The sequence below is a fragment of the Oncorhynchus masou genome, chromosome 1, assembly GCF_036934945.1.
Source record: "Oncorhynchus masou masou isolate Uvic2021 chromosome 1, UVic_Omas_1.1, whole genome shotgun sequence".
Lineage (NCBI taxonomy): Eukaryota > Metazoa > Chordata > Actinopteri > Salmoniformes > Salmonidae > Oncorhynchus > Oncorhynchus masou.
Window position 1 is genome coordinate 47,524,186 of NC_088212.1, and position 72,089 is coordinate 47,596,274.

The 72,089-nt window shown below is 42.8% G+C and overlaps 1 protein-coding gene and 1 long non-coding RNA gene across 2 annotated transcripts; one reads left to right on the forward strand and one right to left on the reverse strand.

Annotated features, from left to right (window-relative positions):
- Window positions 1–4,973: 4,973 nt before the first annotated feature.
- Window positions 4,974–57,033, reverse strand: LOC135545629 (metal transporter CNNM4-like). Its single transcript, XM_064973385.1, has 7 exons — window positions 55,598–57,033; window positions 41,027–41,170; window positions 40,545–40,685; window positions 39,574–39,743; window positions 14,141–14,237; window positions 11,100–11,284; window positions 4,974–10,845 (listed from the first exon to the last, which is right to left on the reverse strand). The coding sequence occupies exons 1-7, from the start codon at window positions 56,997–56,999 to the stop codon at window positions 10,591–10,593; spliced, it is 2,394 nt and encodes a 797-aa protein (XP_064829457.1). The 5' UTR covers window positions 57,000–57,033; the 3' UTR covers window positions 4,974–10,590.
- An 11,702-nt stretch (window positions 57,034–68,735) lies between these two features.
- On the forward strand, window positions 68,736–69,886 carry LOC135555139 (uncharacterized). The gene is made up of 3 exons (XR_010457850.1): window positions 68,736–68,817; window positions 69,109–69,230; window positions 69,471–69,886. It is a non-coding gene; the product is annotated as an uncharacterized LOC135555139 (long non-coding RNA).
- Window positions 69,887–72,089: the final 2,203 nt, after the last annotated feature.

Genomic DNA, 72,089 nt, shown 5'->3' on the forward strand with positions numbered 1-72,089 from the left:
TAGTGCATTCGGAAAGTATTCAGACCCCTTCCCCTTTTCCACATTTTGTTACATTACAGCCTTATTCTAAAATTGCTAATTTTTACTTAAAAATCATACAATGTGATTTCCTGGATTTTTGTTTTAGATTCTGTCTCTCACAGTTGGAGTGTACAGACCTCTACATGCTTTGTAAGTAAGAAAACCTGCAAAATCGGAAGTGTATCAAATACTTGTTCTCCCCACTGTACATATGAGATGAGTAGTGTAGGGTATGTAACATTATATAAAGTGGCATTGTTTAAAGTGACTAGTGATACATTTATTACATCCAATTTTTTATTATTAAAGTGGCTAAAGATTTGAGTCAGTATGTCGGCAGCAGCCATTCAATGTTAGTGATGGCTGTTTAACAGTCTGATGGCCTTGAGATGCTGTTTTTCAGTCTCTCGGTCCAAGCTTTGATGCACTTGTACTGACCTCGCCTTCTGGAGGATAGTGGGGCGAATAGTCAGTGGCTCGGGTGGTTGTTGTCCTTGATTAACTTTTTGGCCTTCTTGTGACATCGGGTGCTGTAGGTTTCCTGGAGGGCAGGTAGTTTGTCCCCGGTGATGCGTTGTGCAGACCTCACTACCCTCTGGAGAGCCTTGTGGTTGTGGGCGGAGCAGTTGCCGTAGCAGGCGGTGATACAGCCCGACAGGATGCTCTCGATTGTGCATCTGTAAAACTTTGAGTGTTTTTGGTAACAAGCCAAATTTCTTCAGCCTCCTGAGGTTGAAGAGGTGCTGTTGTGCTTTATTCACCACACTGTCTGTGTGGGTGGACCATTTCACTCTGACTGTGATGCTGAGGAACTTAACTTTCCACTGTCTCCACTACTGTCTCGTCAATGTGGATAGGGGGGTGCTCCCTCCTGCTGTTTCCTGAAGTCCACGATCATCTCCTTTGTTTTGTTGACGTTGAGTGTTAGGTTATTTTCCTGACACCACACTCTGAGGGCCCTCACCTCCTCCCTGTAGGCCGTCTCGTCGTTGTTGGTAATCAAGCCTACCACTGTAGTGTCATCTGCAAGCTTGATGATTCAGTTGGAGGCGTGCATGGCCACACAGTCATGGGTGAACAGGGAGTACAGGAGAGGGCTGAGAACTCACCCTTGTGAGGCCCCAGTGTTGAGGATCAGCAGGGTGGAGATGTGATTTCCTACCCTAACCACCTTGTGGGGCGGCCTGTCAGAAAGTCCAGGACCTTGTTGCACAGGGGTTTGTCCAGACACAGGGTCTCGAGGTTAATGATGGGTTTAAAGGGTACTATGGTGTTAAATACTGAGCTGTAATCAATGAACAGAATACTTACATAGGTATTCTTATCCAGATGGGTTAGGGCAGTGTGATTGCGATTACGTCGTCTGTGGACCTATTGGGGTGGTAAGCAAATTGAAGTGGGTCTATGGTGTCAGGTAGGGTGGAGGTGATGTGATCCTTGACTATTCTCTCAAAGCACTTCATGATGATGGAAGTGGGTGCTACGGAAGTGAGTGCGATACTCGTTTAGCTCAGTCACCTTTCTTGGGAACAGGAACAATGGTGGCCCTCTTGAAGCATGTGGGAACAGCAGACTGGGATAGGTGTTGATTGAATATGTCCGTAAACATACCAGCCAGCTGGTCTGCACATGCTCTGAGGACACGGCTAGGGATGCCGTCTGGTCCGGCAGCCTTGCGAGGGTTAATGCGTTTAAATAATTTACTCATGTTGGCTGCTGTGAAGGACAGCCCGATTAAAAGCAGTGGTTCACGCTTTCAGTTTTGCACGAATGCTGCCATCAATCCATGGTTTCTGGTTGGGGAAGGTTTTAATTGTCACCGTGGGTACAACATCACCGATGCACTTGCTAATAAACTCGCTCACCGAATTAGCGTATGTTGTGGTCTGAGGCAATCCGGATTATATCCCAGTCCACGTGATCAAAGCAACCTTGAAAAGTGGAATCAGATTGGTCCGACCAGCGTTGAACAGACTTGAGCATGGGCGTTTCCTGTTTATAGGCTGCAAGCAACCTAATGGAGTTGTTGTCAGATTTGCTGAAAGGAGGGCGAGGGAGGGCTTTGTAAGCGTCACGCAAGTTAGAGTAGCAATGATCTAGAATTTTGAAAGCCCAGGTCGCACATTTGATATGCTGATAGAATTTAGGGAGCCTTGTTTTCAGATTAGCCTTGTTAAAATCCCCAGCTACAATAAATGCAGTCTCAGGATATGTGGTTTCCAGTTTACATAGAGTACAATGAAGTTATTTTAGGGCCGTCGAGGTGTCTGCTTGGGGGGGGATATACATGGCTGTGATTGTAAAGGAAGAGAATTCTCTTGATAGATAATGCGGTCGGCATTTGATTGTAAGGAATTCTAGGTCAGGTGAACAAAATTATTTGAGTTCCTGTATGTTGTTATGATCACACCACGACTCATTAATCATAAGGCATACACCCCCACCCTTCTTCTTACCAGAGAGATGTTTGTTCCTGTGGCACGATGGGTGAAGAAACCAGGTGGCTGTACCGACTCTGATAACATATCCCGTCATGTGCCTGTTTACTAATGACTGGTTTCCGTCTGGCCCCTCTAACATAAAGGCCTGATTGGTGAAGTGCTGCAGAGATGGTTGTCCTTCTAGAAGGTTCTCCCATAACCACAGCGGAACTCTAGAGCTCTGTCAGAGAGGCCATGTGGTTCTTGGTCACCTCCCAGACCAAGGCCCTTCTCCCCAGATTGCTCAGTTTGGCCGGGAGGACAGCTCTAGGAAGAGTCTTGGTGGTCCCAAACTTCTTCCATTTAAGAATGATGGAGGCCACTGTGTTCATGGGGACCTTCAACTCAGCAGAAATGTTTTGGTACCCTTCCCCAGATCTGTGCCTTGACACAATCCTGTCTCTACGGACAATTCCTTTGACCTCATGGCTTGGTTCTTGCTCTGACAACTGTGGGACCTTATATAGACAGGTGTGTGACTTTCCAAATCATGTCCAATCAATTAAATTTACCACTGGTGGACTTCAACCAAGTTATATAAACATCCGAAGGATGATCAATGGAAACAGGATACACCGGAACTAAATTTTGAGTCTCATAGCGAATGGTCTGAATACTTATGTAAACAAGATATTTCTGTTTTTTTATATATAATAAATTAGCAAACATTTCTAAAATGTTTTCAAAACCTGTCATTATGGGGTATTGTGTTTAGATTGCTGAGGATTTGTTATTTATTTAATCAATTTAGAATGAGGCTAAAACATAACAAAATGTGGAAACAGTCAAGGGGTCTGAACACTTTCCGAAGGCACTGTATTTACAACAGACAGCTCCAAACAACAAGACATCAGGATGTTGGCACTTACATTTAGCTGTGCGTACCATAAACATCAGAAAGAAAAGCAATTTCTTCTAGAATAAATGAAACAGGTTGGTCATCAGAATGGAAACTACAGACTGCCTGAGGCCCTGCCTGGTCGGCTGGTCATGCCGACCAGGCATAAGTCCCGGGGGGAAAAGGCTGCGACGTGGGTAATACAATTATGATGATTGGCGTGACCTTATTCCAACAGTAAGGCCAAAAGAAAGTTGGGGTCTTGGAAAGGAGATGAGTTGGCTGTTTTTACAGGTGTACTCATCTACTTCTCTGTGGACGTGGATGAACGTAAGCACCTGCCTCTGATGTGTAAGCAACATGGATGAACATCTAATTATGACGTGAGACTGTGAGAGCTGGTAGCCCATACTACCTAGACCTGTTCTCCTTCTCCCTGGGCACGCCCTCCGTGAGTGTTGCAGCACATTATCATTGTCTGTTTGAGTATGTGAATGAAACGTATAAACCTATTGATATTTGTTTGTGAGATCTGATATTGTCTGATTCCCATGCTCCACTCCTTGATGTAAAATAACCTGTTATGTTTAGCTTAGTCTTGAGGACCTCCCATCGTGTATTAAAAAGGGGGCGTAGTACAACGTTTTGGGATAGTTAATTCATCAGGAACCCCCTGATAATTAGAAAACAACTTGAGTGAGATTAAAAATTGCATACAAGGACATTTACTAGGGCTTTTGCAGTGCATCCCCGGACGAACCATGTCTCGGGCCCTGAGAAGGAACATTTTAAAGGCCCGCCTCTTGGCAATGGAGAGAATTTTGCAGTATGAGTTCATTTCCTGCAATTCTACACATTTTGTCATGTGGCAGAGAACTTTGTTACAGTGCATTTATGTTCCCCAAAAATATTTTGGGGATTACGAAAAGGAGTACTTTGGATACCAATATCCCTGTGAGGCTCCAAGGCCCATGTTGACCAGGGTTAAGAACATATTGTAGATTAAAAATATTACATTGTATTGTATTACACCCTCAAAAATTATTCCATGGATCCCTTGGCCAAAATTAGATTAATTTGTTAGTAATATTCATATTTTGGGGGGAAATTGCCATGATGGAGAAGACAGCTGGGGGCTAGCTAATGATGTCCCTCACTACCAGCCACAGGGTTGACATTTGAAATGGGTTAAAGTCAGAATGGCATTATGTCAGCACTGTAAAAAAAAAAGTAGTTTCAACAAATTATTATAAAGTAACTGGTTCCACAGCCTTTTTTAACTTAAAAAAAATGGTTGGCTCAAACTTAGGCAATAATTCAGTCAACATAAAATTATGTGTTCAATTCAATTTGTCTCATATGTTCATTCAACTATTATTTGGGCATCTTAACAAAAAATGCTTTCAGCTGGTTACACACACAGTGCTTTTAAAACTTTTTGGGATCGGTGTCCCGTCTACGGGACAGTTGAGCTAACGTAGGCTAATGTGATTAGCATGAGGTTGTAAGTAACAAAGAACATTTCACAGGAAATAGACATATCTGATATTGGCAGAAAGCTTATATTCTTGTTAATCTAACTGTCCAATTTACAGTAGCTATTACAGTGAAATAATGCCATGCTATAGTTTGAGTAGAGTGCACCATTTGTAACATGAAAAGTTATTAATAAACAAATTAGGCACATTTATTCAGTCTTGATACAAAAATGTGAACATTGATCCAATGAACCATTGCATTTGTCTAAAACGTTGCACATACACTGTTGCCATCTAGTGGCCAGAATCTAATTTGCACCTGGGCTGGAATAATACACTAGGGCCATTCTCTTGCATTTCAAAAATTGTATAAATAGTTTTTTCTTTGTATTATCTTTTACCAGGTCCATTCTCCTACATTCAATTCACATTTTAACAAACTTTAAAGTGTTTCCTTTCAATTGGTACCAAGAATATGCATATCCTTGCTTCAGGGCCTGAGCTGAAGCAAGGATATGTCATTTGGGTATGTCATTTTAGGCGAAAATTGGAAAAAAGGGGCGGATCCTCATACAACGTTTTTAACATAGATATTTGACACAGGTTGACATGCGCTGAGTGCACAAAACATTAACAATGTACCAAATCTATAGTAGTGGTCCAAATGTACAACATTGTTTTACTAAATAATCACTTTATATTTCCTCTCAATTTATCAAAGTTTTGTAAATCAAACACAGTATAACTGCAGATTCCAAAAATAACACAGTCACCAAATGGATATATTCTCTGTAATATCTTTGCGCTGGACTGGTAGGCTAACACTCACCTCCTTTAAAATAACAAGTGTTAACATTGATCCTGGAACCAAAACTGGACTCTACACTGAGTGTACAAAACATTAGGAACACCTGCTCTTTCCATGACAGACTGACCAGGTGAATCCAGGTGAAAGCTATGATCCCTTATCGATGTCACCTGTTAAATCCACATCAATCAGTGTATATGAAGGGGAAGAGAAAGGTTAAGGGAGGATTTTTAAGCCTTGAGACATGGATTGTGTATGCATGCCATTTAGAGGGTGAATGGGTAAGACAAAAGCTTGAATTGCCTTTCAACATGGGCTAGCATCCTTGTGGAACAGTTTCAAAAAAATGGTATGGTTGAGAGGGATGAGGCAAAAGGTATGGCAAATAAGTCTGGCAGCCCAACTGATTGGCAAACGTACTGCAAATTAAGAAATCACGTGATTAAGCTAAATAAAAATAAACTACTACTATGAAACAAATTATATAAATAATGATAGTAAAAAGCTCTGGAGCACCTTAAATTACATTTTGGGTGGACAAGCCAACTCGGCGCCATCATTCATTGAATCAGAAAGCTAATTTATCACAAAACACACTGATATTGCCAACTACTTTGACTTTTTCATTGGCAAGATAAACAAACTTAGGGATGATATGCCAGCAACAAACGCTGACACTACACATCCAAGTATATCTGACCAAATTATGAAAGACAAGAATTGTACTTTTGAATTCCGTAAAGTCAGTGTGGAAGAGGTGAAAAAATTGTTGTCTATCAACAATGACAAGCCACTGGCGTCTGACAATCTGGATGGAAAATTACTGAGGATAATATCGGACTCACCACCTGGATTTGGCCTTATGTAGCGAAATGTGAAATTGTGTTTTTTACATTGGATAAAAGTAGAGACTCAGAGCCACAAAATGGTATATCATACACTGCATTTGAGGAACAATGGGAAAGTAATTCTGCTTTTGAGAAAATCGCCTTTGAATGTTTTGGTATCTAGTGAAGAGCTCTTTGTCGACACCCATTCAGCATAGTTCACACTTAAGCTTTAGGCCCCACCCATCTCGTTTCGCTCTCAGAGCGCAGACTTCACGATCTGGCCGATGATTTGTTTTACCTCTGGATAACATGAAAAACAGACTAACCTGCTCTGCTGGCAACAATTTCATTACGCTTTTTTGCAGACGTTTACTGATACCGGCCATATTCAGGGGGGGGATGTACACACATCAAGTAATGTTAGCTTGTTAAAACAACAATGAACAAAGTGCCAACACTGCCTAACATTTAGGCTCTAACTAGAAAAGCAAACAGCTCTGGGGAATGAATAATAATGTCCGCTAGGGAGCCAGCCAGCTAACAGTATACTTTAGCTTAAGACATAGCTAGCTATCTAGGTAAACAATGAACCTAGCTAGGTAAACAACGTTTACGATCACACATGTCACATAACGTTAGCTAAAGAGCCAGCCAGCTAACGTTAGCTAGCTAAACAACAATAAGCAAAGTGGCAACAATGCCTCAGTAGGCTGGACACATGACATTCTGTTGTCATCAGAGGCCACGAAATACCTTTCGCCCTTGGAATTCTGAGCTCCCCCCATTGTTTTCCTATGGAGATGCACGCTGGTATATTTCGCCAAATTTCTCGCAATGTGTATATTCCGATTTTTTTCAAGTCTGACACGTAATCCGTTGCCATCAAACGCTAGAACAGAAATAGTCAGAAGTTGCCATTTTGTTCCTACTTCCTAATTATGCAGACATAAGCACACTTGGCACCATCGAGGTTCGGATGTTTACTTTCTACACAAGTTATTTTTCAGTTTCGTCCTAAGAACAGATTGACATGGTCAAATAAAAAGGGATAAATTGGGCTTGCACTAGTGTTCCAGCTTAACTAACGTTCTTTTGCCATTTTCCAGCCTTGGGTGAATTTGGACTCTTCTATTGACCAGCCTAGCCACAGTGCTGGGAACTAACCAACCAGGTCCAATGTTAGCTAGAAATAGAAAAGCAAACGCTCTGGGAAACAAATAATGACGTCAGCTAGGGAGCCAGCCAGCTAACGTCAGCTAGCTAGCTAACAGTACACTTTAGCTTGAATTAAAACCACTTTCTGTCAAATTTAGAAATGTATAATATTTTTACGTTCAAACGGCTCTCCTGTGAAGTCGTGACTTGCGACATATGCCTAGTTTCCTGAATCGGGTCACGTACCCTTAGTAACCAACCCTTAGTAAACTTCTGGAAAAAATAGTGTTTGATCAGATACAATGCTATTTTACATTAAACAAACTGACAACAGACTTTTAGCATGCAAATAGGGAAGGACACTCAACAAGCACGGCAATTAAAGAAATTACTGATGATTAGCTGAGAGAAATTGATGATTGTGTGGGCTTTCTTGTTAGACTTCAGTGCAGGTTTTGACATTATCGATCATAGTCTGACGCTGGACAAACTTGTGTTAGGGCATTACACACCCTACTAATATGTGGATAAAGAGTTACTTGTCTAACAGAACACAGAAGGTGTTCTTTAATGGAAGCCTCTCAAACATAATCCAGGTAGAAGCAGGATTTCCCAGGGTAGCTGTTTAGGCCAATTGCTTTTTTCAATCTTTACTAACGACATGCCACTGGCTTTGAGTAAGGCCAGTGTGTCTATGTATGCGGATGACTCAACACGAAATACATCAGCTACTACAGCAACTGAAAAGACTGAAACACTTAACAAAAAGCTGCAGTTTCAGCATGGCTAGCAAGGAATACGTTAGTCCTAAATATTTCCTAAACGAAAAGCATTGTATTTCGGACAAATCATTCACTAAACCTTTAACCTCAACTAGATCTCTTAATGAATCATGTGGAAATTGAACAAGTTGAGGTGACTAAACTGCTTGGAGTTACCCTGGATTGTAAAACTGTCATGGTCAAAACATATTGATACAACAGTAGCTAAAATGGGGAGAAGTCTGTCCATGATAAAGCACTGCTCTGCCTTCTCAACAACACTATCAACAAGGCAGGTCCTACAGGCCCTGGTTTTGTCACACCTGGACTACTGTTCAGTCGTGTGGTCAGGTGCCACAAAGAGGGACTCAGGAAAATTTCAGTTGGCTCAGAACAGGGCGGCATGACTGGCCCTTAAAAGTGTACAGAGAGCTAACATTAATGACATGCATGTCAATCTCTCACAGCTCAAAGTGGAAGAGAGACTGACTTCCTCATTACTTGTTTTTGTAGGAGGTGTTGACAAGCTGAAGGTACCGAGCTATCTGTTTAAAATACTAGCACACAGCTCGGACACACATGCATACTCCACAAGACATGCCACCAGAGGTCTCTTCACAGTCCCCAAGTCCAGAACAGACTATAGGAGGCGCACAGTACTACATGGAACTCTATTCCACATCAGGTAACTGATGCAAGCAGTAGAATCAGATTTAAAAAGCAGGTAAATATACACCTTATGGAACAGCGGGGACTATGAAGTAACACAAACATAGGCACAGATACATGCATACAAACACATGATAACATACGCACTATACAAAGACGTACACATGGATTTTGCGTTGTAGATATGACAGTGGAGTGTGGGCCAGAGGGCACACACTTAGTATGTTGTGAATTCTGTAATGAATGTATTTTTATACAAAATTATATAACTGTCTTCATTTTTCCTTGGCATCAGCTAATGTGGATCATAATGAATACAAATACAAACACCTTGTAGAGTCCATGCCCTGACAAATTGAGGCTTTTCTGAGGTCCAAAGGGGGTGCAAGTCAATATTAGGAAGGTGTTGCTAATGTTTGTACACTCAGTGTACATTATTACTTTGCATGGTCATTTATACAGTGATTATGCAACATATATTTTGGTTCACAGCATGCCAATCGTCCTGCTATGCCACTATGTCTGTATAAATTCTCAGTTAATCCAACTATTCTTTTGACAGATCTGATATTTACTTTGAAGTGCAAAGTGTAGCAATAAAAAATCAGTCATTGACACAGACATGGTGGTGCAGCAGGAAGCTCAGTATGCTTTGAACCAACCGGTTGTGAGTTCAAATCCCAGGTTTGAATAATTGAATAATAATTACTGTATAAATGATCATGTACTTTGTGTTAAACATGTACGTTGAAATGATTGAATGTCAAAAGCACTGTCTGTGTGTAACTAGTTCCACAAAAATTTTAAGTTGACTGAAAGTTCTCAAGTTGAAGCCAAGATTGGTTCAACTAAAAATTGTAAGTTCAGGTAACACTTTGATCAAATAGTTGAGTAAACTAAAAAAAGTGTGGAACGAGTTTCTTAATTATAATTAGTTGAAACAACTATAATTTTTTCCAGTTAGGATGTGTGTATGTCTGTGTGTTTTTGCACATGTACATAAACGTAACTGCCAAAATAAAGGAAATCCCAACAAAGTGGCTTAATAGGTCATTTGGCCACCACGAGCCAGAACCGCTTAGATTCTACAAGTGTCTGGAACTCTGTTGGTGGGATGTGAGACCATTCTTCTACAAGAAATCCCATCATTTAGCATTGATGGTGGTGGAAAACGCAGTCTCAGGGATCGCTCCAGAACTTCCCAAAAGTGTTCAATTGGGTTGAGACCTGGTGACTGAGAAGGCCATGGCATATGCGAAGCAAATAATTCAGTGACAACTCGTGCCCTGTGGATGGGGGATTGTCGCCCTATGGGGGCATAGCCATGGTAGCCAAAATAATGGCCTGCCCAGCATTTTTATACATGACCCTAAGCTTGATGGGATTTTAATTGCTTATTTAACTCAGGATCTACACCTGTATCTCTCATGCTGTTCAACATCAGGGTGTGTGTGTGTGTGGATGTTCGCGCCCACACACGGTCTCCTCAGTCCTTGGTTGTGTGTATACGCACATATATAGGTATGTGTACTATTGTCTGTATGTGTGTGTTATATGCTGGTCTCTGACAGGTTGTGAGGCAGACAGTCCTGCTCATTGAGGAGGGAGGTGGTCTCGTCGGCCAGAAGGGAGGTGGTCTCCGGGGTGGAAGTTGGGTTGGGCGTGTCGGAAGATAGTTTGCCGGGAGTGGTGGTCAAAACGGGGGACGTGGTACCCTCCAGTCGAGGCTGGCCGAAGTCAGGTGACTGGGGGATGGAGTCCTGACGAGACGACATCACACCGTTCTGGTACTGGGCCTGCGAGATCTGAGAGAAAGGAAGGGAGAGATGGAAGGTGAAAGAAGGAGAAAGGGATGGAGGGAGGGAGCGAAAGAGAGAAAAGAGTAAGAGGAACAATGATCATTGTAGGTTATGGTTGGGAATCCTTTCAAATGTATTGTATTTCTAAAGCTTGGCATTTGCTTTGATATAATTATGCAGAGAGTTCAGTCTCTTAACTTTCTGCACCTTAGCTACTTTGTTGTGTTAGATTTCTCCAATGGATGGATGGTCCACCTTACCTTGACAAACTGCAGGTCTGTGAGAGCTCGTACGTAAAAGTCGGGGGTGTATGTTGGTGAGGGGATAGAGAACTGAGTAATGAGCTGGCTATTGCTGCCGCTGACAGACAGAGACGTTGTACTATCTTCAGCGCTCAGAGATGCTGTCCTGTTCAAACCACTGATGTGTGACGGACAGCAGAACCCTGAAACACACACATAAAATGTAGCGTTAGTCAGCAAAAAAAACACACACACATGTGCAGATGCATGCACACAAGGATATGGCGATGGCACACAAAAAATGCACACACACTCTAACACAGGTAAAACTGTAATGAACGGGTAGGCTAAATGTGAATAATGTGAATGCCACTGTCAAACCAGGCAAAGGTGCATTCTAGAGACATTAATACAGTTAATGCAAGAGACATTACTTCTCAAAGCAAACACACATACAAACACACACATATCCACTTTATGTTAAAATGGCCTGTGAGAGAAAGTCAGAAGTGAAACACACACACACACACACACACAAGTCATCTGTTCATTTCACACTGACACCACCAGATGTCGCACTTCGCAATGTTAGGCTACCACTGAATAACATATGATGCCAGTGCCTCAGTGAAGCAGAGCCACATGGATTTATAAAACACCTGAGCTGTCTTAACAGCAAAAAAAGCACATGGAATCTGATATTTCAAGACACTCTAACTTGCTGTTTGGCCAGTCAGAATTACGAAACTGATTTGAAAAACAAATTACACCATTTTGAAATCATCAGACTCAACATGGAAATTAGCATTAAAACTACACAATTTTCTCTGCATCCCATGGCAACGTTTATAGAATTGCAGGAAATTAGTCTTAAACGTACAAAATGTTGTCTCCGCCAACAAGAGGCGTGTGAACAGTTTGTGTCATGAACAGTGCTTGTGCCTATAGATATAGACGTGGTGTGTGCGCACAGGCATGTTTCCCAATGCTGGAAGGGGGGCCTGAGTGAAAAAGTTTGGGAAACCCTGGAGTACAGTAGAGTATGGTACAGTAGTTTAATTCAATGGAGTAGAGTATGTTACAGTAGAGTTTAATTCCGTAGAGTATAGTAGAGTTTGATTCAGTAGAGAACAGTAAAGTGCATTAGAGTTGAATTCAGTAGAGTACAAAACAGTACACTATACTTTACTTTTCTTTGCTTTACCTGTACTCTAATGTGCTCTACTGTATTGTACTTTACTATAATTTTATTTACTGTACTCTGCTGTGCTTTACTGTACTATACTGTACTGTTCTTTCCAAACTTGTGAAAGATAGATTTGCATTTGCCAAGGCAGCAGCTTCCCTGCCTGGGGTCCAAACACATCAAGGCAATTACATTGCATATAAAACAAAATATAAAATATAGACGTCTATGATTGGTTCCGTGGATGTTGAAATCACAGCCGTCCAGACTGCACCAAAAAAGGCTGTCGGTCCGGATAGGACCAAAAAAAGATGTCCTTAAGACTTTGCCTGACCATAAATGCTCTGTTGACTGGAAACGTTATTTTGCTGAAACCGAATTGTTTAGATTTGGTTTATCAAGGGTGTCAGGCTACGGAAACGTCGGCAATGTGCCATCTGTCCGTAAACAACGGCTCGTGCGGGATGAAGTAAAATATAATTTGCTGAAGGAGCAATCACAAAGCACTCCTAACCAATAAATTGGAAAACTGTATGTGAGCCCTCCATGACAGTGCCATAATAATAACAAGTCTTAAACCAGGGGTTCACAAACTTTTGGCCTGTGACCCCATTTTGAGATCAAATTCTTTTCACGATCTGGCCAATGTTTACTTTTGTAATTGACACTGTGACAAAAATTTGTCAAAAATACTGTCAGACTGATTTGTAAGTATGGTTTGAAGTGAATGAAATGCATCAGAAAGGTATTGGGAAGTTTAGGAAAACATCAAGGAAGCTCATTCAGCAATAATTGTGTATATAATGAATATGAGTTTGCGGGGATAAAATAATTCAATATTAAAGAATTAAACCTCTCACTAAAAGCATCAGTCATATGAAAGTTATACTATAACCTGAACTGGAGAACCAGATGCTTTTAGTGAGGTTTAATTCTTTAATATTGAATTATTTTATCCCCCCCAAACTCATCACTTGTTCAAAAATGGAATTTTTCCCTTTATCCAGATTAGAACCTCTCACTTTCAGTTAATCGAAAATGGATCCTTTTTCAAAATGTCTCCCTTTCAAAAACAAGCCATACACAAAGCTGGTTGTAATTTCAGTTCCATCCTCCAGAAAAGACAGAATAAATAGTACGACAAAATATACAAATGGATTAAAAAATATATATTATGAAAAAAGGAATTATCTTTGTTAATGACATTATGAATAGGAAAGGTGGAGTTATGGAACTATATATGGAAATGTTTGCTCTATCCAAAATTACATCCAACTGATTGCAGCATTACCACACAAAAAAATGGAGGCAAGTGGAAGGGGTAGATGGTAGGAAATATGTTTAAATACATATCAGTAATAAATGTAATAAATACATATCAGTTTTACTATGGGACCAATTTGATATTGTCCCATGTTTTCCTCAGATTACACAGACCCACAAAGAATTTGAAAACAAATCCAATGTTGATAAACTCTCATATCTATTGGTTGAAATACCAGTGTGCAATCACAGCAGCAAGATTTGTGACCTGTTGCCACAAGGAAAGGGCAACAAGTGAAGAACAAACACCATTGTAAATACAACCCACATTTATGTTGATTTATTTCCCTTTTGTACTTATCTATTTGCACAACACTATATATAGCCATAATATGCCATTTGAAATGTCTCTATTCCTTTGTAACCTTTGTGAGCCTAATGTTTACTGTTTAATTTTGATTGTTTATTATCTAGTTCACTTGCTTTGGCAATGTAAACATATGTTTCCCATGACAATAAAGCCCCTTGAATTTAATTGAATTGATAGGAGAGAGAAAGATTGAGAGAGAGAAACAGACAGAGCATATAATGGAAGAGAGAGAGGACTTGCCTAACGTGGGAGCACTGAGGGCCATGACACCGTAGAAGGAGAATGGTCCTGACTCAAACTTCATGTTTTCGTTCCCGGCCTCCACTTCCACTCGCCCCTGAGAGACACAGAGAAACACAGACAATGGATCAGGGACAAGCAACAACACAGGGTGTCACTGTAATATTAAAATCTTGGGCGTTCCTGAGATGACAGAAAACAAAGACATGATACAGTCCCTACAGAGGAAATCCTGAATAAGCTGGAATGCCAGTTTGAGAGGCCACTTGAGATACAGTCCCCCACAGGCCCACCCAGAAAAGAGCAGAAAGAGGGAGGCTGGCTGCGGCCCATCAAATCAAATTTTATTGGTCACATACACATATTTAGCAGATGTTATTGCGGGTATAGCAAAATGCTTGGGTTCGTAGCTCCAACAGCGCAGTACTATCTAACAATTCATAACAATACATACATCTAAAAGTAAAATAATGGAATTAAGAAATGTATAAATATTAGGACGAGCAATGTCGTAGTGGCATTGACAAAAATACAGTAGAATAGCATACAGTATATACAGTGCCTTGCGAAAGTATTCGGCCCTGTCACGCCTTGGTCTTAGTATTTTGTGTTTTAGATAATTAGTTGGTCAGGCCAGGGTGTGACATGGGTTTATGTTATTGTGTTGTTGTATTGGGGTTTTTGTAGGCATTGGGATTGTGGTTCATTAGGGGTGTGTTTAGTTTAGGTTTGGCTGCCTGAGGCGGTTCTCAATCAGAGTCAGGTGATTCTTGTTGTCTCTGATGGGGAACCGTATTTAGGTAGCCTGGGTTTCACTGTGTATTTCGTGGGTGATTGTTCCTGTCTCTGTGTAGTTTCACCAGATAGGCTGTAATTAGGTTTCACGTTACGTTTTGTTGTTTTTGTATTTGTCTCAGTATTTTTATGTAATCGTCATTTTGTTTCATTAAAAAAACATGAGTAACCAACACGCTGCGTTTCGGTCTGACTTTCTTGCGACAAATGAAGAACGTCGTTACAGGCCCCCTTGAACTTTGCGACCTTTTGCCACATTTCAGGCTTCAAACATAAAGATAAAAAACTGTATTTTTTTGTGAAGAATCAACAACAAGTGGGACACAATCATGAAGTGGAACGACATTTATTGGATATTTCAGACTTTTTTAACAAATCAAAAACTGAAAAATTGGGCAACTGTACTTTTTAAGCTCCGGTCTATTTGTGCTAGCTTTGGCCCAGAAACTGAGAGGTCACCAAATCTGGTCAGAGAGCGACGCCTTCATGTCTTCACTTGATCGACTCTAACTTTGTAAAATAATCACCAATCGGGGTGAAACAAAGCTAGCTATATAGCCAATGAGCTGAGCCAATGAGCTGAGCTTTACGAGAGTATCAGGAAACCCTGTATCCATCGCAAAATGTAGCTGCTAACCTTGTGCAACAGCATGCCTTTTCGTTTTGGACAAAAATTATGAGAATTTTCAGAGTTATGAAAACTGGTTGTTTTGCAAATGTTGAACTTGCAATATGGCTACTAATACTGGAAAAGCTGAATCAAAGTGTCAGGACCCGGTTACAAACCTGGGTCTCCGGAGCGAGAAACAGTCACTTAACCAACTGAGCCACGAATAGTCAGCAGAACCTAGAAGATGAGGCAGACACAGCAGTACTTAAGACGGTGTATTTAATAAAGTAAAAAGGAGAAGTCCTTCAATACAAAAATAGTAAATCCAAAAGGTGGTAGGAATAGCACAAAAAGCCTTAAGAGATACTCAAAAACAAAAACAGAATTCCACAAGAGCATCCACCGGAATCGACAAGAATACACAGAACACTAGGGCTGGGTGCTAACATACAAACACAGAGCACAGAACTGAGGGAAACTAAGGGTTTAAATACAATCAGGGGAAACGAGGCACAGGTGCAAATAATAATGGGGAACAAGGGAAAAAACACAAGGTCAAAAAGCACAATGGGGGCATCTAGTGACCAAAACCCGGAACAACCCTGGCCAAATCCTGACAGAATCCCCCCTAGGAACGGCTCCTGACGTTCCTACCAGCTCTCTCAGGGTGGAGGGCCCTGAACTGACGAATGAGGTCAGGGTCCAGGATGTCTTTGGCAGGAACCCAGGAGCGCTCCTCGGGACCGTAGCCTTCCCAGTCCACCAGATACTGCCAGGACCGCTGCACCCGGCGGGAATCCAGTATCCGATGGACGGTATAAGCCGGCTGGCCTCCAATGACACGAGGCGGAGGGGGAGGTCTGTCTGCCGGGACAAGGGGAGAAAAAACAACAGGTTTTAACAATGAAATGTGAAATGTGGGATTAATCTTAAGGGATCTGGGTAAGTGTAGGCGATAAGAAACTGGGTTAACTCTCCTGGCAACCTTGAAGGGACCGATGTATTTTTGGGACAGCTTGCGAGACCACCCGTAGAGGTAAGTCTCTTGTGGAGAGCCAGACTCTCTGGCTGGGGCGCAGGGTAGGCCCGGGACGGCGACGTCTGTTGGCTTGTTGTTGGTACCTCTGTGAGGAACGCATAAGATTAAGACGGGTCTTCCTCCACATAAGCCGACAGCGTCTGACGAACTTCAAGGCTGAAGGCACTCTGACTTCTGCCTCCTGGTCCGGGAACAATGGAGGAGCATAGCCAAACTGACACTCGTGCGGGGACATACCAGTGGAGGAGGAACGCAAGGTGTTGTGCGCGTATTCGGCCCAAACAATAAAGGATGACCATGTGGACAGGTTGTCACGAGTCATACATCGGAGGGTGGTTTCCAGCTCTTGATTCATCCTCTCTGTTTGGCCGTTGGACTCCGGATGGTACCCTGAAGATAGACTGGCAGAAGCCCCCATGAGTTGGCAGAAGGCCTTCCAAAACCTTGAGGCGAACTGGGGACCTCTGTCAGAAACCATATCTTGAGGAATGCCGAAGACTCGGAACACATGATTAATTACCAACTCAGCCGTTTCCTTGGCAGAAGGTAACTTAGTCAGAGGGACGAACCTGGCCGCCTTTGAAAACCTGTCGATTATGACTAGGATAGTAGTATTGCCATGGGATGGAGGAAGTCCAGTAATAAAGTCCAATGAGATATGGGACCAGGGTCTGTGGAGAACAGGTAAAGGGTGAAGGAGTCCTTGAGGGCGGAGGTGAGAAGATTTGCCCTGGCAGCACACGGGACAGGCATTGACGAAAGTGGCAACGTCTTCTCTTATGGTAGGCCACCAGAACTTACGCTGGATGAACTCCAAGGTGCGACCTACGCCCGGATGACAGGTGAGGCGAGAGGAGTGCCCCCACAGAAGGACCTGAGTCCTCACTGCCTTGGGGACAAACAACCGATTGGCAGGACCTCCTTTCGGGTCCGGTTCACTAGCTTGAGCACGTCTCACGGTATCCTCAACTTGCCACGAGATCGGAGCCACAATCTTAGCAGCAGGAAGGACAGGCATGTCCGTGTCATCTCGAATGGCAGGAGCGTAGACTCGGGACAGGGCATCCGGTTTGAGATTCTTCGACCCGGGCCGATAGGTGAGGATAAACTGGAATCGATTGAAGAAAAGAGACCATCTAGCTTGTCTAGAGTTCAACCGCTTCGCCTGCTGGATATACTCCAGATTTTTGTGGTCCGTAAGCACTTGAAACGGGTGAGAAGCCCCCTCGAGCCAGTGTCTCCATTCCTTCAATGCCATCTTAACCGCTAGGAGTTCACGATCCCCCACATCGTAGTTCCTCTCAGTCGGGGTAAGCCGGTGTGAGAAGAAAGCGCACGGATGAAGCTTCTTGTCTTCACCCTCTGAGACAGGACAGCTCCAACACCAACCTCTGATGCGTCTACCTCCACCACAAATGGTTCATCCGTAGTCGGTAGTATCAGGATGGGAGCAGAGAGAACGCGCTGCTTGAGTCCTTGGAAGGCCGTCTCAGCTTCTCTTCCCCACAAAAACCTTGCATTGCCACCCTTGGTTAAAGCTGAGAGAGGGGCTGCCACCAAGCTGAAGTTCTTGATGAACTTGCGGTAAAAGTTTGTGAAGCCCAGGAAAGGCTGAACTTCCTTAACGGATTTGGGGGTGGGCCAATCCGATACCGCCCCTACCTTCCTGGGGTCCATTTGGACTCGACCGGGTTCCACTACAAATCCCAGGAATTGTACTCAGGATGAATGGAATTCACATTTTTCCGGCTTAACGTACAGATGGCTGTCCAGGAGGCGTTTGAGTACTTGTCTGACATGCTTAGTGTGTTCTTGAAGGGAGCTCGAAAAGATGAGGATGTCATCCAAGTAAACGAACACAAATATGTTAAGCATATCCCTAAGCACATCGTTTATGAGCGCTTGGAACACCGCTGGGGCGTTGGTCAGGCCGAAGGGCATCACCAAGTATTCATAGTGACCAGTAGGCGTGTTGAAAGCGGTCTTCCACTCGTCACCAGGTCTGATCCGCACAAGATGGTATGCGTTCCGCAGGTCAAGCTTAGTGAAAACAACTGCTTCCTGGAGCAGCTCGAAGGCTGTGGCCATAAGGGGTAGCGGGTAACGGTTACGGACGGTTATGGCATTGAGTCCCCGGTAGTCGATGCAAGGACGTAATCCACCGTCTTTCTTGGCCACAAAGAAAAACCCTGCTCCCGCCGGGAGGTGGATGGACGCATGAGGCCTGCTTCCAGAGCGTCCTTGATGTAGGTATCCATAGCAGCTCGTTCGGGTGGAGATAGGGAAAAGATCCGACCCCTGGGGGGGCAAGTGCCCGGAAACAGGTCGATGGGGCAATCGTAAGGTCTATGGGGTGGTAGCATGGTGGCCCTCTGTTTGCTAAACACCAGTTTGAGGTCATGGTAACACTGGGAACTCGGGTCAGGTCGATGGATTCTAAAGACTCGGGAGTAGAACTCGGGAATTCTGGAAAATACAAGTAGCTTGGCACGTAGGACCCCACTGCTTGATAGTGCCCACAGACCAGTCGATGTGAGGGTTATGGCTGTGAAGCCAGGGGTATCCAAGGACGAGAAGGAACTCGGAACAGGAGATCAAATGAAAGTTCATCAATTCCTGGTGTTGTGAAACTGAAAGTCGCAAGGAGGTAGTGACATGAGTGACAAGTCCAGATCCCAAAGGGCTTCCATCCAATGTAGTGACCCTCATGGGTTCACTTAGAGGTTCAGAGGGAACGCCATTCTCCTTCGCCCAGACACCATCCATGAAGTTACCTGCGGCTCCAGAGTCTACCAAGGCTTGAAGGTGAAGCTTGTGGTTGTCCCAGGAGAGGGTGACTGGAATGAGCAGACGGGAGTTGGACGGATGGGAGGAGGTTATGTTTCCCGTTACAGTTCCCCCGGTCTGTACGGGACAGAGCGTTTCCCTGGAGCCCGGGACACGTGGAACGGAAATGGCCCGGTTTGCCGCAATATAGACAGCGTCGCTCCCTCATCCGGCGGTCTCTCTCAGCCTGGGAGATGCGTCCAATCTGCATGGGTTCCGATGGAGCCAGCGAGGATAAAGGTGGGGACTCGGAGCTGGGACTGATAGGGGCTAGAGGTCTACGGTTGAGTTCTCTCTCTCAGACGCTGGTCAATGCGTGAGGCCAACTTGATCAGGGACTCGAGATTGTCCGGTGGTTCCCGAGTGGCCAGTTCATCTTGGATAGTGTCGGAAAGGCCTTTCAGAAAGCACACCGTGAGCGCCTCGTTGTTCCAGCCACTTGCTGCTGCCACCGTGCGGAACTGGATGGCATAGTCCGTCACGCTGCGCCAACCTTGGTGGAGAGTCAGGAGCTGTTTGGCTGAGTCAGAACCACTGCTTGGGCCTTGAAACACTCGTTTGAATTCCTCAGCAAAGGCAGAGTAGCTGGCACAGCAGGAACTATGGGCATCCCACACAGCAGTAGCCCAGGCCAGGGCTTTTTCCGACAGCAGGGTGATGATATAAGCGATCTTAGACCGGTCGGTGGGAAACGACGAGGGTTGTAGCTCAAAGGAGAGAGAACATTGGGTGAGAAACCCTTTACAAGCACTTGGATCACCTGAGAACCGTTGGGGAGGTGGAAGACGAGGTTCAGCCAGGGGGTTAACTGCCATGGGTACGTGAATCTGAGGTACTGGGACGGGAACTGTTGCCGGGGTAAGACGATCAGATATTTGCTTAATGGAAGTCAGCATCTCCGACAGAAGATGAGAATGTCTAGCCATTAAGGCCTCTTGCTGAACCAGGGCGGCTTCGTGGCGTTGGACAGTCTCCTGGTGGTGGGATAGCATGGCAAAAGGTCCTGGGAACTGGCTGCCTCTGGGTTCATTTTTCGCTCTGTGTTTCTGTCAGGACCCGGTTACGAACCTGGGTCTCCGGAGTGAGAAACAGTCACTTAACCAACTGAGCCACGAATAGTCAGCAGAACCCAGAAGATGAGGCAGACACAGCAGTAAAAAGGAGAAGTCTTAAGACGGTGTATTTAATAAAAAACAAAAACAGAATAAAAGCATCCACCGGAGAAGTCCTTCAATACAAAAATAGTAAAACCCGAAACAACCCACAATGGGGGCCAAATCCTGACACAAAGTCCAAGTATACAGATTTGCAGATATTCTTACTCATAGTCAATCGATCAATAACATAATAATACTCTTAGCAAAAATTGTTATCTTTAATTTACAATCGGTAGAAACTATGAGGATAGAAAGGTTCAGAACTTTTGTGAAACATCACAGTACAGTTGAAAAATATATGGCAGATACAAATCAAAACTGGATGGTCTTCAGAGATAGATGGGAGGGGTTGAGGGTAGCTGAAGGATGGGACTAAAAATAAACAGAAGTAACAAATAAAAGTAACACAGTAAATCATACTGTGTCCGTAACATTTGTGTAAACTCTGCAAAAAAAGAAATGTCCTCTCACTGTCAACTGGGATTATTTTCAGCAAACTTAATTAACATGTATAAATATTTTCATGAACATAACAAGATACAACAATTGAGACATAAATTGAACAAATTCCACAGACATGTGACTAACAGAAATGGAATAATGTGTCCCTGAACAAAGGTGGGGGTCAAAATCAAAAGTCACAGTCAGTATCTGGTGTGGCCTTAAGTACTGCAGTGCATCTCCTCCTCATGGACTGGACCAGATTTGCCAGTTTTTGCTGTGAGATGTTACCCCCCTCTTCCACCAAGGCACCTGCAAGTTCTCAGACATTTCTGGGGGGAATGGCCCTAGCGCCCACCCTCCGATCCAACAGGTGCTCCAGACGTGCTCAATGGGATTGAGATCCGGGCTCTTCGCTGGCCATGGCAGAACACTGACATTCCTGTCTTGCAGGAAATAACGCACAGAATGAGCAATATAGCTGGTGGCATTGTCATGCTGGAAGGTCATGTCAGGATGAGCCTGCAGGAAGGGTACCACATGAGGGAGGAGGATGTCTTCCCTGTAACACACAGCGTTGAGATCGCCTGCAATGACAACAAGCTCAGTCCAATGATGCTGTGACACACCGTCCCAGACTATGATGGACCCTCCGCCTCCAAATAGATCCCGCTCCAGAGTACAGGCCTCGGTGAAAAGCTCATTCAGTTGACGAAAAACGCGAATCCGACCATCACCCCTGGTGAGGCAAAACCACAACTCGTCAGTGAAGAGCATTTCTTGCCAGTCCTGTCTGGTCCAGCGTTGGTGGGTTTGTGCCCATAGGCGATGTTGTTGCCGGTGACTTTTGGTGAGGACCTGCCTTACAATAGGCTTACAAGCCCTCAGTCCAGCCTCTCTCAGCCTATTGAGGACAGTCTGAGCGCTAATGGAGGGATTTTGCGTTCCTGGTGTAACTCGCACTGTTGTTGTTGCCATCCTGTACCTGTTCCGCTGGTGTGATGTTCGGATGTACCGAACCTGTGTAGGTGTTGTTACATGTGGTCTGCCACTGCGAGGATGATCAGCGGTCCGTCTTGTCTCCCTGTAGCGCTGTCTTAGGCTTCTCACAGTATGGACATTGCAATTCATTGCCCTGGCCACATCTGCTGTCCTCATGCCTCCTTGCAGCATGCCTAAGGCACGTTCACGCAGATAAGCAGGGACCCTGGACATCTGTCTTTTTGTGTTTTTCAGAGTCAGTAGAAAGGCCTCTTTAGTGTCCTAAGTTTTCATAACTGTGACCTTAATTGCCTACAGTCTGTAAGCTGTTAGTGTCTTAACGACCGTACCACAGGTGCATGTTCATTATGGTTCATTGTCTATGGTTCATTGAACAAGCATGGGAAACAGTGTTTAAACCCTTTACAATGAAGATCTGTGAAGTTATTTGGATTTTTACGAATTATCTTTGAAAGATAGGATCCTGAAAAAGGGACATTTTTTTCTTGTTGCTGAGTTTAGTATGTATAACCTGGAAGTGGAACCCTAAGTGCTGTTGTAGTTTACTCCAATTAGGGGAACAGTGGTAGGGTTATGTGAAAATAATGAAGTAAAATATATTGAAATATATTTATATATTATATATACAGTACCAGTCAACATTTTGTACACACCTACTCATTCAAGGGTTTTTCTTTATTTGTATTATTTTCTACATTGTAGAATAATAGTGAAGACATCAAAACTATGAAATAAAACATATGGAATCATGTCGTAACCAAAAATCAAAGTAGCCACCTTTTGCCTTGATGGCAGCTTTGCACACTTTTCGCATTGTTTCAATCAGCTCCACTCTACGGTCCATATCATCCCAAACCATCTCAATTGGGTTGTGGTCGGGTGATTGTGGAGGTTAGGTCATCTGATGCAGCACTCTATCACTCTCCTTCTTGGTCAACTGACCCTTACACAGCCTGGAGGTGTGTTGGGTCATTATCCTGTTGAAAAACAAATTATAGTCCCACTTAGCGCAAACCAGATGGGATGGCATATCGCTGCAGAATGCTGTGGTAGCCATGCTGGTTAAGTGTGCCATGAATTCTAAATAAATCACAGACAGTGTCACCAGCAAAGCACCCCACACACCAGCACACCTCCTCCTCCATGCTTCATGGTGGGAACCACACATTCGGAGATCATCTGTTCACCTACTCTGCGTCTCACAAAGACACAAAAATCTCAAATTTGGACTCAGACCAAAGGACAGATGCCCACCTGTCTAACGTCCATTGCTCGTGTTTCTTGGCCCAAGTTAGTCTCTTCCTATTATTGGTGTCCTTTAGTAGTGGTTTCTTTGCAGCTCTTCCACCATGAAGGCCTGATTCACGCAGTCTGGCTTAATGGCTTACTGGTGATCTTCCATGTCGCCCCTAGGAGGTGTACGGAACTTGAGTGGGTTGAGTCTCTGATGTGATCTTCCTGTCCGGGATGACGGCCCCCTCGGGTTCGCGCAGTGGGGGAGATCTTAGCGGGCTATGCTCGGCCTTGTTTCAGGGTAGTAAGTTGGGGGTTGAAGATATCACTCTAGAGTGTGGGGGTTGTGCTTTGGCAACGTGGGTGGGGTTATATCCTGCCTGGTTAGCCCTGTCCAGGGGTATAGTCGGACGGGGCCACAGTGTCTCCCGACCCCTCCTGTCTCTGTCTCCAGCAATTATGCTGCAATAGTTTATGTGTCGGGAGCATAGGGTCAGTCTGTTATATCTGGAGTATTTCACCTGTCATATCCGGTGTCCTGTGTGATTTTAAGCATGCTCCCTCTAATTCTCTCTCTCTCTTTCTCTCAGAGGACCTGAGCCCTAGGACCATACCTCAGGACAACCTGACCTGATGACTCCTTGCTGTCCACAGTCCACCTGGTCATGCTGCTGCTCCAGTTTAAACTGTTCTGCCTGCGGCTATGAAACCCTAACCTGTTCATCGGAAGTGCTACCTTGTCCCGGACCTGCTGTTTTCGACTCTCTCTGCCGCACCTGCTGTCTCTAACTCTGAATGATCGTCGATGAAAAGCCAACTGACATTTACTCCTGAGGTGCTGACCTGCTGCACCCTCTACAACCACTGTGATAATTATCATTTGACCCTGCTGGTCATCTATGAACATTTGAACATCTTGGCCATGTACTGTAATAATCTCCACCTGGCACAGCCAGAAGAGGACTGGCCACCCCTCAGAGCCTGGTTCCTCTCTAGGTTTATTCCTAGGTTCCTGCCTTTCTAGGGAGTTTTTCCAAGCCACCGTGCTTCTACATCTGCATTGCTTGCTGTTTGGGGTTTTAGGCTGGGTTTCTGTATAGCACTTTGTGATATCGGCTGATGTAAAAAGGGCATTATAAATACATTTGATTGATTGATTGATTGATTGATTCATGCAGTCTCCTCTGAACAGTTGATGTTGAGATGTGCCTGTTACTTGAAATCTGTGATATCACGACTCAGGATATGATCCAGATGCAGACACGGGAGGAGGATAGTACAGTTCTCAGATTATTTATTGGAAACACGGCAAAGGGCAGGTCGATGCCAGGCTGTCACGGTTTTCTGTAGGTGAAAGAGAGTCGGACCAAAATGCGGCGTGTCTATTACGATCCATGTTTAATAAAACTGAAGTAAACACGAATCAATATGAAAAAACAATAAACAATACATGAAAACCGAAACAGCCTAATACTGGTGCAAACTAGCACACGACAGACCTAAGGACAAAAGGACAATCACCCACCAAACCCAACACCAAACAGGCTACCTAAATATGGTTCCCAATCAGAGACAATGACTAACACCTGCCTCTGATTGAGAACCATATCAGGCCAAACACAGAAACAGACAAACCAGACACACAACATAGAATGCCCACTCAGATCACACCCTGACCAAACAAAACATATAAACATACAAAGCAAGCTATGGTCAGGGTGTGACACAGGCAGAGGTTCGTGATCAGGTCAGAGTCAGGCAGGTACAGGACGGCAGGCAGGCTCGAGATGAGGGCAGGCAAAAGGTCAGAACCGGGAAAAACTACAACTAGAGAAACAGGAAGGTCGGAAAGAACTGAAAGACCTGACAAGACAAGATGAACTGGCAACAGACAAACAGAGAACACATATATAAATACACAGGGGATAATGGTAAGATGGGAAACACCTGGGGGGTGGAGACAAGAACAAAGACAGGTGAAACAGATCAGGGTGTGACATGTGAAGCAATTATTTGGACTGTAATCTAAGGTGCAATTAACTCTAATGAACATCCTCTGCAGCAGAGGTAACTGGGTCTTCCATTCCTGATGCGGTCCTCATGAGAGCCAGTTTCATCATAGTGCTTCATGACCTTCATGTCTTAAAGTAATGATGGACTGTTGTTTGCTTTGCTTATTTGAGCTGCGAAGGAAAAAAATTCCACAAATTAACTTTTAAAAAGCCAATCCAGGTGACTACCTCATGAAGCTGGTTGAGAGAATGCCAAGAGTGTGCAAAGCTGTCATCAAGGCAAAGGGTGGCTACTTTGAAGAATCTCAAATATAAAATATATTTTGATTTGTTTAAATAATTTTTTGGTTACTACATGATTCCAGGTGTGTTATTTCATAGTTTTAATGTCCTCACTATGCAGACAATTACATTGATGGAAGCCACAATCTGTCTGCAATATTAAAGCTGATCTCAACCTAAAGAGAAAAATCAATAAATAATATAAAATAGCTCAAAGAGAATTACCCGGAAAGACTCATAGCTGTAATCGCTGCCAACGGTGATTTTAACATGCATTGACTCAGGGGTGTGAACAGTTATATAAATTAGATGTTTCTGTATTACAACACAGGTGGGGGGCATGAGGATAAGGGGGAGGGGAGGAGAGACCGCACATGTCACCTACTGCTCCACACCTCCTCCCTCCTATGTCTGAACAGAAACATCCCACTGACTCGACCCAGCTCCCCATGGAGGCATGTACACGACTGCAGTATATTTGGTGGAAGTGCTGGGGATGGCCAGGGAGTGTGTGTGTTGTGAGTGTGTGCAGTGCCCAGGGTTGAGTCACACAGTAAAGGAGTATACAAAAGAACATATGGACTTACAAGTAACAAACTCAATGGTTTACACAAATCAAAACCATATATGGTATGTTTAACGTAGGAGAGGGGTGGAGAGTGAAATAAAGAATCTATCCAGAGATAAAGTGGGAGGAGGACACAGGACAGACGGTAGAGAGTGAGGGAGGAAAAGAAATAGGCGAAAAGCTATGCGTTATCCATCAGCTTTAACGATATACCGCACTGACAGCAGACACACACACTGTCGGTGAGTCTGCTATTGAGCACACATAGTCAGACAGTATATGCTGAAATCATCCCTGGACAAAGGCACCTCTGGAGCACTTGCTATCACTCAGTCCTATAGTTATTAACCTGGTTATAAAGCCTTTTCATAAAGTACAGTTTACACCAGACCTGGGTTCAAATACTGTTTGAAATAATTTCGCAATACTTTATATGTATGTGCTTGATTGACCTTGGTTTAATTGGACTGATAGAATAGTCCCAAAACGGCAAAATCTGCCAATCTGGTACTTCAAGTATTTAAAGATTTCAAATAGTTTTTGAACCCAGGTCTGGTTTGCAGTGCAACACAAAACAGCATAGTCCATTACATTATGAGACATATATAGTAGGTCAGGGTATCCAAAGTTCAGACTGAATCATCAAAAGATGTCTCTTGCATTTGATGCTTCCTGTTTTCAAGCAATGTGGACAGAAACCATGAGATTGAGATCATGATTCCTTTATTATTTGTGAGATAGTGCTCAGCTTTTCATATTGTTGGCTCAGGGATTCGAATTAGCAACCTTTCGGTTACTGGCCCAATGCTGTAACCTGCTAGGCTGACTGTCACCCCTGATTGGAGAGGGTTTCCAAGGTGTGTGTGTGCTAAGCCCTTGTAGGGGTCAGAGCTCTCCGTCAGCCAGTTATGACCCCTTCACTGGGGGGTCAGGAGCTTGCGTGTGCGTGTGTGTTTTGCTCTCCCCTCTCCAATCAGTTTTCAATTGCCACACAGGCATCTCAGACCTAGCAAAAATACATTTCCTGGGAAATATTATGTAGTCATACATTTCCTGGGAAACATTATGTAGTCATACATTTCCTGGGAAACATTAAGTAGCCATTTTGAGTCAACATCAATGTCGGATTCACCTCTGGGGGGTCCTGAGTGTGTGTGTGTGTGTGACCGCAGCCTGCGGCACGGTCTGACACACACACACACACACACACACACTGCTGAGAAACCATGCAGAGAAATCATCAATAAAAACACACACACACGCAGGCAGGGAGGCACAGACGAAAGCACACACGCGCTTATTACTTCATTTCGATCCAAAATGTACCTTTGTGAGTAAGCTTGAGTAAGCTTCAGTAAGCTTGTGTGAGACTATCAAACATAGGCTACACACACAAACAACCCATCCCACCCATAATCATTCTCCCATCCCAACAATAATCATTCTCCCCTCTCTCCCTCATCCCCCTCTCCCCTCCCTCAGTCACACCAAGGAATACATTTTTGTGTGATGATGACAATATTCAGGAAACTGAAAGACAGAAAAACAAACAAACAGAAATGTTTATAGACATACGTAATGGTTAGTACCAGGATAGATGCACGGACACACACACACACACAGTAGCTATAATGGCGGTTGAATGAAGATTGGGGTTCCCATGCCTATGCTCTTTCATAAACAAATGCAGCCCACACACATACTGTACATTTCCGAGAACAACCAATTCATTAATTCGTGACCACACAGGTCATAGTACCACAAACACAGTTACTATAGGAACCTCATGATGTGTACAAACATATGATTACACAAAACGAACCAAATATCTCCTCTTTCCATCTCCTCTCTGTTCCTCTCTTTCTTTTACAGGCAGTCCAATCCCCCTGTAGGAGTATAACATTATTTTCAAGAGCGACAATAAACAATGAGGGAAAATTCCCATTCCATCTCCTAACATTCTATTGTTGGCAACATGGCTTTGCATGTTGACAGTGTTGCTCTCCCACCCCTAAACATAGCTCTATGGATTATTCCACCTGGGGGGTCTCCTATGTCCCCCACTGGGTGTATACCATTATCATGAGTGAGGGGTGGGGAGGCGAACAAGTTGCTCAACGATAACTGGATTACTGGCCCTGGATAATGACTATTTGGGGACCCTAATGCCATAAATTACTTATGTGAAAAACTATGGGGCGGGGGTTCGGTTGTTTGTGTGTTTCTAGTGTGTGTACACAAAGTGGGGCAGAGGCTGGCTGGGGGGTTTGAGGGGGTTGGTATTTTTAGCCTTAGGACAGCTCTACCAGACCCCGGTCCATTACAGCACAGCTCAACCAGACCCGGTCCATCACAGCAGAGCTCTACCAGACACGGCCCATCACAGCACAGCTCAACCAGACCCGACCTATCACAGCACAGTGCTGCCAGACCAAGCCCACCTCAACTCAGCCCAGCTCTACACAGCACCGACCACTATCCTAGGGTCTATTAAAACACTGTCGAGGGTAGGGCACCACATGATGCAGTCCACACCATGTATCATTCACATCATCAGCCCTCATATGCTGAGAGTTTGGAGCGTCGGCAGCCACACTGCCCTCCACACCACCCTCCTCCTCCTCATTCCCCCACAACCGCCCTCCCAGGCTAGTTTTGGTTAACTTCCTTACTCCCATCCCCAAGACAGGCCCAATTGGTGGGGATAGGCAACAACACATTCGACACACTGACCCTCAACACACGGGCCCCTCATGGGTGCGTGCTTAGTCCCCTCCTGTGCTCCCTGTTCACCCACAACTATGTAGCCAAGCACGACTCCAACACCATCATTAAGCTTGCCAATGACAAGACGGTGGTAGGCCCGATCACCGCGGACGATGGGACAGCATGTAGGGAGGTGGTCAGAGACCTGGCAGTGTGGTGCCAGGACAACAACCTCCCCCTCAACGTGAGCAAGACAAAGGAGCTGATCATGGACTACAGAAAAAAAGAGGGCAGAGCAGGCCCCCTTTCACAACAATGGGGCTATAGGGAAGCACTTCAAATTGGTGTCCACATCACTAAGGACCGATCATGGTCCATACACACCAAGGCAGTCATGAAGAGGGCACAACAACGCCTTTTCAGGAGGCTGAAAAGATTTGGCATGGAACCTCAGGGCCTCAAAAAGTTCTAAAGCTGCATAATCGAGAGCATGGTTGCATCACAGTTTGGTATGGCAACTGCTCGGCATCCATCCTCAATGTGTTACAGAGGGTAGTGCGTATGGCCCAGTACATCACTGGGGCCAAGCTTCCTGCCATCCAGGACAGAGGAAGGCCCTAAAAATTGTCAGACTCCAGCCACCCAAGTCCAAGACAGTTCTTTCTGTTACCGCATGGCAAACGGTACTGGAGCACCAAGTCTGGGAAAAAAACTCCTCAACAGCTTAACAGCGTCTTCAAATTCCTTGGTGTCCACATCACTAAGACCTAGCATGGGCCATAAGACTGCTGAACCCTTAAAACTTCCTTCCACGGGACGGTTGAGCTAATGGAGATTGCGATTAACATGAGGAGTACTTTGGATACCAATATCCCTGTGAGGCTCCAAGGCCCATGTTGACCAGGGTTAAGAACATACATTGTAGATTAATAATATTACATTGTATTGTATTACACCCTCGAAAATTATTCCATGGATCCCTTGGCCAAAATTAGATTAATCTGTTAGTAATATTCATATTTTTGGGGGAAATTGCCATGCTGGAGAAGATGGTTAGGGGTTGCGGGCTAGCTGGCGATGTCCCTCACTACCAACCACAGGGTTGACATTTGAAATGGGTAAAAGTTACAATGGCATTATGTCAGCACTGTAAAAAAAAAAGTTGTTTCAACGAATTATTATAATGTAAGGTTCCACAGCCTTTTTTAACTTAAAAAAAATGGTTGGCCCAAACTTAGTCCGTCAACTCAGGCAATAACTCAGTCAACATAAAATTATGGGTTTGCATCTTTAACAAAAAAAAGTTGCAGCTGGTTACACACACAGTGCTTTTAAAACTTCTTCGGGATTGGTGTCGCGTCTACGGGACAGTTGAGCTAATGTAGGCTAATGTGATTAGCATGAGGTTGTAAGTAACACGAAAATTTCCCAGGACATAGACATATCTGATATTGGCAGAAAGCTTATACTCTTGTTAATCTAACTGCACTGTCCAATTTACAGTAGCTATTACAGTGAAAGAATACCATGCTATTGTTTGAGGAGAGTGCACAATTTTGAACATGAAAAGCTATTATTAATAAACAAATTAGGCACATTTGGGCAGTCTTTTGAACATAAATCCAATGATTCATTGGATCAGTCTAAAACTTTGCACATACACTGCTGTCATCTCGTGGGCAAAATCTAAATTGCACTCTTGCATGTCAAAGATGATGGCATGAAGAAAATACAAATGAACAGTTGTTGTTTTTCACAAACTTCAAATTGTTTCCCAAGAATATGCATACCCTTGCTTTAGGGACTGAGCTACAGGAAGCTAGTTTTGGGAATGTCATTTTAGGTGAAAACTGAAAAAAGGGGTGGATCCTACTCAAATGGCTACCTGGACTATTTACATTTACCCCCTTATTTATGTTTAATTTTTTGCACTGGCTCTCTTGCACAGGCTCGATGTACACTCACTGGACCAAACCACACATACTACACTGACATTCCAACGTACAACTGTATATTGACGCCACACACACACACACACACACACACACACACACACACACACACACACACACACACACACACACAAAGGAAGAGGGAGAGAGCACTGGGGGAGTGGAGGCAGGTTAGGGAAACACAGGATGAGAAGTAGAGGGTGTGGCTGGAGCAGATGCAACACTCAGACCATGAGAAACAAGATTCTCTGGTCTGATGAAACCAAGATTGAACTCTTTGGCCTGAATGTGTCACCTCTGGAGAAAACCTGGCACCATCCCTACAGTGAAGCATGGTGGTGACAGCATCATGCTGTGGGGAAGTTTTCAGCGGCAGGGACTGGGAGACTAGTCGGGATTGAGGGAAAGATGAACGGCGCAAAGTACAGAGAGATCCTTGATGAAATCCTGCTCCAGAGCGCGTCCTCAGACTGGGATAATAACCTTAAGCACATAGCCAATATAACACAGGAGTGGCTTCGGGACAAGTCTCTGAATGTCCTTGAGTGGCTTAGCTAGAGGCCGGACCTTAACCTTTTGAAACTCTAGGGGCGCTATATCATTTTTGGATAAAAAGACGTGCCCGTTTTAAGCGCAATATTTTGTCACAAAAAGATGCTCGACTATGCATATAATTGGTAGCTTTGGAAAGAAAACACTCTGACGTTTCCAGAACTGCAAAGATATTTTCTGTGCGTGCCCTAGAACGTGAGCTTCAGGCAAAACCAAGATGAGATGGCATCCAGGAAATGAGCAGGATTTTTGAGGCTCTGTTTTCCATTGTCTCCTTATATGGCTGTGAATGCGAGAGGAGTAAGTCTGCCCTTTCTGTCGTTTCCCCAAGGTGTCTGCAGCATTGTGACGTATTTGTAGGCATATCATTGGAAGATTGACCATAAGAGACCACATTTACCAGGTGTCCGCCCGGTGTCCGCCCGGTGTCCTGCGCCGAAATTGGTGCGCAAAAGTCAGCTGCAAGTATTTTTCCACAGAATTCAGAGAAGAATGCAGGCTTCCACGAACGATATATCAATGAAGAGATATGTGAAAAAACACCTTGAGGATTGATTCCAAACAGCGTTTGCCATGTTTCGGTCGATATTATGGAGTTAATTCTGAAAAAGTTTGACGTTGTAGGTGACTGAATTTTCGGTTTGTTTCGGTAGCCAAATGTGATGTACAAAACGGAGCGATTTCTCCTACACACAGATGCTTTCAGGAAAAACTGCGCATTTGGTATGTAACTGAGAGTCTCCTCATTGAAAACATCCGAAGCTCTTCAAAGGTAAATGATTTTATTTATTTGGTTATCTGGTTTTTGTGAAAATGTTGCGTGCTAAATGCTACTCAAAATGCTAAGCTAGCTTAGCATACTCTTACACAAATTAGTCAATTGCTATGGTTCAAAAGCATATTTTGAAAATCTGAGATGACAGTGTTGTTAAGAAAAGGCTAAGCTTGAGAGTAGGCGCATTATTTTCATTTTATTTGCGATTTTCAGAAATCGTTAACGTTGCGTTATGCTAATGAGCCTGAGGCTTTAGTCAAGATCCTGGATCCGGGATGGGGAGTTTCAAGAGGTTTAACCCAATCGAACATCTCTGGAGAGACCTGATATTAGCTGTGCAGTGACGCTCCCCATCCAACCTGACAGAGTTTGAGAGGATCTGCAGAGAAGAATGGGAGAAATTCCCCAAATACAGGTGCGCCAAGCTTTTAGCGTCATACCCAAGACGAATTGAGGCTGTAATCACTGCCAAAGGTGCTTCAATATGTAAAAGTGATATTTCAGATGTTTTATTTTATTATACATTAGTTAATAATTCTAAACCTTGTATTTGCTTTGTCATTATGGGGTGTTCTGAGTAGATTGATGAGGGAAAAAACAATTTAATCAATTTTAGAATAAGGCTGTAACGTAAACAAATGTGGAAAAAGTCAAGGGGTCCTAATACTTTCCGAATGCACTGTACTTTCATAAAACTCTGTGTTATTGGCTAAGGGCTTGTAAGTAAGCATTCAATGATAATGTCTACAGCTGTTGTATTCAGTGCATGTGACAACTACAATTTGATTTGATTTGGCACTTATGCCCCCAATTGCAGTCCCAACCCTGCAATGGGAGCCACACCAAGGCCTCTTGTGTACACCAGAATGGAGCATTGGCAGTCCCCTGCAGCAGTTCCACTCCTTTGGCGGAAGCTTCATCCGGGTGGACTGAGCCAACACTGCTCTCCCAGTTCCCGCCCCAGTCCCTGCATCCAGCAACTTGAGGGAGGTCTGTCAAATACTCAGTCTGCTCTGCTCTCATGTGGTTGGCCAGTGACCTTAGCAAAGTCTCAGCTCACTCACCAAAAAGTTGCAGCTGACCCTATGCCTGTTAGCGCTTATGGGAATGAGCTGAATACCCCCTCTGACTTTAAATCTCGTAGGAGGTTTGGACTAATGCACCTAAATGTGCGACGTATGATTTAAAACATGTACACAATTGACATTTGTGTCCAGGACTTGTGTCCTGACATTCTGGTTCTCTTGCAAACATGGTTAAGTGACCAAGTGAAGTATTTGCATATGGTCTCAGTGATGTTTGTCCCATAGTATGTATCAGAGATACAAAAATACCAATCTTCATTTATTTAAGAAGATACATTTTTTAAAGTTTTCTCCTCAAGGGTTATTACATGACATGTTCTACTCTGATTTATCCACTGTCTCCTGTATTCCTGACCCTGAGTTGGCACTAGAAAATGTATCCTCCATTAAAAATAGATCTAACCCTTGGTTTTCATCAAAGCTATCTTGAGCTCATTCAGAAGTGAAAGCAGGACTTTCTTAACTGTATCTCTTAACTGCTGGTGACCTTTCTAAATTTGAGAATGCACGAAAGCATACACATTCCTTTTCTTCCCTGCCTAAGCAAGTTCTGTCTGACTCTGGCATCATAAGTGAGGAGAATGGGAAAAGGGATGCTTTTCATCATAATTTTATCTTGGCAGGCTTTTTATTCGAGAGAAACAGTGGTTTCATTGACCCTAGTCAGTCAATAGACTGCGCTTGCCTCTGACTCGATGGTTAACCCGTCAACTTCTAGTGAATCTTTGTTTTCATTTCAACAATTTACTATCTGTGATGTCCTAGATGCCTTGCTTAAGATTTATGTTTTAACAAATCTACTGGAGCTGACATGCTTGATCCATTTTTGCTGTTGATACAGTACATTGCTATGTTTTCATTTATTTACAAAAATACCCACTGTACCTAACATCATAACTAAACTTTATACATGCGAGTTAACACACTCAGTCTCACAGATGGCTAACTCTGGAAATTCCTTAGGTCGCTAGTGAGTTAGGTGAATCCGATTGAAGTTTTCTTGCACCTCATTTGTGGAACAATCTTGAAAATGTTCTTAAATGTGATGTTTCAGAAAGCTAATTGAGGACCTTTTTTACTGATGACCGTGTTTTTCTTTTTGCTTCCATTTTGTATTTATATACAGTGCAGTCGGAAAGTATTCAGACCCCTTACTTTCTCCACATTTTGTTACGTTACAACCTTATTCTAAAATGGATTAAATGACCTTTTTTCCTCATCAATCTACACACAATCGCCCATAATGACAAAGTGAAAACAGGTTTTTATACATTTTTGTAAATGTATTAAAAAGAATAGCTATCTTCTGTATACCACCCCTACTGTGACGTTGGTATGAAGAGATTCGGGAGACAGGTGCAGGAATGGGTAACAGGGTTCTTTATTAAGCCAAAATGACCGTGTGCCGCGTGAAGGCACGGGGACGAAGACCAAACAAGCACGCAACAAAACACAGGGTAGAAACCCAAAACAAAAGAGTGAGGAGTACCTCGAATAAATAACACACACACACAATGATTAACACACGGGAAGAGACCTGTAATCATCTGCGGAATCACAATGGCACGAAAGCCAAAACACACAGCACAGGCACTCACACGCACCAACGGACATTGCAACAATAATTCTCAGCACCATGGTGAACAAAGGGCACATATATACAGTGCCTTGCGAAAGTATTCGGCCCCCTTGAACTTTGCGACCTTTTGCCACATTTCAGGCTTCAAACATAAAGATATAAAACTGTATTTTTTTGTGAAGAATCAACAACAAGTGGGACACAATCATGAAGTGGAACGACATTTATTGGATATTTAAAACTTTTTTAACAAATCAAAAACTGAAAAATTGGCCGTGCAAAATTATTCAGCCCCTTTACTTTCAGTGCAGCAAACTCTCTCCAGAAGTTCAGTGAGGATCTCTGAATGATCCAATGTTGACCTAAATGACTAATGATGATAAATACAATCCACCTGTGTGTAATCAAGTCTCCGTATAAATGCACCTGCACTGTGATAGTCTCAGAGGTCCGTTAAAAGCGCAGAGAGTATCATGAAGAACAAGGAACACACCAGGCAGGTCCGAGATACTGTTGTGAAGAAGTTTAAAGCCGGATTTGGATACAAAAAGATTTTCCAAGCTTTAAACATCCCAAGGAGCACTGTGCAAGAGATAATATTGAAATGGAAGGAGTATCAGACCACTGCAAATCTACCAAGACCTGCCCGTCCCTCTAAACTTTCAGCTCATACAAGGAGAAGACTGATCAGAGATGCAGCCAAGAAGCCCATGATCACTCTGAATGAACTGCAGAGATCTACAGCTGAGGTGGGAGACTCTGTCCATAGGACAACAATCAGTCGTATATTGCACAAATCTGGCCTTTATGGAAGAGTGGCAAGAAGAAAGCCATTTCTTAAAGATATCCATAAAAAGTGTTGTTTAAAATTTGCCACAAGCCACCTGGGAGACACACCAAACATGTGGAAGAAGGTGCTCTGGTCAGATGAAACCAAAATGGAACTTTTTGGCAACAATGCAAAACGTTATGTTTGGCGTAAAAGCAACACAGCTCATCACCCTGAACATACCATACCCACTGTCAAACATGGTGGTGGCAGCATCATGGTTTGGGCCTGCTTTTCTTCAGCAGGGACAGGGAAGATGGTTAAAATTGATGGGAAGATGGATGGAGCCAAATACAGGACCATTCTGGAAGAAAACCTGATGGAGTCTGCAAAAGACCTGAGACTGGGACGGAGATTTGTCTTCCAACAAGACAATGATCCAAAACATAAAGCAAAATCTACAATGGAATGGTTCAAAAATAAACATATCCAGGTGTTAGAATGGCCAAGTCAAAGTCCAGACCTGAATCCAATCGAGAATCTGTGGAAAGAACTGAAAACTGCTGTTCACAAATGCTCTCCATCCAACCTCACTGAGCTCGAGCTGTTTTGCAAGGAGGAATGGGAAAAAATTTCAGTCTCTCGGTGTGCAAAACTGATAGAGACATACCCCAAGTGACTTACAGCTGTAATCGCAGCAAAAGGTGGCGCTACAAAGTATTAACTTAAGGGGGCTGAATAATTTTGCACGCCCAATTTTTCAGTTTTTGATTTGTTAAAAAAGTTTGAAATATCCAATAAATGTCGTTCCACTTCATGATTGTGTCCCACTTGTTGTTGATTCTTCACAAAAAAATACAGTTTTATATCTTTATGTTTGAAGCCTGAAATGTGGCAAAAGGTCGCAAAGTTCAAGGGGGCCGAATACTTTCGCAAGGCACTGTACAAATACAATCAGTGGGAATAGGGGCCAGGTGTGCGCAAGGAATGTTCTAGAGGGATCCATGACACATACCTTGTTACAACAACTGATTGGCTCAAGCGCATTAAGAAGAAAAGAAATTCCACAAATGAACTTTTAACAAGACACACCTGTTAATTGAAATGCATTCCAGGTGAATGCAGGTGACGCAAGACAGTCGCTTTGAGGAGCGTGTGACCCTTCAGATGCCATGCTTTGCGTTTACACGTACTGTGTCTCCGATACGCATCCACAGCCCGGTGCGCTCTGTGCCAGCTCCCTGCATTTGCCGTGCTAGAGTGGGCATTCAGCCAGGACGGATTGTGCCGGCTCAGCGCTCCTGGTCTCCGGTGCGTCTCTTCGGTCCCGGATATCCTGCGCCGGCTCTGCGCACTGTGTCTCCAATGCACCTTCACAGCCCAGTACGTCCGGTGCCAGGGCCCCGCAGTTGCCGGGCTAGGATGAGCATCCAGCCAGGACGGGTTGTGCCAGCTCTGCGTTCCAGACCTCCGGTGCATCTCCACGGCCCAGTATATCCTGTGTCAGCTCCACGCACAGGATCTCCTGTTCGTCTGCCCAGCATGGTAAGCCCTGTGCCAGCTCTACGCACGAGGCCTCCAGTGCGTCTCCCCAGCCCGGTGCGTCCTATGCCAGCTCTACGCACCCGGCCTCCAGTGATGATCCATGGCCCGAAGCCTCCAGTGGTGTTCCATGGCCCGAAGCCTCCAGTGGTGATCCAATGCCCGAAGCCTCCAGTGATGATCCATGGCCAGAAGCCTCCAGTGATGATCCATGGCACGAAGCCTCCAGTGATGATCCATAGCATGAAGCCTGCAGTGATGATCCATGGCACAGTCCAGAGTCCAGAGTCTCCAGCGACGGTCTACAGTCCAGAGTCTCCAGCGACAGTCCCCAGTCCGGAGCCTCCAACGACGGTCCCCAGTCCGGAGCCTCCAGCAACAGTCCCCAGTCCGGAGCCTCCAGCAACGGTCCCCAGTCCGGAGCCTCCAGTGAGGGCTCCCAGTCAGGAGCCTCCAGCGAGGGTTCCCAGGCCGGAGCCTCCTGCAACGATCGGTGGTTCAGTTTCTCCAGCAGTCATCTACGGTCCGTAGTCCCTGGCAACGATCCCCGCACCAGAGGCGCCACCAAAGTGGGGGGAGCCTCAAGAGGAGGCCTCTGCGTCCCACACCGGAGCCTCCACCGAGATGAGATGCCCACCCGGACGCTCCCCTATAGGTTCAGGTTTGCGGCCGGAGTCCACACCCTTGGGGGATGGGGGGCTACTGTCACGCCCTGACCTTAGAAAGCCTTATTTATTCTCTACTTGGTTAGGTCAGGGTGTGACTTGGGTGGGCAAATCTACGTGTTCTATTTCTTTCTTGGCTGGGTATGGTTCCCAATCAGAGGCAGCTGTCTATCGTTGTCTCTGATTGGGGATCATACTTAAGCAGCCTATTTTCCACCTGAGTTTGTGGGATCTTGACTTTGTTAGTTGCTGTATAGCCTGCAGAACTTTACGTGTTTTTTTTTGGTATTCATCTAAATAAAGAAAGATGGATGTTTACCACTCTGCACCTTCGTGTCATTCCAACAACGGGTGTAACAGCTGTCATCGAAACAAAGGGTGTCTACTTTGAAAAATCTCAAATCTAAAATATGTTTTGATTTGTTTAACACTTTTTTGGTTACTACATGATTCCACATTTGTTATTTCATAGTGTTGATGTCTTCGCTATTATTCTACAATGTAGAAAATAGTCTAAATAAATAAAATCCCTTGAATGAGTAGGTGTGTCCAAACTTTTGACTGTTAGTGTTTTTATTTAGTTTTTATATTTTACATGTATATTTTCTGTAATTTATGTCATTCAGGGCTCATCTGTAAAATAGACCTTGGTCTCAGTATGATTCCCTGATTAAATCAAGGTTAAAACTTGAATAAAACACATTCTTTTGTGTTTTGATAAACAGATAACTGACAGCATGGTACGCATAGTGTCTTCTCCTCCCTCCCTTTTCCACCTCTCTTTCCCCCTTACATAAGAGGGATCAATTACTGAAGGCCAGGCCCCTCTGGACCCAAATATATCTCTCTCTTTCTCCCCCCATCCCTTCCTTCCTCTGCACTTACACTCTCTCGCTCCACCCTCCCCTCTCTCACCCACTGTTCACCACACACCATGCCCACCATGCCCTCTCCAGGAGCCCCCAGTACCTTCCGCTCCATCCCTTGCAGCCTCTCTCCTGCTGCTTTAGCAGCTGCAGTAACGCTACCCCCTGACTATACCCCCTGCCCTGCCCAGCATCTCAATAGTCTAGTGGCCTCCTCGTCTCTTATCCTCTGCTTTATCTGAACGGATATGATTATACAGGTTTGGGAGCGCTACAGTATATGTCGAAGAGAGTGTAGGTGTGAGTCCAAAGCCGTCATTCTCAACAGTCCTTAAATAGGATGGTTAATCTGGCTTTGTGGTTGATTGATTATTTTTATCCAACCTTCATTTAACTAGGCAAATTCTTATTTACAATGACGGCCTAGGAACAATAGGTTAACTGCAATGTTCAGGGGGCAGAACGACAGATGTTTACCTTGTCAGCTTAGGGATCTGCTCTAGCAACCGTTCGGTTACTGGCCCAACACTCTAACCACTAGGCTACCTGCCGCCCCAAAATGTATAGGCTCCCTCTGGGTTAGTGTTGTTACACAAAAAGCTTCCCTCCATCAACCCAGTTCATTGTTGAATAAGGGTTGGGATTACAATGCTTTGTGGACCCTTTTGTGACCCCACTCAAGACAGGACGGGGAGCTGCCATTTGTGACATGTAGCAGGGATGTTAGAGCATGTAGCAGGGATGTCAGGCCTATATAGTGCAGTATGAATAGAGTAAGCAATGATTAGTGAACTAACAAAGGAGGAACCTTTCATGTGGGAATTTGATGTAGCATGTGATTTGGTGGGTGCACAGAAACCAATTTTGGACCAGAATTAACCTGTTAGTTGTTTGTTATACTTGTTTGTAGAGGTTATACAAGAGTTGAGGGAGAAAAAGAGAGACAGAAAGAACAATCGACCATTGAGAGGCCTTACCTGCAATATGAGTATGAAGTAGTCAACTGCCTTCCCTCTCTGGTAGACATAGCGTTGAGGACAGCGTTTGTCACTGTCATGAAACTTGATCTCCTGGATCACGTCTGGGTGTCTTAGAATCCTCAACAGAACCTTGTCTGAGATCTGGGACGGGCTGAACAACGTCACCTCTGGATGAGGCAGGAAGATAAATATATTGTACATACAATATGTAAGGTACGTAAATGCATATATGAGATCTGGTATGAGCTGATTAACCTCAGGATGGGAGAGAGACATATTAGAGTATATTAGACACAGACATTTATGAGGCTGTGGTTTATCACAGCTATATATTGAATTGAAATGATCCAATGATAAAGTAGTCCAACAATATGCTGCTTGTCTTTAGTGGTGATGGCACGATGTCAGCAACATCACAGAGACATAAAGACAGAGAGAGAGAAGAGACAGAAAGAGAGGAGACAGGAGAATGACAGCATCAGAGAGTGGTGAGATAGACTGATATAGACACTGAAACAATCCCAGTAGTGACAAAAGGGAAAGACAACGAGACTTGTAGAGGCAGACACAGACAGGCATGCTGTAACACTGCTCTGTCTGTTATTTTAGAGAAAGAGGTAACTGCAACGGCATTCTCGCTCTAGCTGACAGCATGCTACAACAGACCACATGACTAGTGGTGCTAGCAACACTTTGTGTTACATAGATTACTACAAGTGAATCATTTATGTAATTACATTCAAACAGGTTTGAGAATGTTTCATTTTTACAATGAATGTTTAATACCTGCAGGAATTGAAACCATGACCTTGAGTTGTAACCGTATCTTACCAATTGAGAATCACATATTGTGCTATATGGTGATTCTATAGTGCATGTGAGTGTTTTGCTTTGTATGGTGTGGTTGGGAGGTTGATTGCCCCAACATGTCATTATTTTGGTTGGTGGGCAGGGACACATGTTCTAACCTGTAGTCAGGAAGCGGTGAGCGGCCAATAGCAGTTGAGGGGAGATCTTGACTTTGGATTCGCTCTCGCTCTGTTTGAAGGCAGAGAAGTTCCTCTTGTTCTTATTGGGTGCCACCTTTTTCCTGTTTCTGCTGTTGTCAGCTGGGTGGGAGAGAGACAACATAAAGGACAGGTCAGAATCAGATACATCCTTATGTCTTATATAAAACCAATAACAGCCTTTTCCCATACCCTTTTCACACTATCCATCCTGAACCTTAATGAACCATACTGTGGTGACAATTCACATTGTCCATTCCAACATGGTGGATGCATAAACAGGTGAGCAAAGTACAGCTCAGCTTTGTTTGGCTCAGTAGTGTGAAAAGGGTATAGCTTGTATCTATTATTTCAGTGGAAGTAATTAATGTGTTACAGGCTCATATGACATAAGAGAAGATGCAATAAATGTGTTATGAGCGTGTTAGATTTTATAGACTCACTGTAGAGGTCAGACTCATCCAAGATCTCTGATTTGATGATCTCCTCGATGACGTCTTCCAGGGTGACCAATCCCAGCACCTCGTAGAATGGATCCCCCTCCCCCTCGTCATTCACCTTCTGAACAATGGCCAGGTGGGACTTACCTGGAGAGAGGGGGGGGTGGGGGGGGTTAGGAGTTGATCAATATATTACAGTGCAAAGTTAATGTCCATGGAATGTTAGAGCCGTCGAACTTTGTCACTGCCTCCAGGACATACTTCTAGTCACCAATATCCTTATTAAAATATCATTGTTAGCCTACGTTAATACTAAGTTAATGCTAAAGGGCCAGTATGACTGCATTAAAACAACTACCTGCCCAGTCCCAATTTTACCATACACCCCTCTGCTTGCCCTGCTTTGATCGCTGACAAGATGTTGATGTGTATCCACATGTCATTAAGACTATCTGTAGCCATGGTCACTGTTACAGTACAGCAAACACATCCTAACACAGTGGTATTCAAAGTCGGGGTTCCGACAACTAGTGGGGTCGCAGGGGAACTGGACGAGGGTCACCAAAATGTTTTAGGAACAAAAAAATGGACAGTACAGATTATTGTATGGGTCAACATACAGACGTTTTTGAGAAAGATCATTTGAAAGATACAATTTCATTGAGTAAATGTATTCTTTGGTTTCTTTTCATTTTGATACATACATTTCCATTAAAATGGGCAAAAATGGCTTTTGTTGCAAAAACCTACTTCTCAAGCAATAATTTTGTTAGGACTGTTCGGGAATTAGAAGGTCCTGTGTAGATTGTATTTTCAACCAGCAACTACACTACATGACCATACGTATGTGGACACTTGCTCGTCGAACATCTCATTGCAAAATCAATGGCATTAATATGGAGTTGGTGCCCCTTTTGTTTTGTTGGTGCCCCTCTTCTTTTATTTTTTTATTTTTTTATTTCACCTTTATTTAACCAGCTGGGCTAGTTGAGAACAAGTTCTCATTTGCAACTGCAATCTGGCCAAGATAAAGCATAGCAGTGTGAACAGACAACACAGAGTTACACATGGAGTAAAAAATAAACAAGTCAATAATACAGTAGGAAAAAAAAGAAAAAAAAGAGAGTCTATATACATTGTGTGCAAAAGGCATGAGGAGGTAGGCAAATAATTACAATTTTGCAGATTAACACTGGAGTGATAAATGATCAGATGGTCATGTACAGGTAGAGATATTGGTGTGCAAAAGAGCAGAAAAGTAAATAAATAAAAACAGTATGGGGATGAGGTAGGTAAAATTGGGTGGGCTATTTACCGATGGACTATGTACAGCTGCAGCGATCGGTTAGCTGCTCAGATAGCAGATGTTTGAAGTTGGTGAGGGAGATAAAAGTCTCCAACTTCAGCGATTTTTGCAATTCGTTCCAGTCACAGGCAGCAGAGAACTGGAACGAAAGGCGGCCAAATGAGGTGTTGGCTTTAGGGATGATCAGTGAGATACACCTGCTGGAGCGCATGCTATGGGTGGGTGTTGCCATCGTGACCAGTGAGCTGAGATAAGGCGGAGCTTTACCTAGCATGGACTTGTAGATGACCTGGAACCAGTGGGTCTGGTGACGAATATGTAGCGAGGGCCAGCCGACTAGAGCATACAAGTCGCAGTGGTGGGTGGTATAAGGTGCTTTAGTGACAAAACGGATGGCACTGTGATAAACTGCATCCAGTTTGCTGAGTAGAGTGTTGGAAGCTATTTTGTAGATGACGTCGCCGAAGTCGAGGATCGGTAGGATAGTCAGTTTTACTAGGGTAAGTTTGGCGGCGTGAGTGAAGGAGGCTTTGTTGCGGAATAGAAAGCCGACTCTAGATTTGATTTTCGATTGAAGATGTTTGATATGAGTCTGGAAGGAGAGTTTACAGTCTAGCCAGACACCTAGGTACTTATAGATGTCCACATATTCAAAGTCGGAACCATCCAGGGTGGTGATACTAGTCAGGCGTGCGGGTGCAGGCAGCAAACGGTTGAAAAGCATGCATTTGGTTTTACTAGCGTTTAAGAGCAGTTGGAGGCCACGGAAGGAGTGTTGTATGGCATTGAAGCTTGTTTGGAGGTTAGATAGCACAGTGTCCAAGGACGGGCCGGAAGTATATAGAATGGTGTCATCTGCGTAGAGGTGGATCTGGGAATCGCCTGCAGCAAGAGCAACATCATTGATATATAGAGAGAAAAGAGTCGGCCCGAGAATTGAGCCCTGGTAAGGCTTTCCATGAGATGTTGGAACATTTCTGCAGAGACTTCCTTCCATTCAACCACAAGAGCATTAGTGAGGTTGGGCACTGATGTTGGGCGATTAGGCCTGGCTCGCAGTCGGAGTCTCAATTCTTCCCAAAGATGTTCGATGTGGTTGAGGTCAAGGCTCTGTGTAGGCCAGTCAAGTTCTTCCACACTGATCTCGAAAAAACAATTTCTGTATGGACCTCGCTTTGCGCACAGGGACATTGTCATGCTATAACAGGAAAGACCTTCCCCAAACTATTGCCACAAAGTTGGAAGCACAGAGTCATCTAGAATGTCATTGTATGCTGTAGCGTTAAGATTTCCCTTCACTGGAAACTAAGGGGCCTGAACCATGAAAAACAGCCCTAGACCATTATTCCTCCTCCATCAAATGTTACAGTTGGCTCTATGCAATGGGGCAGGTAGCATTCGCCTGGCTTTCCGCCAAACCCAGATTTATCCGTCGGACTGCCAGATGGTGAAGCGTGGTTCATCACACCTGGGAACGCGTTTCCACTGCTCCAGAGTCCAATGGTGACGAACTTTACACCACTCCAGCCAACACTTGGCATTGTGCATGGTGATCTTAGGCTTGTTTGCGCGTGCTCGGCTATGGAAACCCATTTAATGACGCAATTTCGATTTCGAATGATTTCGCTTTGTTTAACACTTTTTTGGATACTACATGATTCCATGTGTTATTCCATAGCTTTGATGTCTTCACTACTATTCTACAATGTAGAAAATAGTAAAAATACAGAAAAAACCTGGAATGAGTATGTCACACCCTGATCTGTTTCACCTGTCTTTGTACTTGTATCCACCCCCCTCCAGGTGTCACCCATCTTCTCCATTATCCCCTGTGTATTTATACCTATGTTATCTGTTGCCAGTTCGTCTTGTCTTACCAGCATTCTGATTCTGACCTGATCACAAACCTCTGCCTACCCTGACCCCGAGACTGCCTGACGTCCTGTACCTGCCTGACTCTGACCTGATCACGAACCTCTGCCTGCCCTGACCCCGAGACTGCCTGTCGTTCTGTACCTACCTGACTCTGACCTGATCACAAACCTCTGCCTGCCCTGACTCCAAGACTGCCTGCCATCCTGTACCTGCCTGACTCTGACCTGATCACGAACCTCTGCCTGCCCTGACCCCGAGACTGCCTGCCATCCTGTACCTGCCTGACTCTGACCTGATCACGAACCTCTGCCTGCCCTTGACCTGCCCTTTGCCTGCCCCGTGTTTCGAATAAATCACCTGAGAACTGTATTCTCCTCCTCCCGTGTCTGCATCTGGGTTATATCTTGAGTCATTATAGAGTAGGTGTGTCCAAACTTTTAGACTGGTACAGCCTTATTCTGAAATGGATTAAATAAAAAAAATCCTCAGCAATCTACACACAATAACCCATAATGCTACAGCTAATCATGGGGGTGGCAGCATCATGCTGTAGGGATGTTTTCAGCAGCAGGGACTGAGAGACTAGTCAGGATCGAGGCAAAGAGAACGGAGCAAAGTACAGTGAGATCCTTGATGAAAACCTGCTCCAGAGCACTCAGAACCTCAGACTGGGGCAAAGTTTCACCTTCCAACAGGACAATGACCCTAAGCACACAACCAAGACACCGCAGGAGTGGCTTCGGGAAAGTCTCTGAATGTCCTTGAGTGGCCCAGCCAGAGCCTGGACTTGAACCCGATCGACCATCTCTGGAGAGACCTGAAAATAGCTGTATAGCAACGTTCCCCTCTAACCTGACAGAGCTTGAGAGGATCTGCAGAGAAGAATGGAAGAAACCCTCCAAATACAGGTGTGCCAAGCTTGTGGCGACATACCCAAGAAGAATTGAGAATGAAATCGCTGCCAAAGGTGCTTCATTATGTAAAAGTGATGTAGTGCTGTAAACACTGCCAAATTTGCATACATTTCTAAAAACCTGTTTTCGTTTTGTCATTAGGAGGTATTGTGTGTAGAATGCTGAGGATTTTTATTTTTTTAATCCTCTTTAGAATAAAGCTGTGACAAATTGTGGAAACAGTCAAGGGGTCTGCATATTTTCCAAAGGCACTGTATATATAGAAACACACTCACACATATATACTCTGGACTCTGACGTTGCTTGCCCTAATATTTCTATATTTCTTAATTCCATTCTCGTACTTTTAGATTTGTGTGTATTGCTGTGTATTGTTAGATATTACTGCGCTGTGGGAGCTAGGAACATAAGCCTTTCGCTACACCCGCAATAACTTCTATGAAATATGTGTATGCGACCAATAAAAATGTATTTGATTTGAAAACAGTAGAGGAGAGGCCCTGTGTTAATTCTCATAAAGTGGCTGTTGATATGTAGTTATAGTTACAAGAGACTCTTTTTTCTTAATTTCTCCATTGAATTCTAAGTAGACTATACTGTATACAACTTTTCTACTTGTCTAGCCACTTTAACCTGTTAGTGTCTTTTTTATGACTCTTTCTGCAATGAAAAGCAGAAGAAAATATATACAGTGTACTATTAGTATGATCAAGAATTAAGACAGAATGACAGGCTTCTCTCCTGTTAATTTGTAGCAGCCTATTTAATTCCTAGAAATAAAAGTGCATACAATATGTACAGGGCATTCAGAAAGTATTCACACCCCTTGACTTTTTACACATTTGTTATGTTACAAAGTGGGATTAAAATTGATTTAATTGTCCTTTTGTGTAACCGATCCACACAGAATTATACATTTAAATGGAAAATAGAACACTAATATATCTTTACTTCATCCACCTGAGTCAATACATATTAGAATCACCTTTGGCATCAAAGTGATTTTGAGGTAAATCTCTAAGAGCCGTGCATACCTGGATTGTACAATATTTGCCCATTAGTCTTTAATAAATTATTGTTTTCAAGACGTTTTAAGTCAAAACTATAACTAGGCCATTCAGGAACATTCATTGTCATCTTGGTAAGCCTTGGCCTTGTGTTTCAGGTTATTGTCCTGCTGAAAGGTAAATTCATCTCCCAGTGTCTGTTGGAAAGCAGACTGAACCAGGTTTTCCTCTAGTATTTTACCTGTGCTTAGCTCTATTTAGTTTCTTTTTATCCTAAAAAAACTCCCTAGTCCTTACAGATGACAAGCATATCCAAAACATGATGCAGCCACCACCATGCTTGATAATATGAAGAGTGGTACTCAGTGATGTCTTGTTGGATTTGCCCCAAACATAACACTTTGTATTCAGGACAAAACGTTAATTTCTTTGCCACATTTTTTGCAATATTACTTTAGTGCAAACAGAATGCATGTTTTGGAAAATGTGTCTATACAGGCTTCTTTCTTATCACTCTGTTAATTAGGTCAGTATTGTGGCGTTACTGCAATGTTGTTAATCCATCGTCAGTTTTCTCCTATCATGGCCGTTAAACTCTGTAATGGTTTTAGATCACCATTTGCCTCATGGTAAAATCCCTGAGTAGTTTCCTTCCTCTCCGGCAACTGAGTTAGGAAGGAAACCTGCATCTTTGTAGTGTATGGGTGTATTGATATACCATCCAAAGCGTAATTGATCACTTTGCCATGCTCAAAGGGATATTCCGTGTCTGCTGTTTTTATTTTCACCCCATCAACCAAAAGGTGCCCTTCTTTATGAGGCATTGGACAATCTTCCTGATCTTTGTGGTTGAATCTGTGCTTCAAATCAACTTCTCGACTGAGGGACCATACAGATAATTGCATGTGTGGAGTACAGAGATGCAGTAGTCATTAAAAAAATCATGGGGTATTATTACTACTATTATTGCACACAGGGTAAGTCCATGCAACTTATTATGTGACTTGATAAGCACATTTGACTAGAGACAATTCAGCTTTTCATTTTGAATACATTTCTAAAACATTCAAAAAAAATAATCTGCTTTGACATTATGGGTTATTGTGTCTATCCATTTTAAATTCAGGATGTAACACAACAAAAAGTGGAAAAAGTCAAGGGGTGTGAATATTTTCTGAATAGCTTTTTAGTGAATTTCCATGAATAAAAAAACCCTGCAGAAGTCTCAACAGCCAATTATTGCAGGATATCCAATGATATGCAGTAACAACAACCACCAGTATTTCAGTTCTCAAACCATAGTAAAGAGGAACGACAGTCCTGCAGGCATGGTCAGTGAGTCAGTGCTGTGTGTGTGTGCGTGTGCGTGTGCGTGTGAGTGTGAGTGTGAGTGTGTGTGTGTGTGTGTGTGTGTGTGTGTTTGTGTGGTTGGTTGTGGTTGTAACAGACAACCTTACACAATTCATCCCTTCTCAACCAATTTGAGCAAACAGTGTGGTTGAGGAAGTGGTCTGGGTTTAGGGTCAAGACATTAGTCAGATTCCTTTGCAGAATGTTCGGTCTGTTGCAAAACTTTTCGCAATGGTTACCGTTTACCTTTTATGATAGACACCAAACTGAAGCAAAAGGGGAGGGACCTACCTGAATTTGTTCAATAGAAAAACTTTTTCCGCTTGGAGTAAACGGATGCCTAATGCCCATGTTGACATTGTCACCCTGTGTTGTATTTCAAGACAAAGACTTTGCAGTTGTACCCAAAACAATAGATGTTCTGAGGCTGAGAGAGGGAATGAGGGATATTAAGATGGCCTCTAAATCCTAATTTGTCACTTTCATGATGACACTTTGTTGCCCTGTTTATGCTTTTAGCAAAATCAGATCTTGAGGTAAAATTGATGAAACTGACAGTTCAATAGGCCTGGATAGATTTTGTGTGAAAGCTGCAATGAATTTGTACTTCAGGAAGGCTACGTTCACATCACATTTCTCAGGTTGCGTTTCTCCATCTCTGACCTAATTAAATCATATGACCACAGAGCCTCAATGTATTGGTTAAGTATTGGTAAATTCTTAGGCTTGACCTGTTCTGTGTGTGTATGTGTGTGTGCACGAGACATTCAAAGACTCATTCAGTGACTCAGCAGCAGAACACTTGGGGGTCTTGTTAAATTAGAACACATCACACTGGCCTCACACATGCTTCACACCGACCAATGAAAACCTCAGCAGCATCCAGTAGTTACAGTGAGGAGTGAGGAGAGGAAGCAACACCTAGGCCTAAGTCCTCTTTCCAGCTGTTTGATAGAGGGAAAGAGAGTAAGAGCGATAGAGAGAGAAACAGAAAGGGAAACACCCTGGCCTTGCGTTGTCTAACACACAAAGGAGGAGTAGACAGAGAATCACTCATGTCTGACTGTCTCGTGACAGGTCTTGTCAGCACGAGGATTAGGCAACATCTTGACAGTAGTCATAAAGGTGTGTGTGTGTGTTTATGTGTGTGTATGTATGTGTGGTGTGTGTGCATCACTTGTTCACCTGAAGTAGTATGAAGTTGCTTAGATACTGATCTAAGGTCATACTCCTGTTCCTAGATATATGCGCCAAAGGTCAATTTACAGTTAACCACCCCAGAGTAGTGTGTCCCGAGCTCAGCCCTATGTGTCTGAGGGAGTGCCTTGTACAGGTGGAAAATGTTGCTGGGTACAAGGTTCAGAGGGCGATGATTGACTATGAAGACATCTGAAAAAATGTGCCAACTGTTTAAGATAAGAGATGAGGAAGAGAACACATCACACTAGATGAGAGAGAGGAGAAAGGGGGAAGGAGAGAGAGAGTGAGGGGTAAGATAAAAGAGAGAATGTAAGGAAGAGAAATAGTGAAAAGGAAGGAAATAAAGAGAGAGGCTCTGAGAAAGCAGATGAGTCCACCCACGCAACAACTTCCTTTAAACCATAGGCTTAACAGTCAACAGATCTTCACAACAACCTCCACAGCTTTCCAACGATGTGACATCACCAGGCAGTAAATTAGTTAATAGACCAATAAGAAAGAGCATAAATGATAAACATGCTGTTTTTACATGCCATTACAACAGAGCAGGACAGGAAGTTAGCCTATAACCTGGATATTGACCACTGACCAGACTTTTTCAGTGATTCATGCAGGCCTACACTCTTCAGAAAAAATGGTTCTGGATAGCACCTTTTTTTCTAACAAATAGTTTTCAGTTTTCCACTCCCCACTTATACCAATCCTAGACAGTCCTAGCAAAATGATTGCTTAAGAAAAGCTATTTGCTAAGAAGTTATTTTAGTTTCTTTTTGACTATTTTAATTGGAAACAATCACAGTAAGGTACTTACTTGTTACCCTGAAATTATTTGATATTGAGATTTTAAAAAACAGCTGCATTGTACCTTTAAACAGAAGGATTTTAACGGCATTTTGTATTATGCTAATTAGATGTTTGCACAGGCATGGACATCGACTCAAGGCCCAGACATAATGTCTAAAGGGTAAATTTCTAATTTCATAGACAATGAACAACATTGGGCTGGGTTATCATGAAGCAATGTCACGCATGCACGCATATACACGCTTTCTAACAACTGCCCAAGCACAGTGTAGGGTGGCCATATATATGCCAGCACAGACAGACAAGGCTCAGGATCACAATGACAATCTATAGACAGTTGACAACTGGCGTGGAGACACAGCAGCTGTGTGAAGAGACTAGGGATATATTTAATGATGTAATGAATCTACAGGTAGCCTAGTGGTTAAGAATGTTGGGCCAGTAACTGAAAGATCACTGGTTCCAATCCCTGAACTGACTAGGTGAAAGATCTGTTGATGTGCCTTTGAGCAAGGCACTTAACCTTAATTACTCTTGAAAATTGCTGGATAAGAGTGTCTGCTAAATGACTAAAATGTACATTAATCAGTGACTGATACATTGAGGAATAATAGAGACTTTAGCCATATATTTATGATTATTTTTTACTTTATTTAACTAGGCAAGTCAGTTAAGAAAAAAATATTATTTACAATGACAGTCTACGCCGGCTAAACCCGACACTCCGCGCTCCCTATGGGACTCCCAGTCACAATCATGTGATGCAGCCTGGATAAAGAAAAGGTTTGTGATATTATCCCTCTATGACGAGGAAATGATGATACATACACACCATGGAGTATCCTTTAGGATGAGGAATACACACACTTCATGAGAAATCGATGAGTAATGTTGTATTATATCACAGAGCACAAATGATAAACATGTTGTTTTTTCATGCCATTACAACAGGAAGCTAGTCTATAACCTGGACATTGACAACGGACCATACTTTTTCAGTGATTGATGTAGGCCTACACTCTTAGAAAAAAATAGTTCTAGATAGAACCTTTTTTTTCTAAGTAAGTATTTTACCCAGGACTATCTACACCACCATCTACATCATGGGTTCCCAAACTTTTTTGCTCCGCGACCCCATTTTGAAATCAAACATTTTTTGCAACGCCACCATGTAAAAAAACGGATGTAATCAACAGTCAATGTAGACTTTCTTAATTGGGGCTATGACAATCTTTTACAAATCAGTCTGACTACTTAAATCTGAAGGAAGTATGGTTTGAAGTGACTGAAATGCATCAGGAAGGTTGGGAGAGTTCAGAAGATCATCAGGCAATAATTTTGTAAGAACTTTATCACTAACAGGTTACCATCCAACCCTTTTATGCGAGTAAAGTGGAGGTCGGATAAAATATGTCATGACGGGCCTGATGGAAACAGAAAATGTTTCAGGTAAAGTTTCCAAATGTCTACAAAAACAAAATACACTAGACCAGGAGGGATTATTTTGTGTCAGTAAAATGAAATATGCGAGAAATGTCAGTGGAAACGCTTATATACACACACGTGTATATAATAACCATCATATCGAAGTAAACTTGGAGTCACGCGATGACATGTTGTGTGGTCCCACCACTAAAACTCCTTGGGAAAGCGTGCAGTTTATTAGGCTACAGATGATTTAAGTTATGATGAACTTCACAGGGTGTTGAAATTGCAAGGTAAATATCTAGTCTTATTTTTGTGATATGATCATCAATGTTTGGCTGCTGTTTGACAAATAAAAATAATTTAGTATTTTTGTCCATAATAATCTCTTCATTGTCTGCTATACTTGAGCTCTAGCTCATTGTCAATACCAGAGTGGGCACACGCAACATAATGCAACATTTTGGGTGAGAAACGCATCAGTAAAATGCAATGGAAACCCATTTACCTTAAAATGTTTATTTGGTACATAAGAATTTAACTGCAAAAGGTATTTTATATTGAGTATGTCATCATGCACAGCCTTTTATCTCCATCAATTTGATGGAAACATCTCTGGTGGGAAAATGCTCATATTGTTTTTATGCAGATTTTAGAATATTCACATGAAAGTCTGTAGGCAACTGGATGGAAACCTAGCTATTGATGATGTCATTTTTCACCCAGTCTGATTTAGTGCCTGGTCCACACCGTTCTAATGAGACTTGTGGGCATTGTAAATGGAAAGGGTCGTGTCCTTCAAGTGATGGGGTCATAATATTTTATAGCTTAAACTTTTCAAAAGATAGAGCAACATTTGGAGGAAGAAAACAGAAACAGCTGTGTTTATTACAACTGCATCTCGTGGCTTCCCAGAAGTTACTGACACTACCTGTCACACCCTGACCTGTTTCACCTGTCTTTGTGCTTGTCTCCACCCCCCTCCAGGTGTCTCGGTGTTGGCAAACCATATTGCATTTTGCAGCGTACAGTAGGTTATACCTCTAGTTTACAAGTCCATTCGCTCATTGTTCATGCCTCTGACATGTGGTAATGATCAATAATGGTGCAATAGCCTACAGTTTTCTTGATATTTTGTTTTAATTATTGTACCATCACTGATTATGTTGTGTATTGTTGATTAAATCAATATTTTTAAACCAAAGAGTATTGTCTACCAGGGTGAGTGTGTCTAAAGTCGAGGGATCATGCAGTGAAAGAATGGCACCGAAGGAGATGGCTGCCATTTTACGATCCCGTAACCAATTGTGCTATTATGTATGTTTTTTCCCCGCATTATTTGTCACTTATTTTGAATGTAATGTTTCTGCCACTGTGTCTTATGACCGTCACTGGCTTCATCAATAAGTGCATCGATGAAGTCGTCACCACAGTGACCGTACGTGTATATACCCCAACCAGAAGCCATGGATTACAAGCAACATCCGTACTGAGCGAAAGGTTAGAGCTGCCGCTTTCAAGGAGTGGGACTCTAACCCGGAAGCTTATCAGAAATCCTGCTATGCCCTCGGACGAACCATCAAACAGTCAAAGCATCAATAGAGTGTCAGGACCCTGTTACGAACCTGGGTCTCCGGAGTGAGAAACAGTCACTTAACCAACTGAGCCACGAATAGTCAGCAGAACCCAGAAGATGAGGCAGACACAGCAGTACTTAAGACGGTGTATTTAATAAAGTAAAAAGGAGAAGTCCTTCAATACAAAAATAGTAAATCCAAAAGATGGTAGGAATAGCACAAAAAAGCCTTAAGAGATCCTCAAAAACAAAAACAGAACTCCACAAGAGCATCCACCGGAATCGACAAGAATACACAGAACACTAGGGCTGGGTGCTAACATACAAACACAGAGCCCAGAACTGAGGGAAACTAAGGGTTTAAATACAATCAGGGGAAACGAGGCACAGGTGCAAATAATAATGGGGAACAAGGGAAAAAACATAAGGTCAAAAAGCACAATGGGGGCATCTAGTGACCAAAACCCGGAACAACCCTGGCCAAATCCTGACATAGAGGGCTTAGATTGAATCATTCTACACCGGCTCCGATTCTTGTCGGATGTAGCAGGGCTTGCAAACTATTACAGACTACAAAGGGAAGCAAAGCCGAAAGCTGCCCAGTGACAAGAGCCTACCAGATGAGCTAAATTACTTCTGTGCTTGCTTCGAGGCAAGTAACACTGAAGCATGCATGAGAGCATCAGCTGTGTGATCACTCTCTCCCATAGCCGATGTGAGTAAGACCTTTAAACAGGTCAACATTCACAAGGCCGCAGGGCCAGACGGATTACCAGGACGTGTACTCCGAGCATGCGCTGACCAACTGGCAAGAGTCTTCACTGACATTTTCAACCTGTCCCTGACTGAGTCTGTAATACCAACATGTTTCAAGCAGACCACCATTGTCCCTGTGCCTTAGAACATGAAGGTAACCTGCCTAAATGACTACCGACATGTAGAACTCACGTCTGTAGCCATGAGGTGCTTTGAAAGGATGATCATGGCTCACATCAACACCATTATCCCAGAAACCCTAGACCCACTCCAATCTGCATTACCGCCCCAAAAGATCCACTGATGATGCAATATCTATTGTACTCAACACTGCCCTTTCCCACCTGGACAAAAGGAACACCTATGTGAGAATGATATTCATTGACTACAGCTTAGCGTTCAACACCATAGCGTCCTCAAAGCTCATCACTAAGCTAAGGACCCTGGGACGAAACACCTCCCTCTGCAACTGGATCCTGGACTTCCTGACCGGCCGCCCCCAAGTGGTAAGAGTAGGTAACAACACATCCGCTACACTGATCCTCAACATGGGGGCCCCTCAGGGGTACGTGCACAGTCCCCTCCTGTACTCCATGTTCACTCCAACTCCATCATTAAGTTTGCAGATGACACAACAGTCGTTGGTGAGACAACCATCAATGATGAGACAGCCTCTAGGGAGGAGGTCAGAGACCTGGCCGTGTGGTGCCAGGACAACAACCTCTCCCTGAACGTGATCAAGACAAAGGCTTTGCCGTGTGAACTTCAAGAAAAAGAGGACCGAGCACACTCCCATTCACATTGACGGGGCTGCAGTGGAGCAGGTTGAGAGCTTCAAGTTCCTTGGTGTCCACATCACCAACAAACTATCATTGTCCAAACACACTAAGATAGTCATGAAGAGTACACGGCAAAGCCTATTCCCCGTCAGGAGACTGAAAAGATTTGGCATGGGTCCTCAGATCCTCAAAAGGTTCTACAGCTGCACCATCAAGAGCATGGTTGCATCACTGCCTGGTATGGCAACTGCTCGGCCTCCAACCATAAGGCACTACAGAGGGTAGTGCATATAGCCCAGTACATTACTGGGGCCAAGCTTCCTGCCATCCAGGACCTCCTTACCAGGCGGTGTCAGAGGGAGGCCCTAAAAATTGCCAGTCTCCAGCCACCCTAGTCATGGACTGTTCTCTCTGCTACTGCATGGCAAGCACCACCGGTGCGCCAAGTCTATGTCCAAGAGGCTTCTTAACAGCTTCCACAAATAGCTATAAGACTCCTGAACAGCTTATCAAAAGGCTACCCAGACCCCTCTTTTAAACTGCTGCTACTCTCGATTTATTATCTATGCATAGTCACTTTAACTCTACCTACATGTACATATTACATCAGTTACCTTGACTAACCGGTGCCTCCGCACATTGACTCTATTTAATTATTTGTAACTTTTATTTTCTATTTTTAACTTATCTATTTTTTTCTGAATGTTTTTTTTTTCCTAAAAACGTCTAAAAGCATTGTTGTTTAAGGGCTTGTAAGTAAGCATTTCACTGTAACATTTGATTTGAATCTGCCAACCCTTGTAGGACTATGTTGTTCAAGGTTGAGTGAGATGGTGAGAGTAGAATGAGAATTACAAGGCTGCTGGGGTTCTAATTCTAAATGAATGGAAACATAAACATAGATAAGGTATATGACAGTGTGAGAGATCGGATGGGGTAAACCAGGAACAGAGCAGGAAGCATACTCCAGGCAAGAGATACTGAAAACATAAAACAAGCCCACAGAAAAAATCAATAACTTCAGCTGCTCTCCAACAACCACTTAAACGTGGCTGAAACTGAGTGAGAGAAAAACATGTTTGTAATTGTGCACAAGTGTCTCTGTCATTTGTCAAGTGATCATTTGTCAGACGATCATTTGTCAGGTGAGGGTGAGGTGTGCAACAGTGACCTGTCTCTCTCTCTCTTTCTCTCTCTCTCATACACACACACACACACACACACACACACACACACACACACACACACACACACACACACACACACACACACACACACACACACACACACACACACACACACACACACACACACACACACACACAGAGGAGTTGAATCCTATCACCTCACATACACACTTCCATCGTAAGAGCCCCCATCAGCTTGTTGTAAATAACTTGTTTACTGACAAGGTAAACAAACAAACCAATGTGAAACAAAACCACCTTCATTACATCGCCCTCACTAATTTCCCTCCCTGTGACCCTGACTGCGTCCCAAATGAGCCCTATGGGCCCTGGTCGAAAGTAGTGCATAGGGAATAGGGTGTCTTTTGGGATTCAGCCCCCGTATCCAAACAAACCTTTCTTGAACTCCTCCAACATGGAATCCAGCTTGGTGTCATGGAACACGAAGTGGACCGTGTGGTTGTAGAACTTGGTGATAGTCTTCAGCGTCGTACAGTCATCCGGGTCAACGAAAGCCAGGTCCTTGACAAACATGATATCCACAATGTTCGACCGCTCATGCTCGAACACCGGTATGCGTGTGTACCCGCTCTCCATGATCTCTGACATGGTGTTGAAGTCTAGCACAGCGTCGCTGTGGATCATGAAGGAGTTACTGATCGGTGTCATGACATCTTGAACGGTTTTGGTCCTGAGCTCGAGCGCACCTTGGATCATGTTTAGCTCCTCTTTGACCAGGTCATTGTATGGTTCTGTCACCCTCAACATCTCCACTAGCTTCTCCCGGTTGTACACAGTACCAATCTCCTGGCCCAGGACACAGTCCAGGAGTTTACTGATAGGCCATGACAGGGGGAAGGTGACCAACATGAAGAACTTGGTCACCATGATAGTGTTGGCTCCTACAGCCAACCCGTGGCGAGAGCACAGAGCCTGGGGCACAATCTCCCCAAATATGACAATACTTATAGTGGAGGCGACCACAGCACCCAGGCCTGACCCTATCAAGTCATCCAGAAGGATAGTGAGAGTTGTGTTGACAAGCACATTACCCAGGAGCAACGAGCATAGCAGATAGTTCCCTTTCCTCCGAATGGGATCAATCTTGCTGGCGTACCTCTTCTCCTTCTCGGTACCGCAGCTCTGGACTATCCGAAGCTCCATAGGATCCAGGGCCATGAGTCCCAGGTTGAGCCCGCTGAACATACCTGACAGTACCAGCAGGCAGCAGATGAGGATGCACTGGAACCACATAGGAAGCATGGACTTCTTCTCCTCCACCACCCGCAGCCTCCCGTCATCCTTACCCAACAGGTACCACTTGCCATCCTGGCTTTCCTGGACACACAGCCCATACTCCTTCTGGAGTTCGCTCTTCCGGAGAGGCTTGATTTTCAAACTCAGAACCCCCCAGGTTCGGAGGTGGCTCACATTCATGCCACCCCTGATAACGATATCTTTGCTATAGTCTGCACAAGTCCTGTTAAAAGGAGTATTGTTGCTGGTAACATCACTTTCCTCATGTTCATGGTCGGTGAATCTGATCTGTGATGAGGTGTCAGGAAGAATCTGTAGCCCGTAGAACCTCAGGAAGATGTTGCTCTCTTCTGTTACCTGAATCACCCCGTCATTGGTGGTCGTGGCTGGCTTGTCACTCCTCTCCAGCCGCATGCCGAAGATCCGGGTGGGACTAGCAGTCTCCGGGACCCCCGTCTCGGCTCCTGTGCCTGCCATCCACCATATGAAAGCTATTAAAGTTAGTGTATATCCCTGCCAGACATTCCAGTCTGTTGCCATGTTTATTTCCCTTTGTGCTAACTGGGAGCTGAGATCACCTACTCATTCTGCACAGCCCGCCTGTCATTAACATAATGCTACTGTGCCTCCAATCCGCATCAGAGACATCACATAATGAATATGAGCGAGCCCCTCTGCTCTTCTTTTTTTTGCGACAATCAGCAGTTGAAACAATAACAAAGACTTTCCCCGCCCCTGTTTCAGTAAAAAGCTATGGGATGGGACTGTAGAAGTATACCCACTTTCAAATCCATAGACAGAGATATGGATGCAAGGACTGACCATCGATGATATCAAAACTATAGCTTAAACCATGTTTTGAGGCTATATAGCTTGTTAGTTTACATTTACTTTGTTTGCAAACATTTGAGTAAAACAAGCTTATATTTGGGGTTCTGATGGGGTACAACAGTTGAAGTAAGCTCATGAGGCATTAATAAGTTATATTCTTCAAGAGTCATTGGGTACATATCATTAACTTATAAGTCTAAAAATAAATGCAGCACTGGACACGCACTGGTTGAATCATGTTTCCACATAATTTCAATGAACGTGGAATAGACGTCTGTGCCCAGAGAGGCAGATAGCCCCTTCATGGTGGGATGCTAGAATTTATTTTTATTTTTAAATGGACTACAGGGTATCAAAAACATTTTTGGCATGGTTTGTTTGTTGTTGTTTTTTATCACACACTGTATACTTTTAGTCTGCACATGCTCCTATACAGCCCATGGCACCCCACCTGGTTGGTAAACAGTACAGTACACCGTTACAAAAAGACCCCCCTCTGATTGGACAGCGATGAGAGAATTTCAGTATTGGGGTATAAAATGTATTTCAATCTGAGTGCGCCCTAACCTGCAATATATTTTGAAATATTTGAAAATAGGCTTGTTTTTACCGACATGTGGGGGCTCATATTGATAGGACAGCTAGTACCTGTACTACATTGTAGATACCCATCTTGTTATGAGGGACTGGAAGCAGGGCATTGTATGGCCTAGTATGTGTCTGGTGCTTCTGGCATCTGCCACTGTTACCTAGATCATGACCTGCTTTGGTGGCCAACACTGTACACAAATGGGATTTCTTGGAAATTAGCTTTCATGGAGTCTTCAGCCAACTGCCATAATGCAGAAGTCAGGACAAAATAGATGCTAGAAGAGATCCTGGCCCCTGTATGCGTTAGAGGAAAAATAATTTGATTGGGTTCTACTCAATTTGAACCTTTCACAACTCCCCTATTTCCATCCTGTGTGAAGTATTGTGGCTCATGTCTCAGTGTTAGTTCGCCCCCTCGTGTACAAACTACAGAAAGACACCACAGGTTCTCTTGGCCAGAGTTGGGGTCCATTCCTGTATTGTCAGTTGAATGTAATTTCTCCATAGGAGTGCTATTTAATTCTGAATGGACTAGTTTCTTTTACTTTGAACATTCACACCATTACCAAATGATAAACTACAGACAGTGTAACTCTAGAGTTGTTACAGCAGATACATACGTGGAGGTGATGACCATACTATGTGTATGTATGTTCACTGTATTGGAAAACAAACTTTTTTTTTTTTTTTTACTTTCCGTGAACAAACATTTGCTCACTTAATTTATAGTCTGTAAATGTTAGGATGTCTTACCACCTGTAAGGGATGAATTCTGTCTTGACAAATCCCCCACCGGTCATAGACTTTCAGTTAAACGCCTAGTTTTGATTTACATTTCGTAGTGAACTAATGTGAATTCAACGTGAAATCAACAACAAAAGTCACCATTGTCATTGGATTGAGAATAAAAATTATGAAATGCCCTTACGTTGATGTCTTTGAAAATGTTGATGTCGTTTCAACGTCATCACGTCGATTTCTCTGGTTGAAATCAACTCAAATTGTATTTGTGTCACGAGTCCGACCGAGGGTGGCTTCCCTTCCCGGTCGGGTGGCGCTCGGCGGTCATCGTCACCCGCCTATTAGCTGCCACTGATTGTCTTTCCTCCCCCTCCTTTTATGTTTATTGTTAGCACCTGTTCGTGAATCATTGGTTGGGCTTTATTAGACAGCCGGCCCGCCTGTTTCTTTGTGCGGGATTAATTATTGTGACCTTCGGTTATGTAGTAGAGGAACGTGTTTGTTCCTGGTCGTGTATTCTGCTGTACTATTTTTGTCCCCGGTGTTTGGGGCATTTTGGTTTTGAGCACCCAGTGTTGCGTTAGCATTGCACTCTCTGTTTCCTGCGTCTGACTCCACACCCACGACACCCGGAGCGTTACAATTTGTCATATGTGCCCAATACAACAGGTGTAGACTTTGCCGAGAAATACTTACTAACGAGCCCTTTGCCAACAATGCAGAGTTAAAAAGTAAGGTCCTAAAGCACACCGCTGCCTTGTTTGGTATCACATTTCAATGATAAAACTGGGGGGACAAACATGCTATTTCAGAATGTGGGAGGGACATCCACAGTTCTTATGTGAGTAAAGTCATACGGTATATTTAAAAAAATGACGACAGCTGTGATGGAAACCGGAAGTTTCGGTACAATTTTACAAGTGCCAAATGTTGATATAATAACCATCTTATCGAAGTAAACTTGGGAAATCAGTATGACTTGGGAAACCATGCAGTTTAGGTTATTAGGCTAAATATTAAATAAATGATGATGGATGTCACAGGGTGGTGAAAGTGCACGGTATGAGCTTGATGATCCTTTCCAATAAATGTTGAGGGTCTTATTCTGGTGACATGATGATCGATGCTTGACTGATGTTTGACAGATAAATATATTCTTGCTGTTATCCATAATAATCTCATCACGTAGACTAACCTGCCCACAGAGCCCACACTGTATCTGTGAGCTGTTGGATAAAATGCATGTACCAAGACTAGACTAGGCACATTTACTATTTAACACAGCAGTTTTTGTGACAAAACTATCGGTGGAGTTCATAATTCAATGGAAACACGTTAAAAAAGTACATTTTGTGTGCACTATGTCATCACACATGGATTTTTTATCTACAAAAAGTCAGTTTGGTGGAAACACCACTGGTGGGAAAATGCATATTTTCTTCATTATGATTTAGAATATTTGCATGAATATTTGTCGCCAATTGGATGGAAATCTAGTTATGGACTGACCAGGTGAAAGCTATGATTCCTTATGCCACTTGTTAAATCCACTTCAATCATTGTAGATTGAAGGATTTTTAAGACAATTGAGACAACACCTTGTATAATCCTTCCCCCAACGAATTGAGGCTGTTCTGAGGCCAAAAGGGGGAGCAACTGAATATTAGGAAGTTGTTCCTAAGTTTTGTACACTCAGTGTATAGTACTCTACAAATATGGTGTAGATGTGCCAGACAGTTTTTAGTTTATAGATCCCTTTTATCTCTATCCGATCAGGTTTCTCCATGCCTGTCTGAGAGTCTACTCAAATGCATAGGGTGCTTCTTAACTGGTATGTTTTCTTCTAAACTGTCTGATTTAAATTGTGTTTCTGTGTTGACAGTGTGGACCATCTACGCCCTAGCTGCTCTCCTGACTCTGACAATCATAGCCATGGTGGCTAAACTACTACTGCATATTACAGTGAAGTAGGTATGACATTTTACAGTTTGATGTAAATTATGGACAATAACATTGTACTAATGCCTCAAGTGTAACAAAGTGTAGTTTATTGCATGTAATGTATTTTTAACACTGAGAGCCCCACTGCCCTACCAAGCAATTCATTTGGTCATTTTCGACCAAATTAGCAGTTACTGCTTAGTAGTGCAGCCATAGCTAGCACAGGTGGTTACCTCTCTTCTCCCTTCTGTTTCCGTAAAGAAGTGATGCAACATGGAGATATGGCCATGTGGGAACACAAACCCTAACCAGCCAGGCCACCTGTGAGATGCAAGTCAGTATTCAACGTCCATCCATTTCTGACGTCAGGAGGTGACGTAAAAACCGGCCACTAGGGGTAAATGAGCATTGTTACCTTCAAGAAGGTTTCAGTTTTGCTCGAGCGTTCTGAACAGAGATGGCGTAACTACCATACCCCATTCAAAGGCACTTAAATCTTTTGTCTTGCCCATTCATCCTCTGAATGGCACCAATACACAAACCATGTCTCAAGTTTCTCACGGCTTAAAAATCCTTCTTTAAGCAGTCTCCACCTCTTCATCTACACTGATTGAAGTAGAGTTTGTATGAATTTGAGTGGTTTAATATATATTTTTAAGTATTTGTTTTTTATTAGGATGTTGCGAAAGCATGAGCTACTCTTCCTGGGGTCTACACAAAACATGAAACATGACATTAATAGACAAGAACAGCTCAAGGACAGAACTACATAAATTTCAAGGCACATGTAGCCTACATATCAATACATACACACAAACTATCTAGGTCAAATAGGGGAGAGGCATTGAGCCGTGAGGTGTTGACATAATGGTTGCGAGACAGAGACTGTTGCTGTACTCCCAGGTAAGGCCCTTGCTTCTGGTACCATTGAAGGCCACAGTATTTAGTCAGGCAGCTTGAAGAAGGTGTGTCACCATCCAGGCCACCATCTACTGGTCTATTTACTGTGTTGGCAAGATGTTTTAATCTTTAGCAGTAATTTATGCTGTATCTGGAAAAGGACTGTGTCAATTTCTGAAAGTGAAAACAATGGCAAATTGTTGTGGACCAGTTAGCAGAATGATTGAATTCAACAATGCTTTGTATCAACTTTTCCCCCCAACCTAAATATGCCCACAAATTCTGAAACGTTGTCTAAGACAGGCTACAAAAAAAATGAAATTAGATTATTTACAGTAGCTTACTAAGGCCAGCTTCAATGCAAAATATAAATAGTTCACCTGTTAAATTCAACTGTATACCGTATTTTAATCCGGGCTACCTATGATATTGCAAAACCTGAAATACATAGCCCATCTATTTACTAGGCTACTATACAGTAGTCCAAATAATGAGAGATGCACATGATCATTTGTTGTATGGCTCCTTAGGAAATATGAATCCATCATGGCCAGAAAAGTTGAGGAATGTATTCTGCAATGGTTATGAAAATAAAATAAATAGGAAAAAGAATGCTGTCTAATTATTTTAGATTGTAAAAATAAAACAGATTTTCGCTCTTCTCACTAATGGCAAGTGGCTGCATTCTTGTTAATAGGTTTTCCTGTTTTTTTGTGAATAAGCTTTTCATCATATTTGCACAAAATACTTACTTGCCAGCTTGCAATATAACATTTAAATCACGAACAGATGTGCGTATGCATAGTCTAATGTTTGCGGGGAGGTGAGCATATTCTTACGTCAAATAAAATGTTTATTTATTTATTTGACCTTTATTTAACCAGGCAAGTCAGTTAAGAACAAATTCTTATTTCAATGACGGCCTAGGAACAGTGGGTTAACTGCCTGTTCAGGGGCAGAACGACAGATTTGTACCTTGTCAGCTCGGGGGTTTGAACTTGCAACCTTCCAGTTACTTGTCCAACACTCTAACCACTAGGCTCCCCTGCCGCCCCAAATAAATAAATACCAACTTCTGTGTGAAAACTGCTGCACCCACATTTTGGGGTATATTTTATATATAAATGTGGCCCAGGTGTGTTGAATTTAGGCAATCACTGAACTGATCAATTAGCTCAGTCAGGGCTGCACTCTATATAAAACGTAATTGCTTCAAGCCACACCCCACACACCCACCAAACGGAGCAAAGGTATCTCAAAGTCTGTTCAAGAATGTCTTGTACAAACCGTTCCGCAACAAAGAAAATGTTCAAGCCAAACGAATGCACCCCTGGTGTGGTGCCTAATTGGAACAAAATCCTGCGGTACTCCAGGAACAGGGATGCGTGGTGAAATGAAAGCTGTGCAAGGTATTGGGAAACAGCTTTCGTACAGGGCCCACATTCACAAAGTGTCTCAGAACAGGGATAGTGATCTAGGATAACCTCCCCCTTGTCAATGTAATTGTATTCCGTGTGAATGCAAAACTTATCCAAAAATCTGTACTTCTACTCTAAAATTCTATGTGAATATGAGCGCTGATGTGTCAGCATGCTGGCCTGTCAGAAATTCTTCCACTCCACCTGAAATGCAACAACAAAACATGAAAAATAATTGGCTTATTCAGTAACTTAGCTAACTAGCGAGTTGTTATTTTCTACAAAACTAGCCACAGTCCACTAAAGTGAACTCTGACGGTGGGAGTAAACTAACGTTAGCTTTCCCCCAGTTTCAAGACAGCTGGTTAGTTAATGGCATTTTCATGAACTTCATCTTCATGAAAAAGCTGGTAATATGAAGAAGCGTTGTTTTCAGCAGTGGCCAGGTTTGCCAGGTCAAGCAAAAACTTATATGCCAATGACCACTCAATAGCCGCCCAAAAGACCTGAAAACTAGCCCAATAATTGTTTTTTATCACAGCAAGAGAGGAGTTGCCATATCTATACAATAAACCATTTTTCCATAACATTACCGAGCCTATTAAGAATGAATATCATAGTGTTTCAAACCGACTCGTAGCCTGTAACAAAAATGGAGACAATGCGGAAATAAAGGATTAACATAAATATATTTATTAAATAAAGTAACCTATATACAAGTAACAATGGTGTGTGAAGTCAGTAGTGTACGTGAGTGGATGCGTGCATATGGAGCGCCCCTCTGTCATACGGTACGTACAATAGGGACAAGCGAACTCTGGGACATCTGTTATTCCAGATAAATATAGTGAACATATTTTTAAGCCTTGTAAAAGACGGATGGCGGCGGCAAGGGAATGTTCTGAAATAGATACAACAGTTTTGGGAGGACATTCATTTTCAGAATGTTAATCTGGCCAATTAAAGATATAGGTAAAGATGACCATCCATCTATCGATTGAGTTATTGAATCTACGACAGGGTCATAGTTAGTTGAGACCATGCGGTCCATCTCTGCCACAATATGAATGCCGAGATATGTAAAGCATTCTGTTGCATTAAAAAAAGAAGAGGTGTAGGTCTATGTCTTTCCTCCTCCTTTTGTATCATAATTGAGGATTTTGCATTATTTATTTTGTATCCCGAGTATACCCCAAACTCTTTGATTAGGTCCAGAAGTGCGCCACTCAATCCTGTCGAAGGCCTTCTCTGTGTCCAACGACATGATCGCAGAGTCTGACGACCCAATTCTTGCATGTAGAACATTTAGCACTCTCCTAACATTATGAAATCCTTGACAACCTTGAATAAAGCCACCCGGGACAGAACCTCCTTGCAAGTGTTTTACAAAGAACCTTAGTGTCTGAATTCAAAAGTGAAATTGCACGATAGGAATCACATTTGATATGCAGCTTTCCAGGTTTAAGGAGCAGAGTGATCAGAGCTCCTCTCAAAGAACGGTGCAGAAGGCCATTTTTGTAAGATTCCAAATACATCTCCAGGAAGGGAGTGCACAGTTTGTTCTTCTTCAGTCTCGGGTCTATTTTTCTCCACTTCCTGTCTGACTGACATGCCCAAAATAAACTGCCTGTTAATCAGGCCCAGAAGCCAGGATAAGCATATAATTGGTACCATTGGATAGAAAACAATTTGAAGTTTGTAGAAATGTTAACATAATGTATGAGACTATAACACTAATTAATATGGTAGGAGAAAATCCAAAGAAAAACCAACAGGATTTTTTTTTTGAGAGCCCATGCTCTTACAATGGAAAGCTATGGGGCAAATGCAATTCCAGCTCCCAGATTGCAATTCCTATGGCTTCCACTAGATGTCAACCGTCTTTGTTCAAGGTTTCAGGCTTGTTTCTTCCCAAATAAGGAAGAATTTTGAGTTTTGGTACTGGGAGTCAGAGTTGGAAATCAGTCTGTGCACGTGTGACGACGAGGACAAGCACCTGCTAATTTTACTTTCTTATTGAACATACTTCTTTCCGTATGAAATATTATAGTTTAATTACATTTTAGGGTACCTGAGGATTAAATAGAATTGTACTTTGACTTGTTTTATTCAAGTTTACTGGTAGCATTTTGGATTCCTTTCTCTGCATGTTAAACGAGTAGATTACTCAAATCGATGGTGCCAACAAAACAGACTTTTTGAGATATATAAAGAACAATTTTATCTAACAAAACGAACATGCATGTTGTAGCTGGGACCCTTTGGATTGCAAATCAGAGGTAGATTTTCAAAAAGTAAGTGAATATTTAATCGCTATGTGATTTGATGAAGCCTGTGCTGGTTGAAAAATATTTTGATGTGGGTCGCCATCCTCTAACAATCGCATGCATTCGCTGGAAAGCCTATTGTAAATCGGACAATGCAGTTAGATTAACAAGAATTTAAGTTTTTAACCGATATAACACACTTGTATGTACATAGATATTTAATATCCATAATTTTTAAGATTATTTATTTGAATTGCGCGCCCTTCAATTTCACCGGAAGTTGTCAGCTGGCCCTAAGAAGTTTAAAAAAAACATCTCTTGTAAATGTCAGTGGGCAGCCCATCTGGGCCAGATGACCTCCCCGCCCTCATACTATCAATTGCATTGGACATTTCCTCCACAGTCAGCTCAGTGTGAAGAATATCCTGAGATTTATCTGAAATATTGGGAAACTCCAATCTGTCTAAAAAGCTAGCCTGGGTATCAGTTTCAGGAGGATACTCTGATGCATATGATTTTTCAATAAAGGATTTAAAGGTATTGTTTATCTCCCGGGGGTCTATCGTCACAGCTCCCCCTGCATCCTGAATTTAATTGATTGCTCTCTCTGCTTGCTGCAGTTTCATTCGCCAGGCCAACAGCTTTCCACCTTTTTCACCCTGGTCATAATATGATTTGTTTAGTCTCAATAAGCTTGCTGCAACTCTACCCACAGAAATTCTGTTATATTGAGCCCTGAGCAAGAGCAACTCCTTGTGTGCACCTGTGGAATTAATGAGGAAAATGTCTCTCTCCAGAGTTTTAATTTTGGGTTCAAGTATTTTTTTACTTGGAGCTGGTGAAATGTATAATTTGACCCCTTATGAAGGCTTTAAAGGCTTCCCATCTAGTATAAGCTGAAGTCTGTGTTGTATTAATTGAAAAGTATAGGTCAACTTGCTGTCCAATATATTCTGTAAAACTTGTATCTTGCAGCTAGGTTGGAAGCGCCATTTAGGTGGGTCACCTGCTAAATTAGTATTGGAATATATAAGAGATGCTGGAGCATGGTCAGAGATGACAATACTGTCATAAAAGCAATCTTCAATTTTAGAGCGTAATGCTGCTGAGATAAAAAAAATAAAAAAATAATGTCGATTCGAGAATAGGTCTGGTGAGTGCTAGAGTAACAGGAGTATTCCACATCATCTGGTTTCATTTCTCTGCAAATCTCTATTAAGTTTAAATCCTTCATAAAATGCTGTATGGTTTTCCTAGATTGGGTGTGGGAGTAGTTCAAACCCGAGGTGTGATTTTTAAAGTGATTTTTAAAGATTTTTAAAGTGCAATTAAAGTCTCCTGCAACAATATAATTACCTGGAAGTGTGGAAAGGTTTAAAAACAAATCGTTAAACAAGTTCGTCATCTTCGTTGGGACCATACACATTAATTAAATTTAACCTCTTGAAACTCCCCATCCCGGATCCGGGATTGTGACTAAGCCTCAGGCTCATTAGCATAACGCAACGTTAACGATTTCTGAAAATCGCAAATAAAATTAAAATAATGCGTTTGCTCTCAAGCTTAGCCTTTTCTTAACAACACTGTCATCTCAGATTTTCAAAATATGCTTTTGAACCATAGAAATTGACTAATTTGTGTAAGAGTATGCAAAGCTAGCATAGCATTTTGTGTAGCATGTAGCACGCAACATTTTCACAAAAGCCAGATAACCAAATAAATAAAATCATTTACCTTTGAAGAGCTTCTGATGTTTTCAATGAGGAGACTCCCAGCCACATACCAAATGCGCAGTGTTTCCTGAAAGCGTCTGTGTGTAGGAGAAATCGTTCCGTTTTCTACATTGCGCCTGGCTACCGAAACGAACCGAAAATGCAGTCACCTACGTGAAACTTTTTTCGGATTAACTACATAATATCGACCGAAACATGGCAAACGTTGTTTGGAATCAATCCTCAAGGTGTTTTTTCACATATCTCTTCATTGACATGCAGTTCGTGGAAGCTTGCTTCTCTCTCTGTGCCCCATGGAAAAATACTGGCAGGTGACTTTTGCGCACCAATTTCGGCGCAGGACACCGGGCGGACACGTGGTAAAACTATGTATTGGTTCGTCCGTATTCATATGTGACCAGAGTTTTAGAATACAGCAGAGGATGACGTGTGCCTGGAACCAGATATCTGTCTCATCAGGTAACGTTAATGTCAGGCTCTCCTCGTTAGTTCTGAGAACATCATCGTTGTGTATTAAGGTAGCTAACGTTAAATCTTCTTCGTGATCGGTGTCCCTTCCACGAGACGGTTGAGCTAACGTAGGCTAATGCGATTAGCATGAGGTTGTAAGTAACAAGAAAATTTCCCGGGATATAGAGATATCTGATATTGGCTGAAAGCTTAAATTCTTGTTAATCTAACTATACTACCCAATTTACAGTATCCAATACAGTAAATAATACCATGCTATTGTTCTAGTAGAGTGCACAATTTTGAACATGAAAAGTTATAAATAAGCAAATTAGGCACATTTGGGCAGTCTTGACACAAAATTATGAACAGGAATGCAGTGGTTCATTGGATCAGTCTTAAACGTTGCACATACACTGATGCCATCTAGTGATCAAAATATGAAATTGCACCTGGGCTGGAATAATACATTATGGGCTTTCTCTTGCATTTCAAAGGTGATGGTACAAAAACAATACAAAAGAACGGTTGGGTTTCTCTTTGTATTATCTTTTACCAGATCTATTGTGTTATATTATCCTACATTCCTTTCACATTTCCATAAACTTCAAAGTGCTTCCTTTCAAATGGTACCAAGAATATGCATATCCTTGCTTCAGGCAGTTGGATTTGGGTATGTCATTTTAGGCCCCAATTTTTTTTTAAAGGGGCAAATCCTTATTAACTAACAATGTTACTTGCCACTCGTAGCTGCCAAATAGATGGCCGAAAACAAAATGGTTCATCCGTATGCCTTTGGAAATGTGAAATTTGACACAACATATCTACAGGAAAGTAACAATTTTTCAAAATGCGTGTCAGGAGATGCAGGTTCAGTCTGGCACATGCGTACATGATTTAATAACATTGTTTTCATTCTCATTTTCAGCACCTGGGTAACTCTCGCTGTCTCAGAACCCAGTCCGCACCAAATGACACATCTAAGACTGTGGTTGTCCCGTTGACTGCCCTATGTTCATCAGAGGTAGCTGCACCAGCATATTGGCTTACAGGAAACATTGCATATGGATATTCTCATTTTTGTTGTGTGGAGGGGGAGCAGCAAGGTGTAGAACCTTGGGCCATGTTAATCAACAGGTCCTGGAAAGCCACAGGGCCTGGTGTGTAGGCTTTTGTTACTACCCAGCACTAATGGATGATTCAAATAACTAATTACCAACACCTTGACTAGTTCAAGGTACTGGGTGGGAATAAAATCCTGCAACTCACACTGAACAATCCAGTACCAGGGTTAGTGACCGCCAGCTGACAGCTGATCTAGGGTGCTCATACAGATTTTTTTTAATGATATGTCACACAATGACATTGACATCACTGTATGTGTGTTTCTCTGGCCTAGTGGCTTGATACCAGACATGGAAGAGAACAGAGGAGTCCTACATCTCACATCTCACATACGTTCAGAGGGAAACGCTGTTCAGATAAGGTACTGTGGGAGACGAGAGGAGTGGTAGCAAAGTGTAATAGCACCATTGATGATACATGCTCATCTTATTTTATCTCTTGCGAAGCTCCTCATGGCAACATTAATGATTTGTAACTGCAGTATTACACTTGGCTGCAGTAAATACAGTACAGTATGTTTAATCTCCACTTTGTGGATGGGCTTAGCCTTACTTGTTTTGTCAGATGGGTCAAGCGCAGCTCATATCAAATTGACCTCTCTGCTTTATACACTCATTCTGGCCATAAACCTATGTGTTTATCTTCTCTCCAGTGAGATCAGTGGAGGCAGCCTATGAGAAGCTGGCAGATGAGGCTCTGGATGCATTGGCTGACTACTTTGAGGATCTGATTGATGGACCACTAGCAGGGCCTGAGTTTGATGTTCTCTTCTATGTAAGTGCACACGTGTTAGGTTCTTATTTTTCAAAGTAAACGCACGGACACTAGAGAAGCTTAACCAAGTTTAATTCTTCCCAAAGAGTCGTTACAGCTGTAATTCAGACAAAGACATGTTCCCATCATCACAAGTATATAAACTCCACGTTAGACACCCCTCCTTCTCTCCAATACTTACATCCTATGATTCGACAGGAAGAGGGTAACAGGATGATAAACCATTTTTTCTCCATTCAGGGAATCTGGCCTGACCTCCTGACCTCAACCCCTCCTTCGCATAATCCACAGATGTCCTCACCTATCGCACTCCCGTGACTCCCTCTCGTCCACCCAGCACATTCCACAGCCACTCTGTCTTACTACAGAGAACCATAAACTTCTCACTCCTTTATATATAATGCGTCTGATTTATCATGTCTTTAATATCTCAATGTTCAATGTTTACCCCGAATCCAACACATGAAACGCTGTCTTCTCTGTAAGTAGGCTACTGATTATATTCTGATTGTAAGTCAATCTGGATAAGTGTATATTCAATTATGGAAATGGCCAGAGTATGAAAGTACAGAGACTTCTCTATAAGTACAGGGAGATACTGTACATACCAATTGCGCTCCTTTTGGGAAAATCTTATCTTTATCTATCCTTATTTTGTCCACTAGGGGTAGCTGTTTAATTACATGTCATTCCGTTGGAAATTTGTCATTCCTTATTTGCATCAAAACACTTTCTTTATGTTAGTTTCCCAGAGCACAAATGTAAAAAAATATTCTTGGCATTTTATTATATTGGTGAGAAGTAACGATGTTGTAAATACAGTACTCTTTTCTGTTATTTTTTCATCCTTTCTTGTCACCCTTCGTCAGAGCAGTTCTTCATCAGAGCAGACTACTTGTAATGTTGATTGGCCTATGTTGATTGGCCTATGTTGATCCCTAATAGGCCTATGTGCCTATTAGGGATCCGTGAGTCATTAGAGCTGTAGGATTGTGCTGTTTCTGTAATGTGCAGGGCCAATTACTTCCAGAGTGCAAAGGTCACAGGAGGAAATAATGATTGTAGTGTCTTCTAATCATTGACGCACAGGGCACTAAACACGACGTCAATACACTGATGGCACTGTGTGTGTGTGTGTGTGTGTCCATGAGATTAAATTCGTCTAACATGATGCTAAAAAGTGTTTCGTGGTAGTAATGACCTGACCTCTTGACCTGGGTCAGTGCTATATTGAACAGCCAGAGGATCTATTGATACCCAGAGAACTGACTGACTAACCCACCCACTACTGCTTGTGCTGATGATGGTGTGTGTGTGTGGGAATGCACCCCTGTGAGATATTTTTTTTGTGGAACAACTGTCAGAAGGTCACTTCTGGTGACTTTTTAAAAGGACATTCTACTCCAAAATGAATTAAAAAATAATTATGTTGACACCATCTGAAATATAATTTTCCCTTTAAAAGTATTAGAACCTGTAGCCCAACTGATGCAGCATAGCGGCTTTAAATTAATAGGCTGAAGCATCGGGTTGCCCATCTGCATTAACCTCATTGGAAAACTCCAAATGACTATGAATGCATTGAATTCTACAAATAGACATAACTTGACACTCCAGAGGGGTATAATACAAAGCAGGTCAACAAGTTAGCCAGGTAACTTTGATAAACAACCAGAAATAATTATTGATTTTCTGGTTCATTAAAAAAGCTGAACTTAATATGTGTTTTTGGTTATTGAGTCAATTAGACCCTGCCCATTTCATGTTTATCTTCTTAAAAAATACATAGTTCTTTCAGGATATTCTGGTAAGTTAGGTGGCTGGTAAGTCATTGATCTTGCTTTGTAGTATACCCCTCTGTTTTTTTTTCTGGGTCAAATGGGGCTTGGTGGTGGGCGTGGTCTCCGACAGAATATTGCTGTTTGTTTAAAGCCACTTTTTCTAGTAGGTCTGACCCCATTTAGTCAATTGAGATTGTTTTAATCGAGCCGTGACAAATACACTATATAAAAAAATTGTTATGGCACACGTCTGTCTGGACTAAGCCATTGCGGAGGCCACAGGGATGGCACACCAGTATCACATTTATCCTACCATTTTTATTTAACCAGCTAAGTTGACTGAGAACACCTTCTCATTTACAGAAACAACCTGGGGAATATTTACAGGGGATGAATGAGCCAATTGTAAGCTGGGGATGATTAGGTGCCCATAATGGTATGAAGGCCCGAATGGGAATTTAGCCAGGACACAAGGATTAACTCTTGCGACGAGCAATCCCGTATCCGGGAGCGTAATTATAGCCTCAAGCTCATTACCATGACGCAACGTTAACTATTCATGAAAATCGCAATTGAAATGAAATAAATATATTGGCTCACATGCTTAGCCTTTTGTTAACAACACTGTCATCTCAGATTTTCAAAATATGCTTTTCAACCACAGCTACAAAAGCATTTGTGTAAGAGTATTGATAGCTAGCATAGCATTAAGCCTAGCATTCAGCAGGCAACATTTTTCACAAAAACACATAAAAGCATTCAAATAAAATCATTTACCTTTGAAGAACTTTGGATGTTTTCAATGAGGAGACTGAGTTAGATAGCAAGTGTTCAGTTTTTCCAAAAAGATTATTTGTGTAGGAGAAATCGCTCCGTTTTGTTCATCACGTTTGGCTAAGAAGAAAAAAAATGAAAATTCAGTCATTACAACGCTGAACTTTTTTCCAAATTAACTCCATAATATCAACAGAAACATGGCAAACGTTGTTTAGAATCAACCCTCAAGGTGTTTTTCACATATCTATCGATGATAAATAATTAGTGGCAGTTGACTTTCTCTTCTGAATCAAATGGAAAC

Bases quoted from the DNA above. Each gene is read 5' to 3' on its own strand.
- LOC135545629 (XM_064973385.1), bottom strand. From the start codon at position 56,999: ATGGCAACAGACTGGAATGTCTGGCAGGGATATACACTAACTTTAATA. The intron at 40,686-41,026 runs GTGAGTCTATAA...TCTCCCACCCAG, and splicing joins GGATGAGTCTGACCTCTACA to CTGACAACAGCAGAAACAGG. The intron at 39,744-40,544 runs GTTAGAACATGT...TGCCTCATCCAG, and splicing joins TCACCGCTTCCTGACTACAG to AGGTGACGTTGTTCAGCCCG.